At 39.9% G+C, this 66,180-nt stretch overlaps 1 protein-coding gene across 1 annotated transcript; it reads right to left on the bottom strand.

Moving 5' to 3' along the window:
* Nucleotides 1-18,758: 18,758 nt before the first annotated feature.
* On the bottom strand, nucleotides 18,759-58,776 carry STBD1 (starch binding domain 1). The gene is made up of 2 exons (XM_044064984.1): nucleotides 58,352-58,776; nucleotides 18,759-24,464 (listed from the first exon to the last, which is right to left on the bottom strand). Exons 1-2 carry the CDS (start codon nucleotides 58,569-58,571, stop codon nucleotides 19,147-19,149), a joined length of 5,538 nt encoding a protein of 1,845 aa, XP_043920919.1. The 5' UTR covers nucleotides 58,572-58,776; the 3' UTR covers nucleotides 18,759-19,146.
* Nucleotides 58,777-66,180: the final 7,404 nt, after the last annotated feature.

The raw sequence follows: 66,180 nt of genomic DNA on the forward strand, positions 1-66,180 counted from the left end.
GGGTTCATGAAGGGCCAATCTTATCTTTTGAACCAGATTGACTTCTTTTGAATCAGTCTCCAGAGCTGTGGATGAGGGTAAGGGGTTCACACAACCTATCTTGACCTAATCAAGGCCTTTGACACCATCCCTCACTCGGGAATCATAGACAGACTTACTAAGCTGGGTATTAATCCCTACATCACTCGATGGGTTGCGAACTGGCTTACTGACAGAACCCACACTGTAAAAGTAGCAGACTCCAAATTCAGCACCAGACAAGTGGAGTACCTCAGGATTCAGTCCTGAGAGCGCTCTTGTTTGGCATCTACTTCTCTGAAGTACAGGTCAACACTAAATGATTCTGGCCAACAAAGTTAGCAGATGACTGCAAACTAGGAGCCATTATTAAATCCCCAAATTATGTGGATACTCTATAAAAAGGCCTTACAGAAATGGATGCTTGGTGCCAAGAAATGTATAGTTATCCCCTTTGGGGAAAAAACATGTACCTGTGAATTATCACATAGGTGACAGTACACTAAACATCGAAAAGTACAGTTTTGTACCTACCATAAATGTAGATGTTCGAAGATCCACATTGCTGCAGTCCTTACATATGGGTAGTCCGCTGTCCTCGGTCAGCCCGAATACCAAAGTATTAGGCTGACGTCGGTCAAGGCGCTTAAAACTGACATCAGGACGTCAGGGTACAAAAGCGCATGACCGACGTAATTTCCTCAGTCTTTTCTTGCCCCAGATGTCAGAAGGCCCTAACAAGAAAGGCCAAAGCCAAAAACCAGCAAAACCTAACCAACCACCCGTGCACTAACCATATTTACAATATGTACAACACAAACCACACCACCACCTTCAACAACAGAGGGGAAGGAGGGAGGGTAATGGACTGCAGCAATGTGGATCTTGAACATCTACATTTATGGTAGGTACAAAACTGTACTATGTTCTTCATCTCACATTGCTGCAGTCCTTACATATGGGTAGAATCCCAAAGCAGAGGTAAGGGAGGATGGCAAAACTATAAAGCATTAGGAGCTGCCAACATGCCTTGTAAAATTGCAGTTGCAAATCCAGCCCTAGATTTAGAGTAAAGTGGAAGGTGGTAATGCTTAGAGAAAGTATGCACTGAACTCCAAGTAGCTGCTTCCAAAATATCTTTAGTAGCCACCCCTTAAAAGCTGTAGAAGTGGCAGTAGCCCTAGTGGAATGAGGCCTAATCCCAGCTGGACTCTCCTTACCATGATGGGAATAACAGAAAGCAATACAAAACCCAATCCACTTAGAAATAGTTTGTTTTGAAACAGGTTTGCCCTGAGAACCCAAAGCAAAAGAAACAAACAACTGCTGAGACTGCCTGAACCCTTTAGTTCTGCTCAAATAATATCGCAACTGTCTGTGTATATCCAAAGTGTGCAAAATCCTTTCCCTTTATTTTGGGGTTTGCATAAAAAGTAGGCAAATGAATAGTTTGGTTTAAAGCCACACTAGAAACCACTTTAGGCATAAAAGAAGGGTTAGTACGCAAAGACACCCTATCCTTGTGGAAAATTAAGAAAGGCTCAACTGCCATAAGGGCCTGTAATTCAGAAACCCTTCTGCAGAGGTAATGGCCAACAAAAAAGCAGTCTTCCAAGATAAATATTTCAACTCTGCCGATGCTGCAGGCTCAAAAGGTTGTAGAGTGAGTTTTTCCAACACAAAATTGAGATCCCAAGCAGGAGTAGGAGCTCTACGTGGGGGTCTTATATTCTTTGCCCCTCTAAGGAATTGCTTAAACAAAGGCTGAGAAAATAATGGTGGGTCACAGTCATAGTGAGCAGAAATTGCTGCAGCATGAACCTTTATAGAGAAGGACAAACCTTTGTCCAATAACTCAGTAAGGTATTGAAGCGCAACACTTAAATTAGGTTTAGAAACATCAAAGTCCTTTGTTGTACTCCAAAATAAAAATCTCCTCCATTTATCTGCGTAAACTTTCCTTGTACTAGGCCTTCTGGCCTCCAAAATTACATTCAAAACTTGTTGTGGAAGCTGAGACCATCCAGGGTTTAAAACAGAATATGCCAGGCTGTCAGATGTAGAGAATGAAGTTTGACATTGAGTAAATGACTGTTCTCCTGAGACAGCAGGTGAGGAATCGAAGGCAAAGGCCATGGAGGCTCCTGTACCAGACTTCTCAGTAATGGGTACCAGTGCTGTCGAGGCCAATCTGGAGCTATTAAAATCATGTTTGGCTTGTCCTGTCTGACCTTCAGCAGTACCTTTGGGAGGAGAGGCAGAGGTGGAAAGGCATACACGTGAAGATTGCTCCAATTGAATGAGAGAGCATCCACTTTCCAAGCTGAGGGATGAAACCTTTTTGTGCAAAACTTTGGCAGCTGGTAATTTAGTGGAGAAGCGAACAGATCTAGGTCTGGAGTTCCCCATAACACTGTCAATCTCTGAAATACATGAGGATCCAATTTCCACTCGTGGGGATCCATAATTTGTCTGCTCAACACATCTGCTAAGGAGTTCTGTGCTCCTGGCAGAAACCTTGCCTGAAGATTTAGCTGTAAACTGAGAGCAGTCTCCCACAAAATCATTGCTTGTCTGCATAGAGGATAAGAATGCGTTCCCCCTTGCTTGTTGATGTACCACATGACAGTTGTGTTGTCTGTTTGAATCAACACCTGCCCTGGAAGAAGTAAATCCTTGAAAGCTATCAATGCAAATTGGACTGCTAACATCTCCTTCAAGTTGATATGTAGATGTTGAAGTCTGGCAGGCCACGTGTCTTGTACCCATTTTCCATTTAGATGAGCTCCCAAAGCTTTGTCTGAGGCATCTGTCATTAAAATCTGACTCTCCTCTGGCCGGGTCACAGAGAGTCCCTTGTTTAGGTGACATTCCTGAGCCCACCACAAAAATTCCTTTTGAATGCAAGGTATTATTTGAATGACAGTGTCCAAATCTTGGCAGTGCTGTGTCCATACATTCTTGAGATACCATTGTAGCTTCCTCATATGCAGTTTGGCATTGGGAAGTACCAGAATACAAGATGCCATGAACCCCAAGGCTTGAAGGACTGTCCTTGCAGTCAGCCTGGACTGATGAGACAACTGATGGAAGTAAAGAGAAAGATTCTTTTGTTTGTCCGGGGTCAAAAAGGCCATCTGGGATGCTGTATTCAGTCTCACACCCAGAAAGCACATGTCCTGAGAGGGTACTAGACTGGACTTTATTTTGTTCACAGAATACCCCAGGCATCTTAACACTGCCATCACATACTGTAAATGATGAAGAAGTTCGTCCTTTTCTTGGGCAAGTATCAGGCAATCGTCCAAATAAGGATAGATCTGTATTCCTCTTAGCCTGAAGAAAGCTACCACTGGAGCCAGAACCTTCGTGAACACTCTGGGCGCAGTAGATAAGCCAAAGGGCAATGCAGAGAACTGATAATGTGAAGTCCCAGCCCGAAAACGCAGATACTTCCTGCAACTGGGCCTGATAGGAACATGAAGGTAAGCCTCCTTGAGATCTAGAGTCACCATCCAGTGATCTTTGCCCAGCAGAGGTAAAAGCTGTTGTAACGTTAACATTTTGAACTTGGGAATGTCCAGATATGTGTTGAGGATGGATAAATCCAAAATTGGTCTCCACGTGTTTCCTTTCTTTGGTACTAGAAACAGGCGAGAATAAAATCCTAGGCCCACTTCTGGCAGAGGGACCGGTTGTATGGCCCCTATTTGAAGTAGTAGAGAAATTTGTTTGCGAGCCTCTAGTCTTTGCTGAGGAGGAACGTCCGGCATGCCTTTGAAAGGAGGCAAGGTATGGAAATAAAACTTGTAACCCTGGTGTATGATATCCAATACCCATTTGTCTTGGGTAATCAACATCCAATTTTCCTTGAAGAGTGCTAACCTTCCTCCCAAAGGTGCTGCCAGGCAAGAAGGATCTGGCAGCTGAAAAAGTAGGTCATTGGGCCTGTTTACGAAAGGACTGGCCCCTGCCTTCACCCGAAGATTGTGCAGGTGAACTCCCTGTTCTAGGCCTGAAAGAACTCTGAGCTCTGCCCCTACCACGTCTAGATCTACCCCTAGACTGAGAATCATAAGAAGGATACGTCCACCCCTTAGCAGGCCAATTCCTACTAAACTTCGGAGGCTGAACTTGCAAAAAATCTTTAACAGCCTGCATAGACTTAGCCTTGTCTTCCATTTTCTTCAAGACTGACTCCACAGGTGAACCAAACAACACAGACTGCAAAGGAGCATCCAAAATCCTTGTCTTAACATGGTCAGATAAATTCTGATCCTTCAACCAGGCGTGCCTGCGAAGAACTGAGCCAGTGGCAGCCACCCTAGACGAGGCCTGCACAGCATCAAAACCACACTGTAATGAATGCTTACCCACCTGTTCAGAGACATGCACCAAATCTTGCAATTCTTTACACTCAATGCCTTCCGCCAGAGCATCCACCTTAGACTTCAATTGAGAAAGAAGAAAGTTTTGATATTTCAACATATGAAACTGGCAATTCAAAGCCCTCATAGCTAAGGTAGAAGATGTATAGACCTTCTTTCCCCATCTATCCAAAGCTCTGGCTTCTTTATCTAGAGGAACCGGATTTTTTACAACAGAGGCCTTGACACCCTTAGGTCCCCGACTAATAGTTTCTGGGTCCGCCCTAGGACTCTTATAAAGATATTTATGAGCCTCAGGCACCCTGTAATACCTATCCGGTTTAACAGGAGCAGGAGGCAGAGAATCAGGATTAAGTGAAGCCTCTGCAAACACATCTTCCACAACATCCAGAACAGGGGGTATAGCCAAGGGCCTATGCTGGGGTAACAGCAAAAACTCCCTAAGCCTTTTCCTAGAATCAGATAAGTCCTGACCTTCCCACTTAAAATGTTCCCTCATAGAATGAAGTGTCTCTGAAAAAGAAAAATCCTCTGGAGGAGAAGCAGAAGGAGTGGAATCATCTGCATCAGAATCAGAATAAGGGGAGTACTCCTGCAAGTCTTCAGCTGAAGACTCTGAAACATCCGAAGCCTGCTCAAAACTTCCCAACTCTGGCTCCACCCTAGGCCTCTTATCAGGAGGGGGCATAGAACCTCTAATCAGAGTAATCAAATCTTCTGCCATTTTAAGCATGTGCTTCTTAGGCACAGACCCTGCTGAACTAGGAGTGACACCAACAGAAGCTAAAACTGGCCTGCCTCTGGGAGAAGCCTTGGAAACAGGAGAAGGCCTAACCACCCTAGGAAGGGAGGGGAGTACAGTAACTTGAGAAGCCCCTTCAGCCTGACCTGCCTCCTGAGAGACCACCTCCTGCAAAATCAAAGTCTCCCCCTGAGACTCCAGAGAAGTCTCCGTCGGAACCACCGGTTCCACTGAAGCCTCTAAAGAACCAGCGTCCGGAACGGACGACTCATCTTGCCTGGGTTTAACTGCTTTGTCTTTGCGCTTCTCAAGAGAAGCGGGCGCCGGAGAATCCGACGGCATATTATAATTGCACTGCTTCCCAAAGACCAGCCTAGCACAATCTAACCTTCGCTTAATAGTGCGTTTATTGAACCTAGCACAAAAGCGACACCCAACAACGTCGTGCTCAGGCCCCAAACAAGGAATACACAAAGAATGATAATCCCTATGCGGTATCTGTTTCCCACAAGAAATACAGTTATTCACTTTTTCTGACATCCGGTAAAACACTGAGGCAAGAAAAAAAACAAAATAATCCCCAACGGGGTACTTAGCCAACTTGGATTCGGTCTGAAACTCCGAATTCGAAAAATTTCAGAACGCCGAATGGCACTTGCAACGCTGCTTCTGCATCGGACCATGCGGCAAAAAAGACTGAGGAAATGACGTCGGTCATGCGCTTTTGTACCCTGACGTCCTGATGTCAGTTTTAAGCGCCTTGACCGACGTCAGCCTAATACTTTGGTATTCGGGCCGACCGAGGACAGCGGACTACCCATATGTAAGGACTGCAGCAATGTGAGATGAAGAACATGTGTGATGAGACTTAGGGACACAGGTGGACAGGGGTCTCACCTTCGATAACCACATCGCCACAACAGTCAGGAAATCCTATGTGGCACACATAACTAAGGGCTTTTCATCCAGAAAAAAGGAGGTCATTGTCCCACTGTACTCATTCCTCATTAGACCAATTATAGAATACAACACCCAGTTTGGTATGTACCTCTTAAGACACCAGCAACAACTGGAAAGGCTGCAGAAATACCTCACTAAGAATCACAGGCCTAAAGCAGATGCCCTACACTGACCACCTTAAAAAGCTCCAGCTATACTCTTTCGCATATAGTCTACACAGAGGCGATCTCTGCTTAACATACAAGGCCATGTCAAACCCTGAGCTGTTGGACATGCTCCACTTAAAAGAAATCCCAATCCCTCAGAGCCACATGCTCCAGGGATCTAAACCTTATCACAATAAACAAAACATGCTGGATGGATAGGTTCCTGACCCAGAGAGTCCCCAGACTCTGGAATAGACTGCCCATATATGTCAGAGTACCTCTTTGACCCTCTTCAAAAGGAACATTGACAACTGGATGGGAGAAAGGAAATTCACCCCAGGGATCATGTCATTCACCCTGCTAGACAGGGGTTCAGGGAAGTAAATAGTGTGGGAAGTAAATAGCCAGGGAATTGTTATGGCTAGGCTTGTATAGACCCTAGGGCTGATAACCTAGTAACAACTTATGAACCTATATGGGGCAAACCCAATTCTTCCCTTGATTGGCATGGCACCCCTTTACCACAGGAACTGCTTGACATTCTTGAGGCTCCTATCATATTGGAAGAACTTAAAGAAACTCTTAAAAAACTTGTCCCCAAACAGTCCATCCCCAGGTAAGAGTTTTATTTATCTGGCAGGATGCACAGTACAAGATATTGCTTTCACTCTTCACTTCCCGGGAGACACAGGGCTTCCAACATCCTAAAATCGTATTAAGATTCATCTGGAAGAAAGGCAACCAAACTTTACCAGCCAACTAGCACCCAATTGCACTGTGCCACAGTGATTATAAATTATTCATGAAAGTCTTTCAACTTCGGCTACACCCACCTTTACATTTGATGGTGAAGCCAGGTGTCTATGGTATTCCACATAAACCCAGCTGGTATCTTTTACACATAATCAAAACTGCTGTCCAACAGACACTTCGGCAGGATTGGTGGTGTCTTGCACCACCACCAGAGCATTCAACATCATTTCCCATTCTGTTTTGCTCAATGTCTTATGACAGTATGGCTTTTGAGACTTATCCAGTGGATGACAATAGTGTTGCCCTCAGAAATCCTCCCTGTGGTAAAAGGATGGAAAGGAAAAGTAGTCCGGATGTGCAATGGCATCCGACAGGGCTGCTCCTTGAGCAGCTTTCTCCTGGCCTTACTGGTCAATGCTGGGATTTACAAATATTCCACCCAACCCTACCTTTGTCATGGCATGCCCATTCAATGTATAGTAACCTATGCCGATGACATTACATTTTTTTCTAGAATACCACACTGCTTTGCACACCTACTTTCGTACCCTAGAAATGGGGTGGCAACTGAACTATTCCAAAACATCCATCTTCTATCCAACTCCTTTACCTCCAGCAGTACATACCACTGATAGCATGAACATCTTAGGAGTGCCTTATGGTACAGACCACTATGTCACTCAGTGTAATGCCATTTTCCAAACAGCTTGCTCTGCTTTGACCTTTTGGTCAACCTTTTTTTGCTTTGTCCTACAGAAAAAAAAAGGCTTACTCTTTTGGAAGTGCCATTGGAACCCCATCAGAAGGAGAATGTTTATTCTATTGATAAAAGGTGGTTGCAATTAGCATTCTTTACTGTTCTTACACTTGCTCCATCTGTATAATGTTTCTCATTTAAGATCTGAAAACTCTTTGGTGGCTGACATTCTCCATGCCACACATCCTTCATTTTGGCATGCCTGCTTACAAGGTAAATTAACTTTTAGGGTACAATCCACTGAACTGCACAACATGCAGCTGATCATCTTCTGCTACAGACTGTTTTGACCAGGACGTTAACATACCAAGACAGTTATGGCATGGACAACTTGTTACAACTTTTCACGCAATTAATGCTTTTGCGGAATACACCCCTTTACAACGGCATGGCTTAAAATAAAGACATGCCTTCCTACAACAAATCCCTCACTGAAGTGACTTCATGTGGAGGTGCTCAAATAAAACTACCATTGAAGGGAGCCCTCCACTTTGGAGCACAGCACTCCACTTTATGCCCCAAGAGGATGTCAAAGAGGTAGAGACAGCTAGACATTTTCCTCACGTGCACGAGGGTGAAACGGTTTTGGACATTGTTTCAAACCATCTTTTACATTCCCCACATGCTCCCACTGACTTTACCCAAATGCTTGTACACAACATATGGGCGTTTTTGGACTCCAGAAATCAGGAGGGCGGACTTTGCCCTTTTTTCCATTTTGTATTATTTATGGATGGATAATTAGATGTCAAGAGTTGCACTCAACATTTCGATGCAACCCTTTGCTATTTGTGCTTCAGTCAAGCTTTGTTTGTTAAAATGGGGATACCAAGATTGTCTTTTGTAATTTCTGTGCCCATTTCTTTTTTCTATCATGTTTTTTATGCTTGAAACACTAATACTCAATGCATTTCCTGTCTATTTTTACATATAGAAAAATACCCCTGAAAAGTGGATTTTCCACACAAGGGGAAAGATAGAAAATGGAGACTCTAGATTACTATCCACCCTACAAAATGCTGCACCAGTCCTGGCTCTGGCATAACTTGGTCTTTCAGTATGACCATTTATTGGTTTTAGCTTTCTCGATGCATTTCCAGCCTATTTTTACATGGAGGAAAAAATACACCTGAAAACTGGATTTTCTCCAAGAAGGGAAAAGCTAGGAGGCTGAAACTCTGTAGGTACACAGAATACTATCCACCCTACAATAGGGTACTGCAATCCTGGCTCTGGCTTAACTGCCACTTTCAGTATGACCATTTATTGGTTTTCGCTTTCTCCAAGCAAGATGGCTGCTATTGAAGAAGCTTGTACTGCATAGTCAGCTAAAATTCATGCTTGTGGTGTAGCTACAAATAGAGTTTTTTGAAAAAATGGACATGCAACAACTTCAGGATAAAGTTTACTGATATTCCCTGCTTAGAAGTGTTGCAATCCACAAAGACCTCAGAAATCCTTAATTGAGGTATTGGTGGATGAGGTAGCGCCTACAGAGCTTGTTAGTACATCGACAGACTTTCCTGTTCTGCAATCTACAATTTCCTGCTCCTCTTTCAGCATCTACAACCCCACTCCACAATGAAAAGCACCAAAATGAAAAAGCGGCTATTGCTTTACATTCATTACAAGCAGGGATTTCTGCAAATGCACCAAATGACACCAATGGCTTTCTTCAACGGCCCATAACAGCTGTAAACACTTCTGTGCCAGATCAGCAGCCTCCAGCACATACTTCTGCTCCTCTCTCAGGCTTGGGAGGCTGGCAAAAACTCGCCAATGAATTAACTGACACCAACGGCCCTTACCAAAGGTGCATGACAGCTGCAAACATTTCCAAGACAGCACAGGAGCCTGCAAACCATATTTTGGCTCCTTTCATAGGCTTGGAAGGTCAGCAAGCCACAATTGGTTCAGTTAACATTAACAGACCAGTCTGAAGCTGAGGGAAAGAAAGAAAGAAAAAAAAAAAAAAAACAAACACACCCATGCCCACAAAACATCATACAGATATCACATCTGCTCCCTTCCCAAGTTGGGGAGGCCTGCAATCTGCTCCAACATATTACAATACAGGCTTCTAGATGAGCTGCTGCACTTCCTAGCTATGCTTCTGTGGTGAATACAGCCACAAAATGGCTTGTAGACAAGCCATAAATCAAAATCAAGACCCTAAATAGCCCACTCATTAAAGACAGTATTTTACATCCTGCAGTGGTAACTTTGAAGTCACTAGCTTCTGTCATACATTGGGGCAGGGATTCCACAGATGTCTTTTTTGAGACTTCTGAAGCTGCGGCAGCATTTACAACTTGTTTTATGGCTCACAAAGCACCAACTCCTTGGTATGCATATGACATTTCACATTTAAACATACGGCTACGTTGCAAGGTACGGCTAAACTTCCATACCATTTATGTTACGGCTGAGGACATCAGTCCGTTCCTTGAAAGGCACTGCACAACTGTCCATTCTATTGTGAAAACATATGCCAATGAGATCCGTGGTGTCTGGGACTGTGGCTGTGAGTTGTGGGTCATCATGATAACTTTGGAACAGGGAATACAACACAAATCTGGAGTCTGTTTTGTAGCAGGGCAACAAGGGATCCTCAGATATGCAGGACAGCCCCAGTTTTGCTACTTTTGCGGTTGAAGTATGCCATGACAAAGTGTACCAGATGTGATACGCTCAAGCATTACAGTAAGGCAAGCACCCTCCACTGCTCTTAATGCGAGGGCGCACACAACTGGGCGGGCTGCACACAGGCATTCCTATCAGCTGCAGTTCCAGGCACCCTTTCAGATACATCACTTCCAGTTCCACTACCAGCTACAGTCACCACCTCTGCAGCTCAGGCAACTTCCACTCCAATGCCAACTCCAATGCTTACCACGACACCATCCTTGACAGACATCTCAAACATCTCTACATCTCCAGTTAAGGCAGTTTCTCCACCTGTGGTTACTGACCAGCCTGCACTCACTTCAGCGGAAGATTTACAACCTTCCCAGGAGATGGAGGAGGTAATTTCGTTCTCCAAACCAGACAAAATGGATCAGGCTCCTGATTGCTCAAAAGTCTACAGGATCAGATGACACTGTGCGGACCCAGATGGTGGCAGAGGGGAGTCTAACTGTAGTTTCACAGTGAAGAAGAAATCAAAATCTTCTGCTAAACACCAAGACGCAGAAGAGAAAAACAAGACCAGGGCTCTGAACAAACACCGACATGGTTGACCTTAGTTACCTTTGGCAATATTAATCTCATGGTTTTGGCCTCCAAATGGATAATGGTCATGGATACGACTGTCTATGGATGCTCTGTGGACTGGGAGTAGTATACACTCGGGGCATACACCAACACTCAGGCAGCAGTCTTATCACACCATGTATGATAGTTAAATATGTACCTCTTACTCAGACAAAAGTTCTTTTCCAGCCCCATATTGCATACCCTCCTTCCCCATAGTATGGGGAGACTTCAACACACATTTATTGGAGAGGGTCAATAGCCCTCACTCAGATAGTTTGCCATAAAAACCATGAGGAATGCCAGTCTGGTTTTAGCACCAACACCACACTTTACTTTCACTCTGGTGGGCGCCAGTCAGTAATTTATTTCTGCTGGCACAGTCCGGACCTAGGGCTCACAACACACATCCCTGTTGCTCTCTTTTTATGATCACACAGCACTTACTCTTTTGGCACCTCAACTCAAACACAAAGGGAGAGGGCTTTTCAGGATGTCACTGCTACATCTACAGACCCAAGAATGGCACTCCATCTTCCAGGAACTTTGGGTGGATCATTTAACCCTCCTGTTTTACCCTGACACAGCCAATTGGTGGCTGGATTTTAAAGATAAAGCCAAATCTCGTTATCAGTGGTATCTTTCCACCTATCACAAAAGTCTTAAACTGTTCATGCAGGTGGCATACAATACCTACGAAACACATGCCCCGACTGACTTAGATAAGGTGCTAAATGCTCTATGTATCCTTTATATCAATAAAAAAAAAAAAAGTCCCACAATCCTTCTATAATTTGGCGCATATACTAAAGGGGACTGCAGAGGAATTTTTGCCATATCTGGGGAAATGGAAACTCTTAGCCAGTTCCCACATCAGAGGCTTGACAGACACCCAGAGGGCAGATGCACAACACTAAATGGGACATTCTAAATGGGGTCAATGCTTTCTTGATAGACCTATATGGGGCAAACCCAATTCTTCCCTTGATTGGTATGTCACCCCTTTACCACAGAACTGCTCAACATTCTTGAGGCTCCTATCACATTGAAAGAACTTAATGAAGCTCTTCAGAAACTTGCCCCCAGACAGTCCATCCCCAGGGAAGATGGCTTGCCTAGGAGTTTTATTTATCCTGGCAGGATGCACAGTATGAGATATTGCTTTCACTCTTCACTTCCTGGCAGACACAGGGCTTCCAACATCCTAACTTCCTTAGAATCGTAGTACGAGTCATCTGGAAGAAAGGCAACCAACCCTTACTGGCCAACTGGCACCCAATTTCAGTGTGCCACAGTGATTATAGATTCACAAGTCTTTCAACTCTGGCTACACCCACTTTTACATTTGATGCTGAAGTCAGGTGTCTATAGTATCTTTTACACAATAGCCACTCAAGTCAGGATTGGTGGTGTCTTACAACAAAGCATTCAACACCATTTCCCCACTCTGTTTTGTTCAATGTCTTATGATGACTGTATGGCTTTTGAGACACCTTTCTCCAGTGGATGACCGCAGTAATGTCACCCTCAGAAATCCTCCCTGTGGTAAACAGATGGAAAGGAAAGGTAGTCTGGATGCGCAACAGCATCTGACAGGCTGCCCCTTGAGCAGCTTTCTTCTGGTCTTCCTGGTAAATGCTGTGATTTATAAATACCATTTCATGGTTGATTCCTCAGACCCTACCTTTGTTATGGCATGCCCATTCAACACATAGTCCCCTATGCTGAAGAAATTGTTTTTTTCTTGAAGACCACATTGCTTTGCACATCTACTTCTTTCATGCCCTCCTTCCACTTCATAAGGAAATAGAGTGGCAACTGAACTATTCTAAAATATCCATCTTCTCTCCAACTCCTTTACCTCCAGCAGTAACTTAGACCACTGATGGCATGAACATCTTTAGAGTGCCTTCTGGTACAGACCACTATGTCACCACTCAGTGTGATGCCATTTTCCAAACAGCTTGCTCTGCTTTGACCTTCTTGACTACCTTTTTTATTCTATCCTACAGAAAAAAAGGCTTACTTGCAGGAACATTTTTGGCCCACCCCATGTATGTTTTTATGGTTTATTTCTTTCCACTAACCTGGTCTATCAAACTGTTGTCTGCTTACGCCAATGGAACCCCATCAGAAGGAGAGGTGGTTGCAATTTAAAGCATCCTTTACTGTTCTTACACTTGCGGTATCTGTATAATGTTTCTCATTTAAGATCTGAAAACTCTTTGGTGGCTGACATTCTCCGTGCCACACATCCATCATTCTGGCATGCCTGCTTACAAGGTAAACAAACTTTTAGGGTACAATACACTTAACTGCATGACATGCAGCTGATAAGTCTTCTGCTACAGACTGACCAGGATGTTAACATGCCAAGACAGTTATGCCATGGACCGTTTCACACAATCTATGCTTTTGTAGAATACACCCCTTTACAATGGCATGGCTTAAAACAAAGACGGCCTTCCTTCAACAAATCCCCTCACTGGAGCGACTTAATGTGCAGGTGCTCAATAAATAAACTACTGTTGAAGGGAGAACTCCGCTTTGGACCACAGCATGCCACTTTATGTCCAAGAGGATATCAAGTGGTAGAGACAGCTGGACATATATTCCTCACTTGCACGAGAGGAAGACCATTTTGGATGTAGTTTCAAACCATCTTTTGCATTCTCCACATGCTCCCACTGACTTTACCCAAATGTTTGCATGCGACATATGGGTGTTTTTGGACTCCAGAAATCAGGAGGGTGGACTTTTCCCTTTTTTCCCTTTTGTATTACCAATGGTTAATTAGATAGAGTGCAACATTTTGATGCAACCCCTTTGCTCAATTTCCCTGTGCCTATATTTTTTTCTACCAGGTTTCTTATTTATGCTTTAGTAAACACTGCAATACTCTATGCATTTTCAGTTTATTTTTACATAGAGAAAAATACCCCTGAAAACTGGATTTTCTCCAAGAGGGGAAAATATAGGAGGCTCCACACTACAATAGGGTACACCATTCCTGGCTCTGGTACATCTTTCTCTTTCAGTATGACCATTTATTGCCATCAGCTTTCTCTATGTATTTCTAGCCTATCTTTACATAGGGAAAACTAAGCCCTGAAAATTGGATTTTCTCTAAGAGGGGAAAAGTTGGAGGCTGAGGTAGACAGTACTATCCACCCTACAAAGAGAGTAATGCAATCCTGGCTCTTGCATATATTGCTGTTTCAGTATGACTTGTTTATTAGTTTTAGCTTTCTCTATGCATTTCCAGCCTATTACAGAGAGAAAAATATGCCAGAAAACTGGATTTTTTCCAAGAGGTGAAAAGATAGGAGGCTGAAACTCTACAGGTAGTTAACAGTAGTACCCATACTACAAAAGGGTAATGCAACCCTGGCTCTGGCATAAGTTTCAGTATGACAGTTTTTATCATTCTGTGCACTTATACAGCTTATTTTTACATAGGAGAAATATAACCCTGAAAAATGGATGTTCTCAGAGAGTGGAAAAAAGTACACAGTAGTATCCATCCTACAAAACAACTGCAATCCTGGCTCTGGCATAACTTGCTCTTTCAGTATGACCATTTATTGTTTTTAGTTCTCTATGCATTTGCAGCCTATTTTTACATAAAATAGGCCTGAAAACTGGATTTTCTCCAAGAGGGGAAAAGATAAGAGGCTGAAACTCTACAGGTAGACAGTATTATCCACACTACAAAACACTATATCAATCCTGGCTCTAGCATAACAAGTTTATAGTTTTTAGCTTTCTTTATGGAATACAGCATGGCAGACGCTGGGAATGCTGCTGCTATTGCAGCTAATATAGTGAATTACTTGGTTTCTACTACTTCAACTTTGGATTTACTTGCTGACCGAAATAGTGCAGAAGCTGTAATGATCGGATTTGCAACAACTTTGGGAAATGCAAACCACTAAATTTTGCAAAGGGGAATTCACATTCGAGATGTGCTGCTGCCAGATGGATCGCTCGCAACTATGGCTTTAAACTCTTCACGGGCTGCGTTTTCCCATTCTATCAGTGCTGAAACAGCAGATAGATCTTCTATTGAGCCTAATGCAGGTATGCCTTCACTTGTTAATTTGGAGACTTTACATGTCAATTCAAATGGTAGCGACATCCAGGCGGGAGGTCACTTCCACTCTGGGTGATCCCAAGCCAGAGACCACTTTTCTTGCTAAGCACATTGCTGAATTCCCATGCCTGGCTGACAGGCCCAAGGATGTTAAGCCTTCTACATAAACTACTTGTGCAACTGTGGCTTCTGCACCTTATAAGCAAATTGAGAAGCCATATGTAAAAATAAGTCTCTAAGAGGTGTTCCATTAAATAAGGACATTTGGGAAAACTTATTGCAGCCAGCAGGGGTGCCAGTTCATGATTTAAGTGCAGTAATACATTAGGGATCTGATACATTTGCTGATGTGTATTTTGATACACAAGAAGCTGCTGCAGCTTATACATCTTTTTTCCTAGCTCATAAATCACAAGCACCATGGGCAGATTATGGCATTTCACACGAATATTCAGTTAAGAAAAAAAATGCGGATAAATTTTTGTACTATTTACATAACTGCAGAGGACATTGAGGATTAAGAAGCAGTGTACAGTGGTGCACTGTCATCAAAACGTATGAAAAATAAATACCTGGAGTTTAGGATGGGAAGCCTGGATTATTATGGAAATGACAGATTTAGACATCTTCCTGGGGTCCGCTTTATAACAGGCCAAAGAGGAAGATTACATTATGTGGGACAGCCAAAATTCTGCTTTTTTTGCAGGGATTTCACACCTTGTGCAGGTTTGTCCAGCAAAGAGGTGCACAAGGTGTGGATCCCTAGACCAATTTAAAGAGCCTGGTCATTTACATTGCCCAATGAGGAGCACCATCACAATATGCACACTGTCCCCAGGCTTTTGTCTGCTGCTATGCCTGCATCAATGTCTATTCCTCCTGTTGCGGTTACTGCAGATCTGCCCATTTGTGCTGTTCCATTGCCTGTTGTCATAGGAGATGGAGGGAGCCACAGGGACATTTTCTCCAATTCAGCTTTTTGCTAGCATTGGTTGTGAATGCTGTTATCTGCTGATTTAAGTCATTGGTGCATTCCATGTCACATTCTTACATATGCTATGGAGTCTACATTCCTAGGGTGATCACATATGCAGATGACTACTTTTTCTTGAAAAACACTACCTCATTGCATTACTATTTATTTGATGTCATAGTCCCCTTGTTGTGTGATGGTCCTTGAATTTGGCAAATCAAAATTATATTGTGTGTTCATTGCCTGATTTTGATTCTCATGGCATTTCTGTGAAGTCTGAGGGGACTAAATGGTATATTGCCTTTTGTGATCAGTGTGATTCTGTTAAAACTGCATGTGCTAAATTGTCCTTTTGGTCTTCCTTTCAATTGTCATAGGAAGACAATACTTATTGGCTGGGACCTTCTTAGCCAAACTGATATACATATTTTCAGTTAATTTCTTTCCTCTCGAATGATCTAAATTCATAACTACTTATTTTCATTTCTTTTGAAAATGCAAACTCAATCCTATTCAAAGGAGTGTAGGATATTCAAAAGTGGATAAGGGGGGTGCAATCTTAAGCACCCTATTTTGTTTCTACAGAATGTTTTTTAAAATTTGAAGTCAGCTTGTCCATCTGCAGTAGGTCAGTTATTACATTTGCAGAATCCTTCCTTTTGGGAGGCTTATTTGAAGGGGAAGAGTGCACCTTCAGTACATTCTTCTGAACTTCATGATATACAATTGGTCAATTCTCATTATAACATTTATGCTTTGGATGTTACTATCCCTAGCAAAGTTTGGTGTTACTTTGTAATTTTCATGCCATTAATCCCTATGCTGGGATTACTACGTTTTGTTTGTGTGGGTTACAGCAAAGGAGAGCTTTTTTTACGTGTGCCACATTGGGCTGACTTCATATGGCATTCTTCGAACAAGCTCCCCTTCAAAGATGCTAACAAATTTATGCCATTGCAATATCTTATGTCCAAGAGTTGTATGGAGGTTGAATCAGTTGGGCATTCTTCACCTGCACCAGGGTTGTGTCCTTTTGGATGCTCTTCAAGTCTACCTTTCAAGTGCCTTACATTTTTCCTTTAACATTACCAAAATGTTCATTTGCTGACTATGGTTGTTTTTGGAATGAGGAGATAGAGGGCAGATTTTATATTGGTATCAGTTTTGTATATGATAAGGTTAGTCAGGTGTAGAGTTGCATTCTACATTTCGTTGTAATTCTGTTAGTTTATGCTCTGCTGTAAGAGCCTGGATGGCCAAATGGGGTTACCATGATTATTTTGCAACAGACTGATTGAAAAATAGAAAAGCAACATGTATACTGTCTTACTCAATAAATGCTGTGGTTTATTCTATGCATTTCCAGCCTATTTTTACATAGAGAAAAATAGCCTGAAAACTGGATTTTCTCAAAGATGGGACAAGCTAGGATGCTGAAGCTTTACAGGTACACAGAGTGCTATCCACCCTACAAAGGGGAAGAGGGGCAGAGAGACAGGCAGGGGCCAAGGCAGAGAGGTAGAGAGGTAGAGTGAGACTGCCTGTCAGCATGGGACAGCCAGCCTGAGAAAGAGCAAGAGACAGGCAAGTGTAAGGATTTACACTTTCAGTATTCATCTTACAAGTGTTTAGACAATTTGTGTCACTTCCACTGAAGTGACATGAACATTTACAAATCCTGAAGACTGGGCATTACTAGACCTTCCAAAGGCAATGAAATTTGCAGTAGTACCGTTACACCTTCTTAGGAACAACATTTAGAACATTCAACTCCAGTGAGAGGATTTGTAGACCTGAACAAATAGTACAGGACTCACACAAAGAGCAGATTACGCAGTTTGAACTCGTACCCAACCAGAAATGGCTCTTTTCCAAAGATGTAAATTACCACAGACTGAAGTTAGCTCTTCATCTTAACAGAGGCTTCACAGTACCAGAAGGGATTAAATTATTTTCTTCCATTATGATAACGTTTAAGAATTCTTGCTATTAACTACATGAAAAGGCAATTTGCATAGCAACTACACATTGTTAAAATTACACCCCTTCAATAATCTTAACTTTGGATGTGCTGCAAGTTTGTCTTCTTCTATAGCCACACAGATGAAGCTTAAGCACAGTCTACAGTCCCTACATTTTTCCTTCTCACCCCAAAGTTCATGTGCAGCAAGGAACAAATGCACATCTTTTGGAAACTGCATCACATGGTTACTTTTGCCTTTAACCAATTCATACATTTTTTAGTACTCTAAAAATAAAATTAGCAGGATTGGAACAGCTAGAAGCAAGATGGAAAATTTTTACTTCAAAAACAGCCAAGTTCAACCTCTACTACTACAAAGACACTGAAAAGGAGTTAAGCCATCAGAAATCTCATTTAACTTTGCTTACCTACATTTTCTGTCCAGCAAGAGTTAATGCAGATGCTCTGTCTGTACTCATGCAGTACCATACTATGCAGACTAACTTTTCAGAAAACTGTATAGCAGATGCTTATTTAACAGAAAACAGAGATCATATATTAGCAACAATTCTAACATTAGATTTGCATACGCTAAGTAACTATAAAAGCAAAGCCTCTTGAAAATAACACCCTTCCCTATAACTTATTTGCACCATATAGACTTTGCACATATTACAACTTAAAAAAAAAAATCACACAATTTCTATTAAGTGTCAAGTTATTTCCAGTTTATTAGATCTGTTGCTAGTTTAATAATGGATTCTGAAATTTGTGTTTTTAGAATGCACAAGTTCACCTTCCAATTAAACAGTGTTGAAGCAACCAAAACAAGTTCTCCCCAAAATAGAAGGAATTTTAAAAGGTAATGTTACTTTATAGTCTTGTAAGACTTTTCAGCCCCACCTAGCAACTTTGCAAAACTGAACATCTGAATTTAATTCAGTCACTGCCTCTTCCATGTAACAAGCCATCTCTCATCTAGTGTACCTACAAAAAATAATGTTTAAAGTGCTTGGCAAGAAGCAATAGTGTAGAAGCTTTGCTTTTATTTCACAACTATACATTGCCCAATCACCAGTCACTTGGCTTTTCTAGCATGACTTAATGGAATCCCCAACATCTGTGGACTTCTTGATCCTCAAAGCCAGTTTCTAGAAATCTGTTGTTGCATTCTTCCCAGTGGCTGAACTTGCCAGAGTCTACCATCACAAATTTCCATTCCACTCTGGTATCTACAGGCAACAAAACATTACCAGACCAGAAACCATCTTTATCTATCTTCAGCGAGATGCACTTTTCCCATTTACCCAAAATGTCATGACTGCCAGTAACTGCAATCTGCTGAGAATCAGTGTGTGTGATGTAGTGCACTCTGAAATTAACAAGGACATTCTGAGGCATAGGGTAGGTAGGTGCAATCAGTGTGCGTTTATTTTCTTTGTTTATTTTATTTACAGACTTAAAGGCCACTTTGCCAGTTGGTGTATATTCAGAAGTTTGACTTTGCAACTTGTTTTCCAAGTCTTCAAAAACACAGTTTGCAGAGATCTTTCTACATGGTTCAGATGCTTTTTTGGCAGACTTCTCTTCTTCACTTTCTAAGTTAGTCAAGTCTAGTTCACTCAAACGATAGTTTTCCTTCTTTTTGATTTTATCATGGAGCTCTTTATGGTTCTTGGTTAGTTTCTCTGTGCTATATTTGTGCAATACATTTTCGTCAACATCTTTGATACCCAAAATCTCATTTTTGAGATCCCATTTTTTAGCTAGCCAATGTTTTCCAGGTAAGTGCTCAGCCTTTCCACAAGTCATTGAATAATGCACAGTTTCCTCTCTACATGGTCTATATGCATTAGACAATTGTTCTTCTGCAGACTCATTTTGATAAGTTTTGCATGCAATAGTAAAATGCCCTGACTTTTCAGACATGTCTGCTTGTATCACTACATTCTCTTTAATCAGTTCTTGCACTGGATCATTTACTGACACACTGCATTCAGCATTAAATTGTTTTATAACACTTGTGATACTACCGAGTAGGTTGCATACAGGCAACTCTTTCTCCCTGATATGAGATGTACAATCAAGGACTGCTGCATCCCCCTGTTGTAGAAGATCATCCACATGGGGAAGTTTCTCAGAAGACAACTGTTGCACAAGTCCTCCATCCACATCACGAGCAGCTGTACTATTGTGTACATCATTTCTTCTAGCTCCCTCTTGTATTGCATCCTTTATTGGCAATTTACATTTATTAGTAGACTGTTCAATACTTTCAAATGTGGTGGGCTGTGGTACAAGCACATCTGAACTGGACAGTTTAGATTCAGTACTTAACTCTTTGTCTACCCCTTCAGCTATGTCTATATCCTCCTGTTGCATGTGAAACAGACATTCTGTTACCAGATTCACTTTAACCATGTCAGTAACCAGTTTCTCTCTCTCAAAGTCCACCTTCTCAGGTAGCTCAAATTCAATAGTTACTAGTTTTCTTTCAGCTGTACCTTCAATCATTTCTGCAATCATTTCTATTCTTTCAGGTGTATCTTTGGATATTTCTGTAGTTTGTCGCACAGATTTCTCCAACATTTGGGGAGACTCACATTCAAGAAATTGTTCCATTCTTCCAGCTGAAACCTCAGTGATTGCTGCATCTTCGTTTTGTTCAAAGTCTTTGCCCCGAGGCAGTTTGTATGGAATTACATCTGAAGAATGAACTGCATTAGAGCAGGTATTTACAGTCCCATCCTGGAGCTGCTTGCATTCAGTAGTTACCTGTTCCAGTCTTGCAACCATTTCCTTGGATAATACTGCAGTCTTCTGTGAGGCAGGATCCGGCTTCTGGGGCAGAGCACATTCAGTTAACCATTTTGTTCTTTCAGCTGTAGCCACACTTGCAACCTTTTCCACTCCTTCAGCTGGATGCCGTGATAATTCTGTAGTTTGTTGGATATCCTCATGTAGTTTGCATTCAGTAGCTAACTTTCCAACTCCTTCAGAAGTGGATTCAATGTTTTCTACAACTGCACACTGTACAAAACTCTTTTGGGACACCTCACATTCAGACATCTCAGGTTGCACAGATTTCTCCTGGGATAGCTCACATTCAGTAGTGGTCTCTTCCACTTTTGTGGAACACTCAAGGATTACTGCAGTATCATATTGCAGCAAATCCTCCTGGTGTAGTGATTCATATTTAGTTACCTCTTCACTAGCATATTCTGAGATAACCGCAGTTGCCTGTTGCGAGTCATTCTCCTGACAGGTTTTGCATTCAGTAGTTAAGTCTTCCATTATCTCAAGTCTATCCTCAGAGACCAGTGTAACCTTTTGTTGTGCAGAGTCCCGCTTCTGGAACAGCTCACATTCATTAGTCTCTTCCACTCTGTCAGAGAACTCTGTATCAATGTGCTGTGTATAATCCAGTTGTTGGAATTGTTCACTTTCAGTAGTTACTTTTACCACACTTTGAACTGCATCCTCAGAGACAACTGCAACCACTTGTTGTACAGAGCCCTCCTCCTGCTGCATTTCACATAAATATACTACCTCCTCCAATCTTTCAGCTATATTTTCAGTGATCTGTCTAGACACGTGCTGCACAGTATCTTTCTTTAGCTCAAGTTCCACTTTATCATTGGTGTGGTCAGGAACTTCTGCACCCTTTTCCACACTTTCAGTATGGTCATAGTGATCTACAACACTGCACTGCAAAGATCCCTTGTTCAGATTCAGCTCACATTCCACAGTTCCATTATTCACTCTTTGAGCAACAAGGAGCAGTAGCTGCAGCTGAGAGTAGTCATCCTTTCGAGGGGGTTTACATTTAGTAGTTACAAGTTCCAATCTTTCAGTTACATCCTCATGCAGCTCTGCAATAGCCAAATGCACGAAATCCAGCTTCTGAGATGGGCAATTCTCAATAGTTAGCTTTTCAGCTTTTTCAGCAGTGTCAAGGATTTTTGCAACATCTTTCACAGTTTCTTCTATATCTTTAAAAGTTTCTACATCTGCATTTTCTTCCTCTTGGAAGGGCTTATACTCGGTAGTTACAGATTTCACTTGTTTATCTGTGCCATACAAGTTTGTATTAACATGTTGCTCAAAGTCCTGACCATGGAACAATTTGCATTGAGTGGTGATCAGTTCTACTATCCCTGCTGTGGGCTCTGCAACCAGCTCCACAGCCACATGCTGCACAGAGGCATGGGTCAAGTCACATTCAGTATTTACCTGTTCCACTGTTTTAGTTGCATCCTTGGAAACTGATGCAGCCTCTTTTACAAATGCTTCCTTCGGATGCAGTTCACATGCAGCGGTTACCCACCCCCTTCCTTCAACTGTATCCACCAAGATGTCTACAATGTTATCCACTCTCACATCTCCATCCAAGATCTCTGCAACCTGCTCCATGCTTTCTGCTGTAACCTCAGAAGCCACTGTAGCAACTTGGTGCACAAGGCCCTGAATCTGGGACAGTTTGCCTGCAGTAGCTTGACATTCCATTCTTGTTTCCATGATTATTTCATCTTTTTCTACATTAGCTGTAACCCAAGGGGTCTCTACAGCTTCCCGTTTCATCTCTTCCTGAGGTAGTTCACATTCAGAAGTAAACTGTTCCACACTTTTAGCAGAATCCTCACAGACTTCTACAGCTTCATCATGCACAATGTCCTGACACAGATCACGTTCTTCATGGGAGTGGAAGAGGCTATCAAGTTCCAGTTTTTCATCTATGGCTTGACACACTAGTTTGCTCTCTTCAGACCGTTCACACCAATTTATCCATGTCATGGTTTCAGCTGTACCCTTGGTCATTTCAGTTTCCTGCCCAAGCTCCCAATTAGTAACTACAGATTTCTCTCTCTCAGATGCATCCCAAAACTCTATCGCAGACTCTTCAGCACTTTTACCTGGTGAGAACTCCAACACATATTCAACTGTTCCAGCTGTGCTCTCAGGGATGTCAGAAGCTTTTGGCACTACACAAGCTACTTGTTGGCCCTGTACATATTCAGTAGTTGTCCATTTCACACTTTCAGCTACATACTCTGGAATCTGCTTCATTCTTTCAGGTCCCTCACAGTTTTCTGCAATTTCCTGTTGCACATAATACTCCTCACATTCAGTTGCCCATGTAACCTTTTCTGATGTATCCTTTTTCTGTAGTTGTTCACATTCAACAGTTATTTGCTCAACTCTCTTAGCTGCATCTTTAAGGTAGGCTGCAGCTACCTGATCACATTTAGTATTTAACTGTACAGAAAGCTCTGCAGCATGTTCATTTCTTTCAGCTGTATTCCAACAGATTCCAGAGGATTTCGGTTGTAAATTCACATTCGGAGGCACTTCATTTAGTAAGATCCCTACTTTCTCACTCAAACTTTTTGAAGTCTTTTGCTCTTGACCATAATCTACATTCAGCTGTACCACAACCTTTTCAGCTATAATCTTGCAAAGTTCAAACTTTTGTACAGCAACACCTAATCTGTGTGGTGTGAGTGTAGATAATTCAGCAGTTTCAGCCTTAAACTTATACGCTTCAGGAACTCCTCGTGGTGCAACATGCATCTGCTCTACTGTAGTTTCAAGCACACTTTCAGTCCGTTTAGCTTGAGGTATGCCCCCCCATATTTGTGTGTCATCTTCTAAATGAGGTCTTATATTAGCCATGCTTTTTTGTTCAGATTCCTCTCTTAGAGAGGAAATGCACTGGGAAACCGCTAACTCTTCAGCCATCTCATCTACATCCTTACAGACTTTTATAAACTGTTGTTCTTGGTCCTTTCTTTCACTAGAAATGGTTGAAAGAACTCCAACTGCACCTTTGCAGTTCCCTATAGCCTGTAATTGTGCAGCATTTTCCTTGGATTCCTCTTGCACTAGGACCTTCACTTTAGCATTTAGCTGTTCTACAGCTTCTTTTAGCGTATCCTCCCCATTTCCATTACGTATTAGGTTATGTTTGAAGTCTTGCTCACTTTTAGCACTCTCAACTGTTTCCAGTTGGTCATTGCTTACAACTGCTTGTACATATTCTCTTTCAGGATGCCTGCACTGAGTCATTGGCTCTTCACTTACTACCATATCACTCCCTTGCACAAAGGGTCTTTTAGCCACAGGTCCAGATTCTCGTCTTTTCGGTAGCATGAAGTACTCATTAACATGCATATATACATCCACTTTCTCACTTTCTGGGACCAACAGTCTTGTGGGCAAAATAAAAGCAGTGGCCACATCACCACAAGGTATGGTACCTGGATAACATTCACTATCTCTGGAAGTAGTGCTTCCTCCCATAGGGCTATGACTAGAAACAGTTTGTTTTTGCTCTGAAGGGACATTAGTCCAGGCAAAATCATGCAAGAGGCAGCTTGACTTGGACTCTTGTATAATCCCATTTTCTGGAGCAAGAAAATCTAGAAGAAAAAACATTACCGTTAGAAGTTAAAAGGAATATGCAATACAGACACTAAAGTCAGACTGCTCTTTGTTGAAAGAATTTGAAGTCTCATTCCAAAAGTTCAGAAGCATATGAAATCTTAAAATCGATGCTCACTGCCTAAAACTCATTACAACTCTGCTGCAGTCTCTGTCTGTCCATATTTGTCCAGTTAGGGCAGAATAGAGAGCAAAAGGTCTTCCATATGTTCATAGAATAATACTAGCCTATTGGCCAGGAGGCCCTTATAAAAAGTCTAGCAAAGAATTTCACCCATGTTCCCTCAAAGTAAGCACCAGTTTCCCCCTGTCCAGCAGGGACACAGATGGGATCCCAGGGGTATATTTTTTTTTGTTTCCCATCCAGTCATCCATGTTCCTCTTAAAGAGGGCTAGAGAGGTACTCTGCTTGACATGGAGAGGAAGTCTATTCCACAGATGGGGAGTCTTTGGGAAACAAAGCTGTATCGCCAACAAGTTAATGTCACAGACTAGGTTAAGGCCTTGTATGCAGGTTAAATAGCCAGCCCTGCCAACCATCGAACCCAGAACCCACTGGACTATACTGAAGAGCAACAGACCACCAGGCAAACTCCCAGAAGAAAGATCTATTCCCAATAGTTTATATTTTTTTCTAAACTAGCTTTTACTAGGTGGGCTCCCTGGTGGGATACTAGTTATGAATTTGGCACTCATCACCTCACCTAGGACTGGATTCCCACTCAGGGAATTCCAATGCATTTTTAAAGTTGGCATGACTGTAAACCTGGGTGTTATTGCCAGATCTTCCTAAAACACCCATTCATTACAGCAGGAGCCAACCCTCAAAACAAATACTGTTTGGGCCAAAATTAACTGCATAAAAATACTGTCACATTTGGTAAACAACTCTTCCCCCTCCTCCAAGTACAGTATCCCACTTCAAAAGCGATACGTCAGGAATCTTGAAACCAGGGACAAGAAATCCTTTTTGGGCACCAAGAAACAATTATGACTAATAAAGGCATGCATTCAGATTAAAATAAGTTATCATACCTTTGAATGCAGCCTCAGTTATGCTAATTAGGGAGTACAATGTCCCCTGTTGGGATCCATTTTTCTGGACATAAAGTTTGATTCTCACCTTTGGGAAGGAAAATGGATTAGAAAAAATGGCCCATTAAGCAAGCTAACCCAGTACTTGGCTATGAATTTATAGCCATCTGGTTCACAGACAGGGCACATATTGTCAAAGTGGAAGACCTTGCCTTTGGCTAAGGCCAGTCACCAATGGCATACCACAGGGTCTTGTGCTAGGTCCCTTGCTGTTTGGAATTTTGCAGATGTCCAGGCAAACGTGGACGGTTAGTGGCTGACCTTTGCAAATTGGAAGCTAATCAGGAAGTCCAACAATGTTAATGCAGAGAAAGGATTACTTCTTGGCTTTGGTACCAAACACCTCTCAAACTTTTAGAGCAAGAAATCTGGACTAAGCCATAAGTAAAAGGGGACAGATTTGCTACTAATTTGGCAGAAAACCACAAATTTATAAAAAATTAACCAAACGTACAAGGCCAAAAATTGGGACATTCTGTAGGACACCAAAGCTAAATGCAAAAAAAATTAATAAAAAATTAATAAAATTTGCATACTAATTACATTACAGGCAGCACACCCCGAAGTGTATACCCAGTGGTATGTGACCCTGGTACTCAAGTTAATAGCAATCTAAAACTTTGACCATCATGTATTCACAGTAGTAAGGAAATCCTGTGTGGCACATCTTACAAGTAAAGGAATCACATTTAGATCAAGGATGTTATAATTCCATTGTACTTGCTCCTCAGACCAATGGAGTACAATGCATGTACCTCAAAACACCTGCAACAGCTAGACAGACCAGAGATTTCTCACCAAGAAATTACAGGGTACACAAAACAGGTCTTACCAGAAAGACTGAAAGCCTTTTTCATTGTATTCTGTTTCTACAGGTTGAAAAGGGGTGACCGGTGCCTGGCTTACAAGTCAGTCTCTCACCTGGCCCTGATGGAAATGCTACACATTCTTAAAAAACTGCACAAGGGTCACTTGCTCCAGGAATCTTAACCTAGTCTCAGACGAACAGCTCATGCTGGAGAGATGTATACATCTCCCAGAGACAGCCACTTAAACTTTATTCAATGTATTGCTTAAACCCCTCAAGTCCAATGTAAATTATTGTACTTATGCATATCCAGCTAGACATGCATGCATGCATGCATATCCAGCTAGACATGCATGCATGCATGCATATCCAGCTAGACATGCATGCATGCATGCATATCCAGCTAGACATGCATGCATGCATGCATATCCAGCTAGACATGCATGCATGCATATCCAGCTAGACATGCATGCATGCATATCCAGCTAGACATGCATGCATGCATGCATATCCAGCTAGACATGCATGCATGCATATCCAGCTAGACATGCATGCATGCATATCCAGCTAGACATGCATGCATGCATATCCAGCTAGACATGCATGCATGCATATCCAGCTAGACATGCATGCATGCATATCCAGCTAGACATGCATGCATGCATATCCAGCTAGACATGCATGCATGCATATCCAGCTAGACATGCATGCATGCATATCCAGCTAGACATGCATGCATGCATATCCAGCTAGACATGCATGCATGCATATATATATATATATATATATATATATATATATATATATATATATATATATATATATATGTACGCATGTATAAACTTATATGGAACAGGCTTCCAACTCACGTTGAAAAAAAAAAAAAAAAAAAAAAGTGCCCTTTCCCTGACCCTCTTCAAAATGCAACCTAGGTCAATGAATGGGTGATCACAAATCCTCTCTTGGGGTGGTGCCCATGTCCCACCTAGGTAGGGAAAGTCGGTATTAACTGCCATAGACCCTTACCTCTGTGAACTTCACTCACCTGACAACTGTAGCAGCTCGGGATAAATGGACTAGGTTTGTAAGGGCTCTAGAGTCATTTAGTCTAGTAACGTTCTGTGAAAAGATATTCCTAACAGATTGGCCAGGAGTCTGTGAGCTACCGGTAAGGACCTTAGTAAACTAAACTAAAGCAAAGACAGATCCACTTAAGTCTACTGTGTGATTATCTGTCTACGCCTTGCATTCCATCCATTAGATACCCAATCCCAATTCACACAGATTTGTGAGGAAGCACCAGATCCAACAGCTCCATTAACATCAGAACTATGGACTTCTCTCCAGCAACCCAAAATCCTTTGGAATAAGAACCACCACCAAACACATATCCCACATATTCCCCCAACACAATCATAGTACATTCGGACATCCTTCAAATTTCAGATACACATCCCATCATCTACATCATCTAGCTTTAAACTTCTCCAGGACTTGACTTGCATTGCCAGTGTGACAGGAAATGGAACACAATGGTAGATATTAGAAAAACATAAATGGTCTTGACACAAATGCTTTGAATTTCCTATGATCTAAAGCCAGAGCAGTAGCTAGGCCATTTGGATCCCTGGGCAAGAACTTAATTTGTCATCCCTTTTCAAAACTTTTTTTAAAAAAAAAAAAAGAATGGGAAACTGTTTTTTGTTTTCTTTGAAAAGTTGTCAGGGTAGAGATAAAGAAGTTCAAACAGGAAGTTTTACTGAAAATTTGAATGCATTTTTAGAGTTAAATTGTTTAACTGTCACATGACGCATAAGCAACGCAGCTTTAGCAATTTAAAGAAACCACAGATATTAAAATAAAGCAGAAGTAAACACAATCCACTTCTTTCCATATACAATCCGAATGTCAAACAGCAGCATAACAAATTATACTAATAAGTGCTTGGCAAACAAAATATTGAAATAACTGCTGCTGTGGCAGAGATAGAAAAATAGTGACTGAAGGAAGAAGCAGGTAAAATATGCATTCGGACCCTATTATATATATATATATATATATATATATATATATATATATATATATATATATATATATATATATATATATATATATATATATATATATATATATATATATATATATATATATATATATATATAATCTCCTAATTAAATACAAAATTAATCACAGGTGAAAACTGGTGAAGGTTTAACAAGTAGCTAGCAAAAGTTGTGTGCTCAACAGCTCAGCATCAGCAGGTGAAAATGTAATTTAAGACTCTTGTGAATTATTTCAAACAAATTTTGGATAGGAGGGTTTTGTCAGCTTCAGCCATTGCAAAAAAGGGCCATTATACTTGTAGGGGGTTTTGTAAATTAAATGACCCGTGAATGCTGTCAATGCCAAGGAGTTTTTTTTCTGAGTTTATAAGATTTAGCTGGTTTTAATTTGATTCAAGGACTTAGGATAAAATAGGTCACTTAAGCTTTTGAAATGTAAGGCAATATCATTAGCAACATCACTTACATGATGGAAATATTCAAAGCAGGCGAGTAGATATACATATGATGTGCATAAGACCATTAAAGTTGTACAATTTTTTTTTTTTTTTTTAAACTTGGGCAGAGTTTTGTGGAGAAAAGTAGTTGTCAAAGAGGCCTGCATCAAATTTTACATGCTTTTCATGGGTGAGGGACTGAAACTGGGCATTTTCCTTCTTGTTTAATTACACATAAGCAGTTAACCATGTCCAACTGAATGTAGTTTAGCATAAGCTGCTGTAAATGTACATTCCAGACTATTGTTGATTAGGGCTCCCTTCAGTTCTTGTAGCTGGTAAGCTTGTGGTCAGCCCAACAAACAGGATGCAGACAGTTTAATCAGGAGTTGCAGAGGTCCAGTAATATGCAGAGTAAACCCAGCACTCCTGTTCAGGCAATCAATCCCCCCAAAAAATGAGTTCTCTTAAGTTACTCATACATTTTCCCAATAAAAAGTCTGATGGACTTCATAAGAGTGGTCATGTTAGATTCCCCTGTGGCAGATCTTCCCTTCAGGTCAGCAAAGGAAGTCGAGAAAGGAGAAGAGAATATACCCATATACTCACATTCTCATATGGTCTGTGACCAATATTCTACCAAGACAACTTATGCAGCCCTCAGACCAGTCTCCTCTGGGATTGTCTATATATATATATGGGAAGTCATGTGTGTATATACTTCTGCCATGTACAGTTTATTCACAAAATACACAGTCATTTTGAAGCATTTCTTACACCAATAAAGTACATGGATTTCAACATGTTCTTGTGCTAGAGAGACTTCTTTGGCAAAGTGCTGTTATTTCGAGTTTGTTGTGCTCCTGGGCATAATTACAAGCACTGCATACATGTGTGCACATGTTTGTACTTTATTCCAAACACCTTCTCTACTGTGTGCTTGTCTGCAAAATGACCCTGCCATATCAAGTCCACTTGTGTTTGATCATAATGAATTTGAGTGTATTCTAGCAGGAATATATTTATACAAGCAGCTTTTCCTGACAAAGATGCACATACAAGGGCATTCATTTTGCTTAACTTAGTGGGGTCAAAAGCTATTGAAAAAGCATTCATTTGTGTATTCACCAGAAGTATATGCAGGAGAGGGGGCAAACATTCATATTGTGGTACCAGCTGAATTGAGGGAAGACCCAGAGTGCTTAATTTAGAGATGTGCAGCCCCCAAACGTTACATTAGAGAGGCATTTATTTTACACAAGAGACCAAAAGCCAGGTGAGTATTTCACACGGACTTAAAGCTAAAACATGGAAGATTTGGTGACTTGAAAAGACAACTCAATAAAAAGGACAGGCTTGTGTTAAGTGCTGCAGTGAAAAAGCTTTTGCTTCATGGCAATGATTTAACATTAAGCAAAGCCACACAGATTTGTCAAATCCATGAGTTCACAGAAAGGCACAAAAGTATGCTTACAAGTGATAAGAGCATTGTTTCAGCAGCTTCTAGAGCAGACAGCATGTGGCAAGCAGAAACAGGCCCAAGCACATGACAGCAACAACTGCCGTGGGTGTGGCAAGAAAAACCCAGTACTTCCTAGCAAGTTCCAAGACTAGTTCAGTTAAAGGAGCATGCTCACTACAGTAAAAAGAGCGGTCAACAAAACTAAAGTAAAGCCTTATTGTTGACAATTTGTGGAGCCAACCATGTGTCCGAGAGAGAAGTACTTAGCATTTGGTCAACAATGCCACAAATGTAAAAAAAACTGAACCATTTTCAAAAGTTTTGTAAATCAACCTTCATTCCGTTTAGGTCACTCAAAAGGCAAGTTGATCATGTAAAAAAGCTGCAACCCTATTTTATGTAGATGGTGCATCAGTGGTCGAAGTGTTAATGCAGTAGATTTATTGGCAGAGAATGATGTATTTTGTACTGTCGTGATCAATGGTAAACACAGACACCTCAAAGCAGACACTGGTTCAAAGTGTAATGCGATGTCAGCAGAAACATTTGCTAAAGTGAAGCCTGGTTAATTGTGAGACTTGTTACTTATGGAAGGGAGATTCAAACCAAAGGCTCTGTAGTGTTTTTCTGCTATTCAGCTGGGAAAAAAAAAGTTACAGCTTGCAATTTTATGTAGTCTGAAAACCCATGCTGTCATTATTAGGTCTCAAGACTGTGTGAAACTAAATTAATTAGTTTCCTTTATCAAGTAGTACATCATGTAAGCACATGTCCTAGTTCCAGCTTTATTGATGCTATTTTCAGAGTATGCTGATGTGTTTGACAAGCTAGGCAAACTTCCAGTTGTTTACTCCATGAAAGTTGACCCAGAGGTCAAGTCCAGTGGTCAGACCAGCAAGAAGAGTTCCAATAGCTATGCAGGACAAAGTCAAGGTCCAGTTAGACAAAAAAAGGTGCAACAAGGTGCGATTTGTCCTGTCACAGAACCAACCAAGTGGGTATCATCCATGGTAGCTGCTCATACAAATTCAGATTAAATCAGATTTATTCACTCAAGAGACTTAAGGCATTAACAAGATCTCATCATCCTATGGATTACAAATCAAGGAGGATTGCAACCCTCATGCTTTTTTCTTGGATGCAAGAGCTCATTTTGGCAAGTGATGCTTTATCGCAAATCTTCACTACTGGCTATATTCAGTACCCCATTCGGTAGGGACATTCCTCAGGATGCCTTCTGAAATAAATTCTGACAGTGAAGTCTTTTAGCATGAAAAAGAGCAATTTTTTTTCAGGTACCCATGTGCAACAAGTGGATTTACTATTTAGAGGCAACAGTGAAGCAGAGCATGACAGAAACCTCAAAGTTCTGGACAGAGCACGTGATGTGAATTTAAAAACGCAGTCCTCTGAAGTACAAATTCAGACAACCAGAAGTTATATATAGGTCATTTATTTACCAGTACAGGCTTATGACCACATCCTTCTGAACAAGCAGCCATTCTTGAAATGCCAGCTCTAGACAAGGTCTACATCATTTTCTTGGTATAGTTGACCGTTTGGGCAAACTTATCTCCAATTTTCATGAGATATTGCCTTTAAGAGGAGCCAACATGCAAAATATTGCATAGTCATGGTTAGAACACCAGAGAGCATTTGATAACCCAACTGGCTGACAGACAGGACCCAGGAAGTTAGAATTGGGTAGTCCATCTCTACTCAGGCCAGTCACAAGTGGAGTCCCTCAGGGATCAGTCCTTTAACTGCTCCTCTTTGGCATTTACTTAGATGTCTAGGCCAATGTCAGTGGTCTCTGACTAAATTTGCAGATAATTGCAAATTAGGAGCAGTCATTGAATCTCAGAGACAAATATATAATAGTATCCTCTGGGAAGTCATCAATCCCTAGTAACCATCATATTGACAACACACCAGTAGTCAGGGACTTTGGGACATGCACACAGTAATCTAAACTTTTATGATAATGTGTCTACAGTGGTGAGGACATCATTCTGGTTTCCTAAACTTAAACAAAGGTATGGCATTCTAAAGTCCAAGGAAGTCATTGTTCACTGTATGCAGCATTCAGACCTACCACCGAGTACAATGCCCCCTTTTGTATGTACCCAACTAGGCATATCCAACAACTGGAACGTCCACAGAAGTTCCTCACTAAAAGAATACAGGGCACAAGTAATGTGTCCTATGCAGACCACCTCAAGGCCATCCCTGTATTCCGTCTCCTGCAGGCTTTTGAGGAGAGATCTATGCCTAGCATACAGGGCATTGGTCAGACTCCACTCTTTATGAACCTTCTGCATATCCACAAAACAAACAGCACCAGAATTACCCATTCTAAAGACAAACCTTAGTGGCTAGCCAATCTATAATACAATTGCCTATAACTATGGTTTCTTGGGGAATGTTATCATAGCCCAGTTGACGAGGTTCTGTAGGACAGTAATGGAGGTTTGCATATAGGATCTCTGTTACCAATTGGTTGGGCTGCTATGCTAAGGATCTGAATGTTTAGGTGGCATTAAAAACAGAAGGAGCTATATCACCCCCTTACTTAGTGACCCTATCCACATGAAGTATATCATATTTGTGTGGACAGTCAACATTAGTGTTAGCAGACTTACTTGAACTGGTTTGAACGGCCTTGCTGAATATGCAGTAGAGTGCAAAGCAATTACTAGAAAGGTAAAGTGTGACAATACCAATATCTTCTTGAATTTACTCAATCTACTAGGTTCGCCTGCTCAAAAAAAGACTTCTATCTAGGCAAACCAGAACCTTGCCCATCAATTCTAGTTTGTTGGTGCCCAATGCCAAAAACAGAGCAATCAAAGCCAACTTTTTTTCATTCTATCATAGCTGGACTTCTGAGAATAGCAGATTTCTTCATCCATTAAAAGGAGAGCAACAGTGATTATGCAAATGGTGAAAGGCTTTGATCGAACTGGTCAAGTGACAGGTATATGTACCAGAGAGCCTACTTAATGGAATCGGAGGGTAGAGAGTACAGGAGAAACCACAGGTCTCACATTCCTCTATCAGAAATATCATCGTAGCATTGTACCTGTGATAAAGCAACTCTGACCATGTTGATACCAAAGAACTTGTCATAATATCCATTCCCATTCTTGCCACCCCAGAGTTTAACATTCCGTGAAGACAGACCCCATTGCTAGATCCAATTCTGACTAATGTTAGATGGTCAGGTCATATTACTTCGGGTAAAATACACAGCAACTTGGAAATACTTCTCCGTCTAATTTTGTATAATTGCATGTCATTGAATATTATTTCATACAAGGATTATTTCTCAAAGAGGGAGGACTTTGACATTTGTTTACCAGGGTGGTCTGACTGGGTCTACAGAACCAGTTTTCAGCAGAAGCCCAAGAAAAAAAAAAGCTCCACGTACAGTACAATCTAATCCAATACAAATTACATTAGAAATACTAAGCTGAATAACCAAACTAGGTTACAAGATATTGCAATTCATCGCTATATCTAAATCTCTATTAGTTAAAACATTACAGACAATAGTCACCAAATGTCCTACACTGACCACCTCAAAAAACTTCAGCTTTACCCTGTAGCATATTGCCTACTCCGAGTTGATCTCTGCCTAACAGATAAAGCTGTCTCAAACCCAGAGCTGTTGGACATGCTACACCTAAAGAAATCCTAATCCCTTCAAGCTACATGCTCTAGAGACCCAAACCTTGTCACCACAATAAACAGGACATGCTGGAGGGATAGATTCCTGTCCTAGAGACTTCCTATACTCTGGAACAAGCTACCCATCTATGTCAAGCAAAGTTCTTCATTAGCACTCCAAGAAAAATCTTGATGAACAGATGGGAAATAGGAAATACACAGTGGGGATCACTTGCGTCTCTGCTGGACAGTGGCACAGGAAAATAACTTTGGGTGGCGTAAGCTATGGTACCTTGCTGGCTAAGCTTACGTAGGCCCTTGGGCAGATAGGACTACTAAGAGGTGATCTCTGTTGGACTTAAAGCTATGTCTGACCCAGCTCTGTTAGAAATGCTACATCTAAAGAATCCCAATCCCTCCACACCACAAACTGCAAAGACCTCAACCTCATTTCCACAATCAAAAGAACGTGCTGGAAGGACAGGTTCATAACCCAGAGACTATCCATGCTTTGGAATAGACTTCCCATACATGTCAAGCAGAACACCTTACTAGCCCCCTTCAAGAGAAAACTTGATGAATGGATCAGTAATAGAAAGTTCACCCAGGGGATCACTCCAGTGGCACAAAAAAAAAAAAAAAAAAAAAGTTAGTGATGCAGATAGTGAGAGTCAAGAAGAATGGAAGTAATACAGCCTGAGACATAGCTTAAGGATAGGATATAGAAACAGAGGAGTTGTTAGAAGAGCTTTAGGATCTTGCAGTCTGTGAGGGATTGAAAAGTGACAGAAGAGGACGTTGAGGAAGACCCGAGCATTAGGCAGGCTTTATTCAGGAGCAGAGCCATGTATTTGAGATTTTTTTAAATGGGCTGGGTCAGGCACAGACCTGGTTGCTAGAGGTAGTAAATTCCAAACTAGAGAGAGAGTATGAATACAGAGAGTACCTGGTTTTCTTGTGGGTTTTGAGATGGCCAAGTGATTGGTCTTCTAATCGTAGGATCGATTTGGTGTGCAAGGTGTGACCAGATTGGCTAGTGCAGGGCAAGCAGGCATGAAAACAAGGTTGTGCAAGGTTGATGGCTGAATAAAGGCAAGTTGGTTGCAAAGCTCAACCAGTTTAAATTCTAGGAGTGGTTTACAGTGGCGTGTGTGACATGAGTTTGTGCTAACTTTGAAACTATGTCGTAGCACTGTTCTGTCTTGCTTAGGATAGAAGTTTGTAAGTTAGTTAGAACAGGGGCACCATAAAGAAGGGAGGGAATTAAACAGGTTTTTGCAAGAGTAACTGATTGCTGCAGTAAAGAATATTGGGAGGGTGGCCTAATGGTTACGCTGTTTTGCCTTACAAACACAAGGTGCAGGGTTTGAGACTCAAGGGATAATTGGCTAGACTTAAAATGGCTTGCAAGGGCAGTTAGCCTAGTACTAACCTATGAACCTATATGACCCAGTTTTTGAAGAGTTTTTTTTTTATATTTTGATATATATGGGAGTCAAATGAAAGTTGGTCAGTGATAACACCTAGAAGTTTGGTTTCCTGCACTCTGACAGTGTTGTCAGATGCAACAATGTTAAAATGATCAGCGACAGAGGTGTTAGAGATGAGAGTACTAGTTTTGTCTTTGGATTAAGAAAAAGTTGGGCATTTCTTGGGCATTTCTTAGGCAGGATTCAATTGCAGTAAAGGACTGTTGAAAGTAGTTCTGGTAGTGATTGAGCAGTACAATTATGGTGAACTCATGTATTGAGTGAGGGTCCCAGGGGCGAGAGGCAGTGTTTGTGAAAAAGTTGAAAAGGTGGTGTCCTAGGATGGAGCCTTAAGGAACTTAGTAGGATTATGGAGAAAGGGTGCGAGTTCATTGGACCATTTCACTACTTGTTTACAATCCTTTAGGTAGCTCAGAAACCATTTTACTGGTTTATGAGAGAAGCCTAACAAAAGTAAGGTGTGAACGTCAGAGGCCTTGGAGAGACCAAGAAATATGGAGACTGTATAGCATCCTGCATCTCTGGCTTATTTACAGTGTCTGTAAATAATAGGGCTGTAGCTGTGCGGTGGCTAGTCAGAAGCCATGTTGAGTTTTGGTTAAAAGGATTGTTTTGCAATAGATATTGCATTACCCGCTGATGAATACCACTTGAGAATTTTGGCTATGGGTGACCAGATGGATATGGGAAAGAGTTGCCTCCTTTGTGGATGGGGGTGATGTGAGATTATCTGACTCGGCAGTGCCTACCATATGGAAACAAAGACCCATTTATAATACTGATTGGATAGGCAACAGAGTTAGCAGCCAGTTTGAGGTAGTGTGGTGGAAGATTGTCAGCTGAGGTAGAGCAGGGTTTTTTTTTTTTTTTTTTTTTTTTTTTTTAGCAGTTTAGTGGTGTCAGAGGGTATGGGCTGATACAATAACATTTTGTTGAGTGGGGGGGGGGGGTCAATAATGACAGGGTTAGAAATAGTTGGTCAGGGGTTGGTGTCGGAATAGGTTGAAGGGTAGTTGGGGTGTCCAGCATTAAGGTGGTTAGTTAAGTCCAAAATTGATATTATGAAGTGCTTGTTAAAGTTTTTGGCTATTTGTGATGGTGGGGTATCAAGTGATAGGGTGTGCTCTCCATGGAGTGCCAAAATTTACTGGGGTTGAAGCTAGGAAGAATATGGACTTCCCTGTTTATTAGCTTTGTCACAGTTATGTAGTGTTTTTAAATTAACAGGATTTTGTTAATTTTGGTTTAGTTTCATTTCCAGGTTGGCCAGGCTAGGTCCCTTTGCTTCACCAGGTGTCTACATTCCTTTAGAGCCACGGTGCAGAGTTCTTCTTGATTCTTTTCATATGAATGGCAGCTAGGTGTATTAAGTATGTGAAGGGAGGTGTTATTATAGTACAGCATCATTAAGAGGTAGTTTAAGGGGTGTCCAGTCCATTTGCTGTAGGAGATTGTTGAATTAATTATAAAGATCTGTAAGGAACTCAACTAGTGTGTACTCTTAGTTGTTGGGATTTTGTCATAAGGGAATAAGCTGGTAAAGGATAGCTCAGGGAGCTAGACTGTGTACCGGGAGAGGGGTAATTGGCAGGGTGGGGTACTAGGATCCAGTCTAGGGTGGATTGACAGGCAAGATCTTTGCTGCATCTTGGAGTATTGATAAGCTAAATAAAAAAAAATAAAAAGAGACACCAAAAAAACAAAAAAAAAAAAAAAAAAAAAAAAACAACAATAGATGTATACCATTTGTGGAGGAGTTGGAAGCTATGGTTTGCCAGTCTATATTTACATCTCCTAAGATTGTTTATTGTTGGATGTCCAGGATAAAATAATTTTCAAACTCTGGCATATTGTTACCTGGTGGGATATAGAAATTAGTATTATTTCAAATTCTTTTTTTACATGTTGGTGTTCAAAGACATTAGTAGCTCAGCATTGGAAAAGATGGGTATATTACTAGTGTAGGGTGTGATGTTGAGCGCACATGGATAAAGAAGTTTTATCCGCCCCTTTTTTTTTTGCAAAGTTTGGAGGTATTATTTCAGAGTCATTTACATTGGGGTGCAGCCATGTTTCGATATGGGCTAGTAGGTCAGGTTTATTTTGATCAATCCAGGCATGCAGAGGGGCTATTTTATTACCTAAACTTCTAAGGTTCAGAGTAAGTATGTTTAAATCTTTAGGGTTACTCTTGTGGTTAGGATTAGAGGATGTAGTTCAAAGCATGTGTATGTACCTTTAAGAAGCACTTCCAGATGTAGCATGTACATAGAAATACAGAGCAAGTGCAGGCAGCAGTGCCATTTTGAGACAACAGCAAGAGTCCGATCAAAAATAAAATTAAGCATTTTATTACACTGATGAACGCACACAAAATAAAATAATGTATGAATACAGAGCTTAGATTTTTGGATTATTTTAAGACCAGCTCGGTCCTTGAACACAGAGACAGCCTTTATTGTTCCGGAGCTGCACGTTTTATGGGTGCTTTGTGCTCATTTCTTTCTTTGGTACAACAGCAAGTGTGTTAACATGTATATGAGTGCAGTAGTCAGGTTTTGTATGCAATAAAAGCTGCTTGATCAGAACCCACGATTGCTAGTTTTATCCTGACCAGACGAGCAACAGTGACCAAGGCAGTTTTTCATGGAATCCTAGACTCTGGTCCTTCATCCACCTGTTCACAAGCATTCAGGGCTAGTACTACAAATGAGATGATGAACATTAGTATGTGTGGGTATTTGCTTACAGTTACAGTAAGTTTGAATGGATGACTGTTGCAGTATTAGCACTCACCCTCCTTTACCACCATTGCTGCTTTAAATATCCTTCTCCCCTTTACTTTTCTTACAGGACTTCAAAATGAGGCTGAAGCTTAAAAAGGTCTGGGACAAGAAGTGTCAGACTTGCACATCCTTGTCCATCTTTTACTAGCAAGCAAGCATTTTAAAGTTTGTTGACAGGGTTATTCCCACTAGGCCAATAGCTAGTTTTCAGGGGAGACCAGAGGTGGTATTTATTCAGGCTACATTTTGCTCTGTGCAACTCTCAAAACAAGGGTTAGGAGATGTCAATAGTAATCAGAGTGTAAATATTTACAAGATATGAAATATATTGGTGTCAAAATTACCATAGTGACACAGCAGTTTATATCCTTAATTCCTCTGCAAGGGTCAACATTTAAAGATGACATGTATGCAGGATCCTTTGAATATATCATGGGGGCAGCAATATAGGGCTGAGAGAGAGTACAGAATGAAGTTTGTTTTTATATAATTACACACATACACTATAATGCATTACTTTACACTGGATTCAAACAAATTCAAGCAGTGGCAGAGTTGCACACGAGAGTCTAAATTTACAGAAAAAAAAATCAAACTTTGCTCATTCAGTTTACATAACATTTACAAACTACACTCACCCACAGCTCTCAAACTCTTGCCTCTAGAAAGATACAAATCCAATAATAAAAATAAGGGACATGATATTGGTACCATTAACCTGAAAGGGTTGACAAGTGAATTAACATGCACTTTCCATATGTGCAGCTAATGGATTGCCAAGTGTAAATCCAGCAGTTTCCTCCTTGAACTGGTTTTCTACTGAAACAAGCCAACCTGCTACTACACACAGAGGACATGCCCATGAACATCCTATTGAATAGAGTGAGGCTGTTTCAAGTTCTGATTTTTACAACCAGCTTGGTTACACCACAAGTCCAACCTCATGTTACACAAGTCTTGCCAGTCCTCTTGAACTTATAAAAACATTCATGACCCAAAATGGTACCCACTCCCCCAGTCACAATGCTATTGCGATATCCTTTTGACCATACACAGTCCTTCCACTGTCACACAGAACACCACTGAATATTCTCAGGAACCACAACGGTCTACTACTATACAGGCCCCACTGTTTAAGGTAATCTTGCACTTAAAAAAAGTGCTATGTAAATTTCTAGCTCATTTATATACAATTGCTATTTACACATTTTGCCTTATTAAATGTCCAATCATCTCTTCTACCATGTTATGTATATTTACCACACACACACACACACACACACACACACACACACACACACACACTTGCTTGCTTTTGCCCTGGGATGTGGCTGAAAAGGGCCTTAGTCAGCCAGTTAGGAGAGCAAACTGGTCAAAACATCTCTATATGTGATCCTAATGTTACAACTCTGAAATCTTTACTGTAATACTGAAGTCCACTTCATTTGCCAGTCTAAAAAATATTTGCAATCCATGGTTCCACTTTTGTAAGTTTGTTTCTTCAAGAAAATGGAATTTGATACAAATCCAATACAAGTTGTTTCCTGTGTGGTATGGTAATGCTCATTTTAGTAACCCATAAATTAATGGAATTACGAGTTCAAGACTACCACGGCACCAACTAATTCAGTATGACACAATTAATATGCATATTTAGTATTGGAAGCCATTCTAACATTACATTTAAAAATCCTTGCACCACTAAGTGAATTCAGCATTATGTACTGGTTATAACCACTACTCCTACCTCTTTATCAGTTTAACATTTCTGAAATTTCTTCAGAGCAAGATATCAGCTTATAAAATTACCCCTTGTGTCCATTTAGAGAATTCCTGGAAGGCCACTACCAGGGAATGCCTTACAGGTGTAAAGGATGAGATTTTGTAAAAGATGTCTGCTGGAAATCCAAGTTCCAAAGCTTTAGGTAAAGTCAATTTCAATTACTTAGTCCCGAGTTGGTACAGAAATGTTAAATCGCAGATTGCTAGGTTGATATGTGCACAAGTTGTATAAAAATGTACACACAAATAATATTGGTAATAAAATATGCAGAGTACACCACTGCCAAGACATGCCTGACTGGGTAAAAAAGTAGTCTAAAAACCCGAATTAGTTTTAGGACTATGCATTTTTTTGTATATACAGTGATAATAGCATGGATGCATGGCAAACATGCCAAACATCACTTTTGTATTTGGTTGAGCTTCTGTACTACTGTTGTCATGGCAAAAATTCATAAAGAGGAGGAAAACTATTTCATCCCAGTCTCCAATGATAACAGTTCTTAATGAAGTATATAATTGACTATGGAATGGGCAAGGCCAATCTAACAATCCAAATACAAAAAGGGAAATGGGCTACACTAAATGGCCCACAAGGGCAACTGGACTAATATTTGCATGTGCATCTGAAGTAGATGCAACCAGTGCCAGTTTCTGATGGAAGTTATTTTTATAGGCTATAGGTTATTATAGCAATAACCCACGCCTGGGTGTGGGTAATGCTAAATTTACCCACGTTTGGCGTGGTTTGAGGCTATAGGTTATTTTGCAAGTTCTATCAGCATCATGAAGGTAAAAGGATGCTGAATTTTTTTAAAGCAGCACCACACTGCAATTTAAAAGTAGACAAAATCCAAATACCGAAAATGGCAACAATTAAGAAATTAATCCTCCTGACAAACTGAAACCAAGTATTCCCCATATCATTGCACACAACTGATCAGTAAACTGAATCAGTTCCTGTACACAGAGTATAACAGCATTTGTTTGCCTAGAGGCATTACTGTAACCTGGATAAAAACGTAAACATGTTTAGGAGACACCAGGAGAGAAACTGAAATAATGCCATAATGAACGTTCAAGAGTATGGAAGATAAAGGAAAGATATGCACATAGAAATTACCAAAAACATATTCATGGAGACAATGAAGGTTTTATAGGATAACCTGACAGGAAGCATATAGTAGCTGTGCCCTCCAATGAGTTCTACACAAAAGGCCTAGTACAAAAGCATGAAGTTGGGAGAAAGAAAGAAAGCAATGTGTAGAATGTTGAGTTGGATTAGTGAAATACTAAGCAAATTAGTCCTGCAACCAAGCAAAAACAGCAAGCAACACCAGACAAATGCTCTGCCCAAAACAAAATTAGTCCAAAAAAAATCCACAAAAGGGCAGTGCAAAATGTCATAGCAAGCTAGATTATATATATATATATATATATATATATATATATATATATATATATATATATATATATATATATATATAAAATAAAATAAAATAAAATAAAATAATGGGTCTACTTTATAAGATCAACAGACCATTTGATAGACATCTAGTATTCAAGGCAATTAACAGGGATTTGCCCCCCTACCCAATGTTGTGCGACATACATACACACTATATATATATTAATATATATATATATATATATATACATATATATATATATATATATATATATATATATATATATATATATATATATATATATATACACACACACACACACACACACTATATATATATATATATATATATATATATATATATATATATATATATACATATATATATACATATATATATATATATATATATATATATATATATATATATATATATATATATATACACACATACACACACATACACACATATACACATATATACACATATATATATATATATATATATATATATATATATATATGTATGTATATATATATATATATATATATATATATATATATAATTCCCAGGTTTTTGCCTTGAATACTGATTGCCGACCAAATGAATGTCGATCAAATGGTCCGTTGATCTTATGAAGTAGACCCATATATACAACACACACAAGCACTTTCAGTTTTTACACTGCTTCTTCAGAATGTTCATGAATGACACAAACTCTTCCGTAAACAGTAAACTATATTTCCTCCTCCTTGCTCTAAAATGAATCAGATTAAGGAACTCTTGCACAATATGAAAAAGTTGAAAACGTTCAAAAACTAAATACATTATAAAAAAACATGCATTCAACAATAAAAATTCTCATAACATTCTGTTAACATTCAAGAGGCACTGAAAAAACTGGTGGAAAAAAAAAAAAGGTGCACACAAACTGACGACCCATTAAATGAAAAAAAAAACAATTGAAAGCTATCTGTGACACCCTCAGAATAACCCTGTTTATAAATATTCCTGTTCAATAACACTCATCTCTGCAACACACTAAACTAATATTCTTTGCCTGTCAGAATGAATGTACTATACTGTCATGTATTGTCAAGTGATGAAAGATAGGATGAATATTTAAAAATCAACTACACAATAGCTACCATGAAAGCTACTATTGTTAGTCAGTGGAAGTGGACTACAATATGTGGGGGTTGCACTTCCTATTGGCTTCCTTTGACAGTGTCAAATCTGAAAATAAGCCAGTTAGTTCAGTGCTCTAACACTATGCATGTAGTTTGTGCATGCACTCTTCAAAAGTGCAAAGTTATGAACACACACCAAGGCAAGAGCAAAATATAGAGTGCACCTCAAACTCCAAGATGCAGGAATGCATTTCAAGATGAGAATTACAGCGTTACATAGTTGATCACTTGCAAATGCAAGTCTCTCAAGCATAAATATAGAACAAAAATTGAAAAAACTAAAGATAAAAGATCATTTAATGAAATCAAAAAGATAAGAAAAAAAAAGCTGCGATAACCAAAACACAAACTACATTTCACAATAAGTCTCATCCTCTCATTCCAAAAGTATACCTCAAATATACAGTACGGGGGGGGGGGGAATAAAATAAAAAATAAAAAAACAGTATAAAATGGTAGCATCAGTTGTTGGTTCAGCAGCACTGACACCAGCACTGCAAGCTGGAGATATTGGGTTTCAGGCCCAAACATTAGTGGTTATCCTTGCACTATGATTCTAGCCTTACCCAAGCAGAGTTCTCTCTATTTGCATATATGGATGCAATAAGTGAATGAGGGCAGCAAGTATTTAAAGGTAGAGGAGTGTGAGAAGGAGTATGAAGAGAAACTGCAACTTGAATACATTTAGTAGCTGCAACAAGGGACAAGGACTTCTGAACAGCAACTTTAATCTGAGAAAGATGACATGACTTGGAGTACAGGACGGATCATAAGGATAACAAGGGAATGGGAATGCAAAAGGGAAATTGGAGGGGAACTATCTAATGATTTGGAGGAAGCAAGGATACAGAAAGTAAGGCATGGAATAGTTATGAGAATTGTCTAACGATTGGAAAGTGCTATGGTCTTTAGCATCAGGACCAGTGAGGAACCAGCACAGGAGGTATTACATGGGGATGTATAAGGCTCCAAAAAATTAGCCAAGGAAGGTTGGTGGGTGAACAAGAGTGCTGGCAGTTGCAAAGCAGTACGGTACTAAAGTCAGAGTGGAGGAGAGAGTAAAGGGACAGAAGAAATATTACAACAGCAAGTGGATTGAAAAAATTTATAAAAAAAAAAGGCAACCTGCCAATTCAAAAAAAAAAAAAAAAAAAAAAAAAAAAAAAAAAAATCAGGGAATATTAGTCTAGTACAGGGGGAGAAGGTGGGATACAGGAAGTAACAGGAAAGAGACAGTAAAAGCTGGAGGTGTCATGTCGTATAACAAAACTTAAAAAAACAAAAAAAAAAAAAAACATGCCATGACTATTTTTTACATGACTGTCTTCATTCTTGATTTGGAATAAATCATGTAACAAGATGGTAGATTGGTAGTGGGGGAGAATAAGTTGCCAAAACAAAATGTTTGGTGTTGTACATTCAAAATTGTCAGCGGAAAGCTAGGTTTGTGTGAAAATCTTAAACTTTGGGTTTGGCTTGAATGCCAGTGTGATTTTTTTTCACATTAAAAGGTTGCATGATTGTGACAGACAACTGATTAAAAGCACCCTTAACCGTGTCAAGGTTGCATGATTGTAACAGACAACTGATTAAAAGCACCCTTAACCGTGTCAAGGTTGCATGATTGTAACAGACAACTGATTAAAAGCACCCTTAACCGTGTCACCCACTTACAGATGCAACAACTTGTATTCAAAGTCAATTATGCAGTTTAAGGGGAAAGCACAAATCTACCTATGACTTCTGGTAAACCAGGTTGATGAAATTCATTTTAAGGGGCTAGACCATACAGAAGCACTTCAATGGGCTGAAGAATGACCTCTCGAGGTACAATGTCACCTACTGGTTAAACCTAGCAGTGGCAACCCTACACAACCTCCTACCTACCCCTCTGAAGTCTGAAGCTCGGAAAGCTGTGGATTCTGCTCTTGAACCAGGGGCTAAAGTTTTGAAATACTAAACAGTGAAGTATTGGGAAGTGGTGTCCTTAAGATGAGAGCCAGTGGCAGTTAGAAATCCCACACCACTTGAGATTAGAAGAGACTAGAGAATTCCCTATACATATTAGACCAGTGTCTCCTGACAAAATACCACATTGAATCTCTTAAAACGGACTACTAATTTAGTTACAAATTTTGCTGTTTGGGTTAGTGCAACTATTATGCATTTGCAGCTTTGCTAGCCTGACTCATCTCAAAGACTCTCAAGAGTGTTCTTACTCCAAAAAAGGTAATATCGCTAGCTGGTTCCTTTACCTTCACTCTTTTCTGGACAAGACACTAAAACCCACGAACAGACACGCATTACTCCTTAGATTGAATACTTACCCCCCCCCCCCTTAAATTCCACTTTTTACAACTTACTAATGTGAATGTTCAATTATTGGAGGTGAAAACAGGTTAATGGATACAGGGACAAAGAATATGGTAATCTGACCTTCTGGTATAAATCAGAGATGCACGTGATTTACCAGTTGAAGTGTAATGGCATAAGATACTAAACATTAAAATTACCAAACAAAGGATAGGATGGGGATATTTTAAGTTTGTAGTGACCTTAAAATACCTGGACCTGATAATTTGCCCAGAGTTACTTTTAGAAACTGGGCTAAGTTTACTGTACACACAGTCATAACATACCTGGTAACAAATAGGGATGGATACCAGATGGAATGTAACTTTAATCAAGCATGTACAGCCTACAAATGTATAGTAAAAGGTTAAGCAAGCAGGGGCGGCTTGTGCTATAGGACTGCAGCCCTCCCACCTAGAAAACAAAAATAAAGCTAAAAAACACAAAAACAAACACCGCAATTCCTGGAGTACACTGCACATGCGCACGATATACAGGAGCAATCTCGGACAGCTTTATCAGCAGTCTAGATAGGAGGAAAGGCATCTCTGCCCTAAGATACCCAGCAGTCTGTGCGGTGGTGACATCAGGGAATGGAGGCACTCCAGACTGCAGCAGCAGCAGGCTGGCCCAATCAAGATGCATGTAGCAACTAACAAGGTGTGCTGAACCAAATGCAAATGGGGATTTGGACTGTTCGGATATCTAGGGTTGGGTTGCTCATCGGTAAGGTGGTCTCTGTGTGCGCAATTTCAGACTTCATATTCTTCAGAAAATACATAGTAACACAAAACCTTTTATTCTAGCAATTTTCTAAGTTTATAAGATGAATATTTGAAATTTGTCCCTATTTTTGGGACTGTATTCCCTCATTATTGGCTTCATCCAGGTTTTTTTGTGCCAAGGTTGACAGCTATGGCAAGAACTGAATTCACTGAATATGCTTGAGGGGTGTATTCCCCAATTACTAGGTTTGTCCAGGTGTTTTGTGCCAAGAGGTTGACGGCTATGGGGAGAACTGAAGCCATTTAAGTTAGTCTTCCTCTCTTTCACAAAGCAGCTGATTTGGCATAGTGTATGTTGCTCTGACCGTTTTGCAGAGGGACCTTGGCAGTAAAATGTATGGTGGTAATACAGTATTTTATTCTAGCAACTTTCCAAGATTATACAAGAAATGTTTAATGTGTCCCTGGTTTTTGGGATTTTGATCCTCGCCCCCAATAAATTTTGGCTTTTTCCAGATTTCTTGTGCTGCGAAGTTGAGATGCAGTTGAGTATGGAGTAGATTTTACAAGGAGCCGAGAGCTGCAGGGGAAGAGAAGTTTAGTGCGGAGTTTGCTTGCATTGTTAATAGCACAACAAGTTGTGTACTTGCTTTTGATGCAGAAGACTGGGTTCTACTTCCACAAGGGGAGTATGCTGCTGTACTGAACATGTCCTCTTTGGCAAAGATACTAACTATGAACCTGTTATTAGTTTGCCATCCATTTCCTATTGCAATATTACTAGCTTATTTTAATGTAATATAGGCAAGTTATTCCTCAGAGGCAACCTACACTTTTTCGATGAAACCATGAAATATAAAAGGTGTTTGCTAGCAGCAACCTCATTAGTTACAGATTTCTTTAAATGTGGAACTTAGAGGACTTACTTCTTCAGAGATTGTGCATATTTACTGATAATGGTGGACTGTAGAAATTTGAGTAGACTTATGATGGAAATTTTCTGAACTGGGCAGTTGTCTCATTATTGGTGCATGCATTTGGTTTCATTGTTTACTGGAGAAAAAAAAAAAAAAAGTGTTCAAAACAAATTTAAAACGCCCTCTAACAACTGTACTGTATTGTACAAAGAATATAATTTAATACAATCATGAAGGTGCATCAAAGAGCACATGTATGTTTCATATGCAAAGGGCCTATGATTTGAAAATAGCCCAAAGTTATCTGCCACTGGCAAAGTGTATTTTCTTTGAATGTGGGTTTCAATGCTGTAAATATTTTCTTTGAACGTGGGTTTCATTGCTGTTCAATGAATGTGAGTTTCCAGGGCAGAGAAGTGTTAATGCCAAGTCTGTTTTCATTATGAGACTGCATTGCTTTGTTTAGCAGATGTATTTGTGTTTGTGCTGTTGTGCTGTAAAATGCAAAATAAAATGTTCAAATGAAGTCCAAATCATAGAATTAAAGCAGTATATGGTAAATTGGGTGAAATAACCCAAGTAATGGTTCATTGGAATGGCTCCAGGGGGGGGGGGCACCATTAGACCATGATTTTGTGAGGGGGAAGGGCGGCAAACGCAAAGACAGCACCAGCTGAACTACACCTCCCAACTGTCCAGATTTTCAGAATGAATAGATTTTTGCTTTTGGTTTGTTCCTCATAAAATGTGGTTTTCTGGCAAATCATTTAGAAATTAAGTCACTAAACAATGACAAGTTTCAGACTTCATAACCTTCAGAAAAATGCATGCTGACCTGTTATTCTTTCAACTGTCTCAGGTTTATACAAGATAAATTTTTAGTACTGTTTATATGTTCTCCCAATATATTTGGCTTTATCCAAAGTTATTGCATTAACAGGTTGAGAGGTACATGCAAATAAATTGCTTTATAGAATTAGGCATAGCCAAACCTATCAACGGTCCCATATTTTGGCTCAAAATGTTGCTCTTCCCCTAATAATCCCTCTGCAAAATAGCAATTTTGGAAGAAAACAGAGGGTTAACAATTTAAGAAATAACTTTAATAATCCGTTATAGGACTACTTTTATTTCAGAAATGCATGCAGATTATTTTAAATTTTGTCAGCTTCAGCTGTTCAAGTTAACAGTACTAAGTGTCCCTTCTTTGACAGGTTCCCAGCTGTATTGTGTGGCTATTATAAAATTGTGTTTTTTTGGCAAATTAGAGGTTCCCAGCTGTATTGTGTGGCTATAAAACTGTTTTTGACAAATTAGTGGCAAATTTGTTAAAGACTGAAGTTGGAAGAGAGTTTCAGATTTCATACCCTTCAGAAAATTCATACTAATGCAAGACTTACTATTCTATTATCTTTCCAAGTTTATAAGAGCAATATTTAAAAAAAAAACTTATTTTTGGGCCTTTGTCCCACTTCTATGTTTGGCTTTGTCCAGATTTCTTGCTCCGAAGTGGAGGTATGACAAATGTGTCAGGGCCATCAGTCAGCCAGACATATTTCAAATTGTGACATACTTGTTGCACCCCACTCCCCCATGTAGTGACTCTGGATTTGTCCAAGCAAGGCAAGAAGCAGTTATGCAGTGTAAGTGTGCAGAGTATTCCCCCCATCCAAGGTAGATGGAAGTACTACAGTTGCTTTTCATCGGTCCTTGATTTTGCAAAATGGTCTGGTTTCGGTCATAGTTTTGTACTGTTGATTTAGGCTTATTACTCAAAGGGCCTGTTGCTCTGTGTTTAAGTAGCAATGCTTTAATGACCATCAGGTATCGTAAGATGCAAGTAAGCTTTAATAAGCATATTGTCAAAAAGAATTGCCAACATTGAAAGCCTTTCTGTTGTTGCCATGCAGAGAATACTTGCATAACTAGATAATGTACAAGCCTTTGGTATTGAAATGCATATGACAGTATTTGCAATAAAAGGACAGGATTATGTTATTTTAAGAAGCTCATTACACTTGTTGGAGACTTCCAGTCATCTCTGCAGGCTTTACCCGTAAACTAAACAGAATGCCAATCATGTGTGGTCCATTAATCCTTTAAGCAATGTATCTTGAGCTTGTTTGTTTTCGTTTTTTTGTTTTCCCCATGAAACAAGTAGATAGTTGTCAGGCAGCAGGTCTTTTTTGGATAAGAAACATTTTTACAAGTGGGAGCATCACAGATTGCTACTTTCAGCATGTTACTTGGTACTTTAATAAAGTTGAATATAAATTATAATTAGAACTGCAGTGCAAGAAAGTGGTTTGAGTAGAGTGCTGCTGTTTTTTCTTGTACTTCATTTTGACTAACATTCCAGTAATGTATTTAAAAAGTAATTTATTTTTTCATGCCTCACAACCTTTTTGTTTCCATCTAGATATTAAGTAAGCAGTCATGCACCCAATTGATTGAAATATTTTTTTTCTTCTACACTTCATTGATTGGACTCTCATGACGGTTTGGCACCCAGGGCAGAGTATTAAACTAAAGTTAGTTTTTGTGGTTTTGAGCATAGCCCCCCCCCACCTTTCTAGTTGGCCCACCCCTTCTCATTGACCCCACCCATTCAGCTGTCTCCTGCAGCCCCCCTTTGATTTGAAGTCACTAGCCACCACTAAGTAAGAGTACATTTCTCAACATGCTCATGTGGTACATGAAACAACTTCTAGGCAAAATTTCCAAGCTTCCACCCAGTCTATTGATCTATTCAAACTTATGAGCACTAAGGAAACCATTCATCTATTGCAAGTCAAGTCTGACTGAACCATTGCAGTTGCTCTTATTACTCAAAGCACAGTTTTTAACTATATGAACCCTATTTGTACAACTATATGAACCCTATTTGTGCCAGTTTTCTTTTAATAAAAAGATTTTGTAGTTTTTTTTCTGGGTGGGGGCACAAGTTACTGCAAAGATTCTTAGACCAATCAGCTGCACCAGTTGGGTCAAAAACTCCCCTTTAAATAAATACAAGAAATTTTAAGCACACATTATATCTCAGTGAGCCTTTGCATTACTTTTTATGTTTAACACAGACACCACATAATTATGAAACCATGCTTCAGGTGTACACAATGTTGGACTTGCATGCCCATTAAATAGTTTTTAGCAGCATTACATGTCAGAAGTCCCAGAAAAAAAATGAAGATATAGGAAACACAGTCAAGGGGTTCCAAGAACATTTGCATTATGCTCTTAAGCATTTTCCACACAGTTAATTATGTAGCAAAACCCATCTCCATAGCAACAAAAATTCCACCTCATCCTGCAAGTGCAACTAGAAGTCATTATATGTGGTATAAACACCTAGATCAAGATCTTTGGAGGATTATACAGTAGTCTATAGTATCATCTGAACATACAAAAATAGACTACTTGAGTCTTATTTTATCCCTATAGGAAAAGGGTACCAGTGAGGGCATCCCAAACAGGAGGATAAAATACCTCTTGCCAACACCACTGCAATTGCAATGCAGAAAAAAAATCTCTGCATAGTCTTTCTGGTTAAGGGAATTTATTAGTACTACTACCACCACAGAAATGTCTGCTGTAATCTTATCTTCATATCGTTGTCTATTACACACTCAGCCAGAAATGGACAGTACAAATGAGACACTAAATTTTGAGGTTGACCGTCACAAGCACTCACTATTTTTTTTTTTTTAAGGGGAAGAGAACATTTCAAGAGACAAAATGTATGCAATTTACACACACAGGTATGATTCTGATATTGTTTATATGGCTGTTTTGATCAGTCAATAAATGAATGTCAGTAAATGGATACAACCATGCAAAAGTTGAGCACAAAGCTTTTAGAAAATCACCAGGTTAGAAGGATGACAATGGCCATGGAAAACATTTTTGTAACATTAGGGAACAAAACAAATACATATAAATCAATAATGCCAAAACTGCCCAATTCAGAACATTTCAAACATAAAAGACCACTCAAACTTCTGTCATTCTTTATAGGCAGCAGGCAATGTATTTGTAGATTAAGTAAAGTGCCTATGTTACATTAAAAATAAGCTGGTAATATTGCAACAGGTTCATGGTTATTAGGCATCTTATCCAAAGGAAGATGTACGCAGGACTGCAGCACCCCACCCTCTTAAAATCCAACAGTATCACCCACCCTCAAAATCCAACACAGTATCAGCAATCCATCTACATGCTGTTGGAAAAGAACCCACAGCCTTCTGCATCAAAAGAGAAAGTATGCCATCTGCTGTGCTACCACCACCACTTAAAAAAAACTCTAAACACGCAACAGTGATACCATTTGCTAAGCAAAACAGTTGCATATTTTGGGTAGAGGATTCAGGCTCGTTTCCTGTAGCCAAGGTACAGGGCTTGAGCCTAAGCAAATTACCAACCACTTGCTAACCCTAACTAGGGAATTTCACTGTCTCATACCTCATCCTTTTAATGCAGAAATCTGGACAAAGTCTAAAATAAACAGGAACAGATTATAAATATTTATCTGATGAACTCAGAAAATTGCTAGAACAGGATTTGTGTTAGTATGCATTTTTCTAAATGATATAAAGCCTAAACCTCAAATCTCTCTCCCATTTAGGAACTTCAATCTTTTTATGATGAAAAAACAAAAAATATGGGGCGAAAGTGTAACACCTGGGCAGTTGAGGGGTATGACACACACACACACACACACACACACACACACACACACACCTCTTAGCACAAGAAGTCTGGGCAAAGCCTGCAATAGTGGGGAGACAAAGGCCCAAAATTAGGGACGCATTTTAAATATTACTCTTACAAACGTAGAAAGTTGCTTCAAGTTTTGCATTAGTATGAACTTTTTGAAGGATATGAAGTCTAAAGCTCAAATGTCTGTCATTATTGGCAGTCTTAATACTCAATGATTTGCCAGGGATTGCCAGAAAAAAACACAGTTATATGAAAATACCTCTGAATGTCCACAGCCAACACAGCAGAAGACACTTGCCCATGGTGTGCACTTATGGCTGGTGTATATCTCATGCAATGAATCTGTGGACTTACTGTTATGTAGACTGTACCCTATACCTGTAGTCTGGGGTACATTCTAGAATCAAACAAAGGTCCATATTGTCCAGGGCATACAAAGCAAGGATTCAATGAAAAGAAAAATACCATACGTATTTAAAATCCAAATTTAATAGCATTCATTACTTGCTTTCATCCACCATACAATGGGCTTCTTCAGAACATAAAGCACGTTGTTTCACACACATTTAAATATACACCAGTATGTCCAAATTAGTCAAACAGTAATGAAATTTACTTGTCATCTAAAATAGTTTGAAATTTAGAAGTCTTGTCATCTAAAGTAACCTTTTAAACTAAAGCCACAAAATCTAGAGAGAGAATTATTTAAACTCGCATTTGAAACAATTCAACACATACTGAAATGTTACAGTTTAGCAGCCCTCATTCAGTGCAGACTGAATGGCTAAAATATCAGGACTTGTACTTCTGTACAAGATACCATTTCTCAAACTATTCCCTTTTCCCCAAGGTATGGCAATCTTAGTTTATATATATATATAATTTTGAAGGATGTCGAGGCTTGCCTCATCCACAAAAAATAGTTAAGGATAAAAACGATTTTCAAGCTTTCCTCTTCTCCTGTGTTTTCAGGTTTTATTTTTTTTTTTGTTTTGGCTTTCAGTGCCCAGCATTTCAACAGGGAGCTGGAGCAGTCCGTCTTTTCTCCATTGTGTAAGCATTTCAACAGGGAGCTGGAGCAGTCTGTCTTTTCTCCATTGTGTAAGCTGTCCCATTTATTTAATATAGTACAGGCACCATCTTTAAGCTGTTATGATTTAGGCATAGCTCTATAACCTTGGCGTCAGATTTAGCATTGCTTCATGCCTGACTTTTGTCAAACTCAGACCCAGTTATGGGGGACCACATTTTCATATAAATAAACCAAGCATATACACAGATTCTGTATTGCTTACTACTAAGGCATAGTATAGGAAGAGCTTCTATTGTGAAAAAATAAGAAACTGTTCTTATTACTTATTACTGTTACCTGTAAAAGGTCAATGTTATGATTTTCAATCCTCAGAGGTAAAGTAGTATGAATTATTCCCACTCCTGAACAAGAAAGAAGCCTCCCTCTTAGTACAGTGATACAAAAACTGCTTGGCTGCCACCAATTTCCTTGATTCACTCTCCATTGAAATTACTTTATCATTCATGCCGAATTGAAAATCAGTAATTCCTCAAGACCCCTGTGCACTGTTTTGAGAGTTTATCCCTTCCTCAGTGCTATGGAATTGGTTATTGATAAGTTTACGGTCTCAGGTTGGAGAGACAGACTTTCCAGTGATCAACTCTTGCAACTGTGTACTACCTTTTGTAAGATCTAATTAGTGGCCCAGGTTAGAGATCTGCTTGAAGTCACCAACAATGGGGCATGGCACCTTAAATATTGGCAGTTTTGCAACATGTTTCACCCTGTGTGGAGGAACTCTGTCAGATGCGACTAAGAAACTAATGATACTGAATTTTCAAAACTGATTTGTCACCTTCCCAGTGAGCTTCCTCAAACAAATTTACCTACTGCTTTTGTAGACAAAGTGCAATATTGGCTGATCTCTTCTAGTATCCGTACTGAGCAAAAAATCCAAAGTATCAATGATAAATTCTGTACCACTTCAGAACATGACCTTCTTTTATCAAACTAGAAAATGTCATTGTCTGATAGGAATGAGACCCTTACAACAGGCTAGACCCTTAGAACAGGCTAATTTAATTTATGCAAAATGTAATGGTCAACCTACAAGCTTTCCCCTTAAGAGCATTTCTTTTAGTAGAGGGTCTTGTGTTGGTTTCTCCCATTTCAAGGAAAAGGGAACTACCAGTCTTTCAGTTGTGCCTTTACACACTAGTCAGACATTTAGCACCTCTTAAGTGTTCCTAGTCTCACTAGGAATTACCTGTCCTTTACCATTCTTACAAGTCTTACATTCTGAAGACTGTGGCAAGTGTTTTTAAATGCAACTACAATGTTTTTATGAGTTAAAATACACCCAGTTATTTCTCTGCCATTAAAATTAACAAACTAGTTTAACCTTTGCCTTTTTGAATGACCAGATCTAAGGAAACAAGTCAGAGAACACAGAGGGTTATCTGAATGTACTCAAGTGTGTAAGCAGCTGATGAGTCTACCATGGTGACTGTACCATAACACCCTGTATGAACACTGGACCTTAGGTTCAGAAACTATATTCTGTCATAGCCATTGTTTAAGTTAAAAGTAATTAAACATTATATACATATATATATATATATATATATATATATATATATATATATATATATATATAAAAAATCACAATTGGGGCCATATATATAAATAAATCACAATTGGGGCCTTTCCTTGGTAACAAAATATAAAACATTTTTTACTTGATTTAATTTATTTTAAGGGGGGGGTGCAAATTCTAAGTTTTGCAAATGTGGATGGGTTAGTATACTAATCACAATCCTAAGCCATGCACCAATTATAAGTGGAGCTTCTGTTGCTATTTTCTCCAAGAGATAAGTAGCTTTGTTTAGAAATAAGCAATATTCTTAAAAAACTAGACTGGTAATGGAAGGACAGTGGACTACTTCCTTCACAAAATACTCATATGAACAGGAAGAAAATTGATCAGATATGCAGAAAACCCTTTCAGCTCAACAAATAAAGTGGACATGTACAGGACATCAAATGCATAAACAAGGTGATTTAACCATTTTAGGGGCAGTTAATGCCTCGATAACTACTTAGAGACATAGCTCACAGCAGAAAAAGCACAAACACTGACCATACTTGGCTAAAGAACATCAATAACTTTTTGTAAAACAGCAAAGGTTACTGGTAGCAACCAAGGAATGCTTTGTCAAGCAGCATAATTGCTAGTTGCACCATCTTTTATAAAGCTACCAAGGTTAGAACTTGCTCCCCTTCCCAAAAAACTCTTCAGCCTAGGAGTTGGTAGAAGTGTGCCCCCTAATCCCCACACTGGACATCATCCTTTAAGAACCATTCACGATGATTATGTATGTAAAAACCAAACTTGGTTGCTACAAGTAACCAAGTACAAATGACAGTCTTTAAAACTCCACTTTCTTCTTGTTCACCAATTCCATATATACAGTCTAAGGAGCATAAATGCAAGATACGTAGTGAAGAGAGTGAAGTTGCTCCCAGACAACAGTCTTACTAAGATAGTAGTTACAGGGATAACTGGGATCACATTAATAGGTCTAGTCATATACACTTTTGTTTTGAAATAGACACACAAAAGAATTTGTCATTTACTAGTACTTAATCCCAAAAGCAGGGCCATACATGATAACCCTGTTATAAAATGTATATCTACTCATCCAAATCACCCATACTATCAGTCTCATGATCATTATCAATAGCAAGAGTGCTGTCCAAGTATCCAGGTCTCTTATGACCATATACAATTTATAACATACATTTTTGCATTTATATTGAGAAAGTTTCCAGTACATCAGGTATGTGCATATTCAAAACAGTGCAAGAAACTTCTCTGTGTGGAAGATTCAGTCCATATATTTCTAGTTAATCACTGTATATTAATCAGATCAGACAATAGTAGAAGTAGCAGCAAACAAACTCGTCTGAGTCAAAAAGTAATAGAAAATATGTAATTCTACAGCATTACCAAGTAATCGAAAGTAATCCAAGCAAGGCAGGCAGTCTGTTTCCAGTCAAAAATCCTTTATTAAGTACACAGACAAGTGATCCAAGTAAAACAAAAATAGAGTAATACTAAATAAATAATAAAGTGATTACTCTATTTTTGTTTTACTTGGATCGCTTGTCTGTGTACTTAAAGGATTTTCGACTGGAAACTGACTGCCTGCCTTGGATTACTTTTGAATACTTAGTAATGCTGTAGAATATTTTCTATTATTACTTTTTGACTTGACGAGTTTACGTTTGCTACTTCTACTACTATTGTCTGATCTGATTAATATACAGTGATTAAACTAGAAATACATGGACTGAAAATCTTCCACACAGAGAAGTTTTACACTGTTTTGTTTTTAGACCCACTACATTAAGAGCAAGTTACTGTAAATGGATAAGCAGACAACAGTGCCCAGCTCATAATACTCAGCCAACTAGGTCAACCATAGTTCAAGGATATTGGCTTTGATGTCTACAGAAAAAAGTGCCAAACAGGAGAGGGCCCAGAACCAATCCCTGCAGTAACCTCCCCCCCAACAATTTTAACTACAGAAAGGGTACCAGAAACATTTTACACGTGGTCACTACCAAGCTGGGATATGCTGAATAGCCAGTTTCCAGTCTGGTAGGCAATGCAATGGTTTGCATGAAAATTATCTACCTTTTCAGTAATACCAGCATTGGGGGGGGGGGAAGAGTAGTGTACAAGCTTTGTTTAAGTCAAAATAAGCAGCATGCACATACTAACCACTGTCACAGCATCTAACTTTTTCAAAAAAAAGTTTACTAGATTCAGGAGGGAGAACCTACCTCCACAAAAAAAAAAAAAGACTTGGATCTTGGGTAAACTTAACTGAATACCCAGGTGTCAGTAACTCTGCATAAATGAGCTCTGCAAAGATCCAGCCAAGGACATTTCATATAGGGCTGGTGAGGCTAATAGGCCTCTAATTACATGGGGTCTGTAAAGGGGCCACCCTTGTGCAGAACAGTCACCACAGTGGCTGACCCGCAGGTACCATCCTCTTTCTGCTCATGCTCATTGCAGGTATAGTACTACAGGGCTAAGCCATTCCACTTGGTCAGTTGCCGGTAGCTTACAACCACAGTATTCACCACCACACAGCTCTGTGGGGGGAGTCCCTTCTTGGGTACCAATGCTCTAGAGCAAGTTTACAAATAAAAAGCTACAATAAATTATCCTGGAATTCGGGTTAAGAAAGGTACAAGACTATAGTCACCAGACATTAAAAATTGGTGATTAATAAAGAATAAAGCTCTGGTTTAACAGGATACAATTCTAAATGTTCTTCATTCACACATACTATATTACTGCTACACCCCTGTGTTTATACATGCTGGATTAATGGCACTGCCGCATCCCCATTACAAAAAAGTTTTAAGCCATCAGTCAAGGCACAGCAGTGCACATAAAAGCCTCATTTTAATACAACTCCTTCCCTTCACATAGGTGGTGCCTAACCATAATAATGCCAAGCACTTCTAGCAGAAAATCAACTAGACAGCTTAAAAAAATACAAAAATAAAAATAATAAATAAATAATAAGTTATATAGATGCATAGCAGTAGAGGCAGGACACAAAACTCACTCATTTGTAGCAATGCAGATTATACAACTCCATAAAACCTATAGCATGAAAGACAGAATCATATACTATTTATGTTTGAGGAGAGGGATACTTTGTTTAAATTACAAGCACGCCTCTCAGTTATCTAGATTCACAGAATGTCCAGATTTTTGCCTCATTTGTGGCCTATTCCTCAAAGTTTCTAGACTTCCATCAAATCATTCAGGATTTAAGTGAGTAAGTAATTACAGCCATTTAAGTTTCAGACTTCATATCTGAAAAATAAAATGCATGCTAACACATCAGCTTTTATTCTAGCAACTTTCTAAGCTTATAAGATTTAAAATTTGCCCCAATTTTTGAACCTTTCTCCCCTCATTTTTAGCTTTGTCCAGATTTCTTGAGTCTGGAGTTATAACTACAAGTCAACTTTTACTCTGTCTTATCTACCAAGGTCAACGGCCTTCAAAGGCAATTGTGCAATGAGATCTACTAAAACAACCACAGAGGTCTTTGCAGCCATAATGTGAGTTTCCAAACAAAAAGCTGACTGCAATAAATTACAGACATTTTCATTTTCCCTTTGCCCCCACAGGAAGAATGCACAAACAAAAATGTACATGCAAATATTTTGCATATCTTAAACCGACAGCTTTAGCAAGAGACCCAACAAGCAGGATTTTTTTTAAACTTGCATATATTCAAACTTATCTTTTCCTATTCAAACACAAAACATTTGTGAAAACCACAGGCTACAGCAAAAATGTAAACCTCTCCACAAGACTAGCAAAAATAAAAAGGCCTTTTCATATCCTTCATACCTCCTATCCAGCTCAGGTTTTAAACCTTGATTAATGGAGGCCAAAATTAGCTGAAAAACAAAATCTTAGAAGCTAATATACACAAAACCTACAGCACGCTGCTCCAGATAATTAAGATAACGTCAACTGTACTTCTGATGCAGGCAGCAAGCCATTTCTGGCTAATCTTATTATAAAAGGCCAAAAAAGCATCATCTAGTATACAGTTTTGTAACTTTTTTTTTTTGGTAACAGTTTTGTAACTGCATAACAAGCAGTTCTCATGCAGGCCCATAGTTACAAAATTAACAGACCTGCCAAAAGTAACTCTTACCTTCTTGCCATTCATTTCACTAGGCAATCAATTATATATAAGCAAAGCTGTCCACAGGGGAAAAAAATAAAAACAGAGTCCAAAATAAAAAATGTTAAGGATTACCTATTCCCCTATATAGCAATCCAGTATCAGCAACTATTAGAAGATTCCATTTCAGGAAGCCTTAAAGTTAGATAACATATCTTACCATAACTTTTCTGTTTCAGTTCTTCCAGTTTTTTCATAGACTCCTCAGCAACAATGTTTGTAGAAGGATACAGAAGGTCTTCCCCTACACCACCAGTCTTTTCTTCAGCTTTTACTTTGGACTGGCTAGATTTACTTCTCTGCTGTCTGCTGAGCCAAACCCAACCACAAAAAGCTGTAATAAAACCCATCAGCAAAACTGACCAAAATCCTTCAAACATTTTAGCAAAAGACTAACTCAAATAATTCTCTTAATAAGGATATACCATAGCAAACCATGTAAAACTTTCAAGAGCAGACTTCTTCTAAAGGTGCCAAAAACAACTCTTAGCTATTATGTATTCTATAGCTGATCATGCTCAGAATTCCTAATTTTACTATTGACACACCTCATCAATCAGACACATATTCCAGCTGAGCCCACCCACAAAAGCTTGCAACAAGCACCTCCCATTTACACAGCTTTAGGGTATTTCAGAAGGAGGAAAGAAGACAGATTATTACATTCTGAATTCTGTTTTGTAACAGAAATTCAACAGCTTTACTGTCACTATTTGTTTCTTAAAAGTTAAAAGAATTGCATTCCATTTGTTGTAGCCTCGTGTCTATTTATGAGTATATCAATCTGCAAAACATCAACCTGGTCTATTAGAACCTATCCATTTGTTAATACCTTAGTAGAACTCCTGTGGGCTTCATCACAGTAAAAGGAAAGAGGTACTCCTTAATTAACTAACAGGTAAGCAGATGGGGAAGGAGTCTAAATGAATGAATCCTTTTTTTTTTTTTCCTGCAGTGCTCCCCTACCAACCAGTTTACTACTGAACATCCTAATGCTGTCCAGTACAGAAGTGAAAATATTTATGATTTTAAAAATGTAATTCCTTCAAGTAAGATGTAAAGAAAAGTCACTAAAGCTGCTAAAGTTAACAACAAACTTTGCATTTATGGGTAACTACATTTACTGCAGAGAGAAACATTGCTTTAAAATGTGCTTTCTTCTCATTCACCTAGATACAAATAATACAGCTGTGTCAGAGATATTAGATTAGTCAGAAAAATCACTTAAATGGTCTCTTAAAGACAAAATAGCACCATCAAAGGACAGCAATACAGCCCAGGGCTGAGTAATAATGTAATGGGAAAGAAGTTGCATGATGCCCATTTAAGTGATGCAACACTCAGATCTGTTCTGAGTTACAGTACAATGGCACTAAATATATTGCCAACTTCCTGGCAGATAGATTCAGTGCTAACTTTACCCCCCTTCACCCCCTAAAGGGCCCAGCTCTATACTGGAAGAATGCAAAGTTCCTGTAATTACGTCTGCACAGGTAAAAACTACACTTTCCAAAGCCAAGAACACAGCATCCATGGGACTTGACAACATCCCAGGCTGCTTTCTACATGAACTACAGAATGAACTGGCACCCCACCTAAAGCACCATGTTCAATCATAGCCTCACCTCAGGCTTTATGCCCACTGAATGGCTCACAGTGACGGTTATCCCACTCCACAAAGGGGGAGTCACCACGGACCCCGGGAACTACTGCCCCATTAGCCTAATGAGCCTGGTCTGCAAGGCCATGGAATGTATCATCATGGAACTTATAAACAAAGACATTGGTAATTTCCACACTCTGGACCTCACCCAGTTTGTGTTTGTAAAAGGCAGATTATGTCTCCTAAACCTGATTGACTTTGAAGCAGTCACCAAAGCAAAGACCAGGGTAAGGTGGTTCACGCAGCCTATCTAGATCTCACCAAGGCTTTTGACACCCCCCCCCCCCCACACACACACACACACACACTGGAATTATAAATGAACTCACTAAACTAGGTATAAATCCCTATGTCACAAGATAGGTTGCCAACTGGCTCACTGACAGAACCCACATTGTGAAAGTAGTAGAATCCAAATCCGACTTCAGACCAGTGACAAGTGGAGTACCACAGGGTACTGGGTCCTCTCCTGTTTGGTATCTACTTTTCTGAAGGACAGGCTAACACAGAAGGTCTTTGGCTAACAAAGTTCACAGATGACTGCAAACTAGGAGCCATAATTGAAACTCCTAATGATGTGGGCATCCTACAAAAGGGCCAAACTGAGACAGATGCCTGGTGTCAAAGCCATGGCCTCAAGCTCAGAGGTGATCTCTGTCTAACATACAAAGCTATGTCAAACCCAGAGCTGTTGGACATGCTCCACTTAAAGAAATCTCAATCCCTCTGAGCTACACACTCTAGGGACCTAAACCTTGTCACCACAATAAACAGAACATGCTGGGGGGATAGATTCCTGTTCCAGAGACTTCCCATACTCTGGAACAAACTACCTATCTATATCAAATAAAGCTCCTCATTAGCACTCTTCAAGAAAAATCCCCGGGGATCATCTCTGTGGCTTTGCTCGACAGGGGCACAGGAAAATAATTTTCTTGAGTGGCAAAAACCAGGGTACCTTTTTGGCTAGGCTTCTATAGGCCCTAGGGTCGATAGCCTAGTACCTACCCATGAACCTATGGAGTTAAACTAATTAAGGAACTTGCTTGCAAACAAAACAACATTGTGCAATGACTGCCACTGCGTAATGGTGGTTTTGCTACCTAATAATACTAGGAGCAATGCCTGTAGCATTCTTGTGATGATGTGTGTATATAGACATTGAAGCTCTACTACAAGTAAAGCTGACAGCCCTGATAAAGGCTACACAGCAACATCTCTACCATTTTTTAATACAAGTCAGAAAGAAATGATGACAGTAAGAAAGGGGAAGAGCAAACAGAGGAACACAAAAAGCATACCTCTCAACTGCCCACAGTTTCACAGAATGTCCAGATTTTGCTTCATATCTTTGGTCTATTCCTTGAAAAATTTGTTGTTTTCCTGCAAATCATTGAGGACTGAAGTCACTAAATGATGCAGACAATTGAGTTTCAGAATTCTTATCTTTCAGAAAATGCATATCAATGTAATACCTATTGTTCTTGCAACTTTCTAAGTTTATAAGAGCAATATTTAACATTTATCCCAGATTTTGGTCCTTTGTTGTCTCCTCCCCATTATTCTTGGCTTTGTTCAGATCTCAGGACAACTGGAACAGAAGAGTAGGATGGGGGTCATGGAAACAAGCAAGAAGAAGGTGTGATTAGGAAGAAGGGAGTAGGTATGGCTGCAGGAGCAGACAAAAGAGAAATTACAGAAAAGAACTGAGAGGGGAGGTGCTGATGCATGGAGGTAACCCACAGAAAAGACTTAGAGGACAATGGAAATTGGAAGACTGGGCAACAAGCTTGATAGGGAGGTTACACACAAGGAAGGGGAATGCCATGAAGGGGGATAAAGGGGTCAACATCTGACTGTCACATTCCCCAGTGCCACAACCAGCCAGGAGTAAGGGAGGTTGCATAATGGTTAAGGTGCTTGCCTTATAAACCAAAATTGCAGGTAATTGGCTAGGCTTAAAATGGCTCACAAAGGCAATTAGCCTAGTACTAGTCTATGAACCTCATTGATGGGATCAGTCATAGGTGGCCCACTGTTCAGGACCAGGCAGCTGTACAATTCTGCCAGTTGAAGAAGGAGGTGCTCCAGGCAGCCAATGTGAGTGTCTTGCTGTTGGTCCACTAAGGTCATCAGCAAGCCTTTCTTCTCCTACCAGGTTACATATTGTGACCCACTGCTGGTATCTTCCTCAAATGGGAAGATGGACAGAAATAAACAGCAAACAAATAAATGTATACATACACACCTGTATATAAAAAAAGGACATAGATAAAAAATAGGAAATAAAAAAGCAGCAGCAAAACTAGCTGTCATTAATGTGTACTACAACATTTAACAAAACAATCCCGGGTGGAGAAAATGTTATTAATTATGCAATGGCAAATAAATTGCAATAAACCTGCCAGACAAAGGGGTACTGTGATAGTAACTGTTCCGCAAAGGACCAGATAAATGCAGCCAGACCAGTCCTCCTGTGTGTTTATCACAAGAGCAGTGTTGTTGTTGTGTCTTTCGGCTTTTCCCAGTTAGGGGTCGCCACAGCGGAACTCCAGTCCGCTAATGACTGGCAGTAGATTTTTACGTGCTGAGTTACCAGCCCTGATGCACAACCTTCAACAAAGGTATGCCCATTCAAGCATGAATCCACACAGAAGATGCTCTAGCTGAGAATTGAACCGAACAGCATCTTCCTGTGAGGCGACAACGCTACCGCAGCACCACCACTGCAGTGTATGAATTGCAAAACGTGACTACAGGAGCCATGGGACCAGGCATGAACAAACTCAAAGTGCCAGAAGTGTTATGCCAAAAGGAGCTGCTTTCAGATGGCAGACATGGCCTACCAGACAGTGTCCTGTGTGGCACCATGGAAATGATTGAACTACAGAAATCTGGTACCAGTAATGTACATTGAAATAAATCAGCCACATGTGAATATCAGCCAGTAGCTTGTCAAGTGCATATTCATTGTATGTTAGGTGTAACTAGTACTGGCAGGGGGCTGAATGAATTTTGGAAGAATAATGCTAGGCATGCAGACCAGGGAACCTTGTATCTAAGGCAGGGGTAATGTTATGGATCTGTAGACACTTGGGTCTGAAGTAGAGTATGACACCCAAGATGGTGGTAGAATATTCACAGTCAGGCCAGTCAATCTTTATTTATTTATTAATTGAGATAGTCTGCCTAAACCAAAGCACTTTTTTCATTGGATGCACAAGAAAAAAATCTCCATTTTATGTATAACATAAACAGTGAATATATAGAAAAACATAAATTATGTCAACAGGGTATTTACATGTCATAAGCTAACTGAAAAAAGCATAGATATTTACATGATATAGTCACTGTTGGGTACAGATGATATGATGACTCATCAATGTGTAATCTTATTTTAAACCCCCTCTTAAAACCCACCTTTAACAACTGTCCAAATGTTCTTGTCTCTGTAAAGGGCACATCATCAAGTATCTCAACCCCCATTGCTTTAGATCTTCCACCTCCACCACTCAAATATGGTACATACATGGCTATCCTTATCAAATAAGCAACACACACACACACACACACACACACACACACACACACACACACACACACACACACACACACACACACAAAGAATCCAAAACTATTCTGGGTCTCAATCAGTAAACTTAAATACAGAACAAGCTACACAGCCAACACCTAGCACACAGAAACAAAATTATACTATAGCCAAACAATTCAATGCTCACATTATATAGAAAGTACTTTCATTATCCAACCAGGTGACTGATCAAGTTCTTGAGTGTCGCTTCTTTGGTCAGGACAAAACAGATGAACTGTAATGGGTTCTGTTCAAGCAGCTTTATTATATACAAACACATCAGGATTGAGGCTTAGTAACTTAAATTTAAATAAACTTATAAACAGTCTGACTGCCACACTCATACACGCTCACACTCTGGCTGTTCTCTCATAATGGCACTGCTGCCTGTTTTTGAGCACTGTATTCACCCAGCTTGCTCACCATGCCTTCACCCATAACTCTGCACCTCATGGCTTGAAGAAGTTGCTTTCAAAATCCCGGTTCTGGCACCATGTCAATCATCTGGTCAGGTCAAAACAGATGAACAGTCAGGGGGTTCTGTTCAAGCAGCTTTATTATATACAAAGACATCAGGATTGAGGCTTGTAACTTAAAGTTAAATAAACATATAAACGGACTGACTGCCATACTCATACATGCTCACAGTCTGGCTGTTCTCTCAAAATGGCACTGCTGCCTGAATGTGTTCACTATTTATATACACATACCTACACTTGGAAGTGTTTCTTAAAGTTACAACACACTCTGTTCTACATTAATGTCCCTGTTCAATCAAATAACCTTCTTCAACATTTCTCCTTCCAACCAGTTCCCACAGATACCATAAAAAATACCTCAAAATAACACGTACAACTGCTCCTAACAATCTACATGGTGAATATAGGTTCATACGTAGGTACTAGACTATTGGCCTAAGGGCCCAAGTAAGCCTAGCCAACAAGGTTCCCTGGCTTACGCCACACAAGAAAGTTAATAGCAGCTGAGACTATTGCATATCCAGTCTTAATTTTGATAAATCTATCCATATATAAAAAATAAAACTAATAAACTAGTATAAATAAACTAACACACAGGCATTGAATCCCCCTATTCCCACAATTCCTTCCATTCCTCTACCTTAGATCTCATTTGCCACTTGGTGAAACACTGTTCTGGCATTCATGAAATGATAAGTGCTTTTTGGCTAATATTTCTATAGCTTTTGAGGATTCTTGATCATAGGTTCATAGGTTCATAGGTTCATACTAGGCTATCTGCCCGAGGGCATTTACAAGCCTAGCCCATAGTTTTGTGGCTTACGCCACCCCTTTAGTATGGGGAACTATACCCATTATTTTGCTGTGCCTCTGTCGAGCAGTGACACTGAGGTAATCCCTGGGGTATATCTGCGATCTCCCATCCATTGGTCAAGATTTCTCTTGAACAAGGCCAGCGAGGTGCTCTGCCTCACATATACCGGGATTTTATTCCACAGCATAGGGAGTCTTTGGGTGATGAATCTATCCCTCCAGCACGTCCTATTAATAGCCGTGTCGAGGTTTAAGTCTCCGCCCTTGTGGCTCTGATGGATCTAGATTTTTTGAGGTGAAGCATATTCATCAAATCTGGGTTTGACATGGCCTTGTATGTTAGGCAAAGGTCACCTCTGAGCAAGCGGTGGCGACTGAATAGAGCTGGAGTTCTTTCAGTCGGGCAGCATAGGACAGATGTTTGAGACCCTTTATCCTTTTGGTGAGGAACTTTTGTGGCCTCTCCAGCTGCTGCAAGTGTCGGGTCAGATACATTCGAATGGGGCATTGTACTCAATCATTGGTCTGATGAGTGATGAGTATAGGGAGACTATGACCTCCCTTGATCTAGATGAGAATCCCTTCATGATAAGGTGGGCAATGTAGAAGGTCTTCCTAACTACTTTAGCTACATGGGTGTCAAATGACAGACTACTATCAACCTGGGTCCCCAGGTCCCTGATAACTTCTTCTGTGCTCAGTGGATTGCCACCTATTTGGTAGCTAGGGGTAACCTTGTTTTTCCGAAGGGTATGACTATGCATTTTTGGCATTTAACTTTAGGCCATGGCTCTGGCACCAGTTATCCATTTCTGTGAGACCCTTCTGAAGGATATCTGTGTCAGATGTGTTTTCTACTATGGCCCAGTTTGCAGTCATCTGCAAACTTTGTCAGCCATAATCCTCCTGTGTTTGCTTGTACTTGGAAAAGTAGATGCCAAACAAGAGTGGGCCCAGGACTGAGCCCTGTGGTACACCACTTGTGACAGGCTTTGAGTCTGACATGGCGCCAGCAACTCTGACCATGTGGGTTCTGTCACTCAGCCAGTTTGCAACCCATCTTGTGATGTATGGGTTAACATTTAAGCTGTTGAGTTTTCAATGATACCGAGTGGGGTATTGTATCGAAGGCCTTCGCCAGATCGAGGTAGGCTGTATGGACTGCCTTTCCCTCATCAATGGCTTTGATGACTGTTTCGAAAAAGTCAACCAAGTTTAGAAGGCATGATCTGCCTTTGACAAAGCCAAACTGGGATGGATCCAAAGTCTGCAAATTCCCTATGTCTTTATTTATGAGGTCCATTATGATCCTCTCCATGGCTTTGCAGATAAGGCTTGTCAAGCTAATGGGCCGGTAATTTCCAGGGTCGGTGGAGGCACCGCCTTTGTGAAGTGGGACCACAGTTGCAGTGCACCACTCCCTGGGTACGTATCCAGAGGTA

This window comes from Protopterus annectens, chromosome 3.part0 (genome assembly GCF_019279795.1).
Source record: "Protopterus annectens isolate FY-2018-M chromosome 3.part0, PAN1.0, whole genome shotgun sequence".
In the NCBI taxonomy this organism is placed as follows: Eukaryota; Metazoa; Chordata; order Ceratodontiformes; family Protopteridae; genus Protopterus; species Protopterus annectens.

What these genes read in the sequence shown, in the direction of transcription:
- STBD1 (XM_044064984.1), bottom strand. Translation starts at nt 58,571, where the DNA reads ATGTTTGAAGGATTTTGGTCAGTTTTGCTGATGGGTTTTATTACAGCT. An exon ending in ACTGAAACAGAAAAGTTATG is followed by an intron (nt 24,465 to 58,351) that starts GTAAGATATGTT and finishes TTTTTCTTCTAG; the next exon opens with ATTTTCTTGCTCCAGAAAAT.